This window comes from Plasmodium gonderi (assembly GCF_002157705.1).
Source record: "Plasmodium gonderi DNA, contig: Chr08, whole genome shotgun sequence".
Lineage (NCBI taxonomy): Eukaryota > Apicomplexa > Aconoidasida > Haemosporida > Plasmodiidae > Plasmodium > Plasmodium gonderi.
Genome location: NW_021628933.1, coordinates 1 through 56,498, shown reverse-complemented (window position 1 = coordinate 56,498; position 56,498 = coordinate 1). Strand labels below are relative to the sequence as shown.

The 56,498-nt window shown below is 24.5% G+C and overlaps 9 protein-coding genes across 9 annotated transcripts; 6 read left to right on the top strand and 3 right to left on the bottom strand.

Annotated features, from left to right (window-relative positions):
- Window positions 1-317: 317 nt before the first annotated feature.
- On the top strand, window positions 318-2,324 carry PGO_080080 (Plasmodium exported protein, unknown function; the record flags this gene model as incomplete). The annotated part of the gene is made up of 2 exons (XM_028687232.1): window positions 318-431; window positions 612-2,324. 2 exons carry the CDS (start codon window positions 318-320, stop codon window positions 2,322-2,324), a joined length of 1,827 nt encoding a protein of 608 aa, XP_028543033.1.
- A 3,104-nt stretch (window positions 2,325-5,428) lies between these two features.
- Window positions 5,429-6,545, top strand: PGO_080070 (Plasmodium exported protein, unknown function; the record flags this gene model as incomplete). Its single annotated transcript, XM_028687231.1, has 2 exons — window positions 5,429-5,620; window positions 5,847-6,545. 2 exons carry the CDS (start codon window positions 5,429-5,431, stop codon window positions 6,543-6,545), a joined length of 891 nt encoding a protein of 296 aa, XP_028543032.1.
- A 2,339-nt stretch (window positions 6,546-8,884) lies between these two features.
- Window positions 8,885-9,734, top strand: PGO_080060 (Plasmodium exported protein, unknown function; the record flags this gene model as incomplete). Its single annotated transcript, XM_028687230.1, has 2 exons — window positions 8,885-9,079; window positions 9,225-9,734. The coding sequence occupies 2 exons, from the start codon at window positions 8,885-8,887 to the stop codon at window positions 9,732-9,734; spliced, it is 705 nt and encodes a 234-aa protein (XP_028543031.1).
- A 2,195-nt stretch (window positions 9,735-11,929) lies between these two features.
- On the top strand, window positions 11,930-12,790 carry PGO_080050 (Plasmodium exported protein, unknown function; the record flags this gene model as incomplete). The annotated part of the gene is made up of 2 exons (XM_028687229.1): window positions 11,930-12,127; window positions 12,323-12,790. The coding sequence occupies 2 exons, from the start codon at window positions 11,930-11,932 to the stop codon at window positions 12,788-12,790; spliced, it is 666 nt and encodes a 221-aa protein (XP_028543030.1).
- Window positions 12,791-17,525: 4,735 nt separating this feature from the next.
- On the top strand, window positions 17,526-19,228 carry PGO_080040 (Plasmodium exported protein, unknown function; the record flags this gene model as incomplete). Its single annotated transcript, XM_028687228.1, has 2 exons — window positions 17,526-17,603; window positions 17,804-19,228. The coding sequence occupies 2 exons, from the start codon at window positions 17,526-17,528 to the stop codon at window positions 19,226-19,228; spliced, it is 1,503 nt and encodes a 500-aa protein (XP_028543029.1).
- Window positions 19,229-23,336: 4,108 nt separating this feature from the next.
- PGO_080030 (Plasmodium exported protein, unknown function) lies at window positions 23,337-27,557 on the top strand (the record flags this gene model as incomplete). The annotated part of the gene is made up of 2 exons (XM_028687227.1): window positions 23,337-23,444; window positions 23,580-27,557. 2 exons carry the CDS (start codon window positions 23,337-23,339, stop codon window positions 27,555-27,557), a joined length of 4,086 nt encoding a protein of 1,361 aa, XP_028543028.1.
- A 3,283-nt stretch (window positions 27,558-30,840) lies between these two features.
- On the bottom strand, window positions 30,841-39,369 carry PGO_080020 (reticulocyte binding protein 2b; the record flags this gene model as incomplete). Its single annotated transcript, XM_028687226.1, has 2 exons — window positions 30,841-39,118; window positions 39,254-39,369. 2 exons carry the CDS (start codon window positions 39,367-39,369, stop codon window positions 30,841-30,843), a joined length of 8,394 nt encoding a protein of 2,797 aa, XP_028543027.1.
- Window positions 39,370-45,655: 6,286 nt separating this feature from the next.
- PGO_080010 (PVX_1variable surface protein) lies at window positions 45,656-46,851 on the bottom strand (the record flags this gene model as incomplete). Its single annotated transcript, XM_028687225.1, has 3 exons — window positions 45,656-45,802; window positions 45,967-46,425; window positions 46,741-46,851. 3 exons carry the CDS (start codon window positions 46,849-46,851, stop codon window positions 45,656-45,658), a joined length of 717 nt encoding a protein of 238 aa, XP_028543026.1.
- Window positions 46,852-51,278: 4,427 nt separating this feature from the next.
- On the bottom strand, window positions 51,279-52,875 carry PGO_080000 (hypothetical protein; the record flags this gene model as incomplete). Its single annotated transcript, XM_028687224.1, has 2 exons — window positions 51,279-51,665; window positions 51,847-52,875. The coding sequence occupies 2 exons, from the start codon at window positions 52,873-52,875 to the stop codon at window positions 51,279-51,281; spliced, it is 1,416 nt and encodes a 471-aa protein (XP_028543025.1).
- Window positions 52,876-56,498: the final 3,623 nt, after the last annotated feature.

Sequence of the window (56,498 nt, the reverse complement as noted above, 5' to 3'; positions counted from 1 at the left end):
TTCTACAAATTGATTTTGTATGCCTAACAACTTTTTAGCAATGATTTCATGATTCCATTTTTTTTTTTACAATATAAATTTTATTTTTTCGTTCTTATATTTATATATATCGAATAATAAGTCGCAAAATTATATTATATAAACAAAACGCGAAGGAATTAGAAGAATAGGTTTGATCAAAACAAAGAATAGTGTTGTATATTGTATGTATTTTAACATAGTATAGTTATAATTCTGTTCATCATATTATACCAACCGGTGCTTAGAATATTAGCAGTGATATTTACTTTAAAGCTTTTCATATCAGCTATACAAATATGGAAAAAGGAAAAAAAAAGTATACAAAGGAAAAAAAAAGTAGTGTTTTTAGTCCCATTTTAAGAAGTTCAATATTAATCTTTTTAGTATGGATAAGACAGTGTTCAAACAATGTAAGATCCATGTAGAAACACCTGAGTTATGTGTATATTCGTTATCTTGTGTCTTGTTATATGTTTCTATGTATGTTCGTTCCATATGCATAATATATATGTGCATATTGTCTGCATTAATAATGGATGCAAGAGAAAATACATTTTTATTTATTCAAATTTAACCACATTGTTTTACAGGATGGGTTCTATAAAGGTTCAAATGGTGCACAAAACCAGGGAAGATGGATAATATCAAGAAATGGTAGATTTTTAGCAGAGCAACCCAAAATAGAATTCGACTCGGTGTTTAGTTCATTTAAAGATACTTTTTTAGACAAAATGGGATTACAAGATGAGGAACAAAACCAAATTAAAGATGCCATGCATACATTTTTTAATAATTTAGATATATCTAGTTTAGAAAAGCAGATTAAAGAGAATCCAGCTATGTTTCAACAATTAGCGCAAAACCCTGGTATGCCTGGACAGTTCCAATTGCCACCCAATTTAGTCGAGCAATTTGCACCTCCTCCTGATGTATTAGAAAAACTTAGTCTCCCACCTAGTGTGTTAGAAAAGTTCGCACCACCTCCCCATATGTTTGAAAATTTTCAAAATAATCCAAATATGTTTATGCCATTCCCACCAGTACTTCCCCCAAATTTAACTGGAGAACCTCATCCTGGAACAAGCTCAATGTTTAATGATGGAGAAGCAAAACCTGGAACAAGCTCAATGTTTAATGATGGAGAAACCAAACCTGGAACAAGTTCAATGTTTAATGATGAAGAAGCAAAACCTGGAACAAGCTCAATGTTTAATGATGGAGAAACCAAACCTGGAACAAGTTCAATGTTTAATGATGAAGAAGCAAAACCTGGAACAAGCTCAATGTTTAATGATGGAGAAACCAAACCTGGAACAAGTTCAATGTTTAATGATGGAGAACCTAAACCAGGAACAAGCTCAATGTTTAATGATGGAGTACCTAAACCTGGAACAAGCTCAATGTTTAATGATGGAGAAACCAAACCTGGAACAAGCTCAATGTTTAATGATGGAGAAACCAAACCTGGAACAAGCTCAATGTTTAATGATGGAGTACCTAAACCTGGAACAAGTTCAATGTTAGATGCAGGAGCTGTACCAGGTCCAAGTTTTGGAATGCCTGGACCATTTCCTCCTCTGCCACCATTCCTTGACCTATTTGGACCACCTGGAGCAGGTCCATGCCCAAACCCTGTTGGGCCTCCACCATTTGTTCCAAATTTAGATTTCTTAGAACAGCTACAAAAAAATGTAAATTTATTTCAGGAAATTCAGAAGAATGCAAGTTGTTTTCAAGGAAATTGTGGTGCACCTAAAGAACAGAAAAATAACAGTGAAAAAGAAAACGAAAAAAAGGATAATGCAATTGAAGGAAATAAGGAAGAAAAGAATGAGTCATTTCAGGATGCATCAGAAAGCATAGAAGAGAAGAAAAAAGAAGCATCTGCTGAGAAAGTAAAGGAAGAGAAAAAGGAGGAAGTAAGTGCTGATGTATCGGAAGATAATGATGAAGTATTTGTAGATGCACTTGAAAGCCTTGATGATGTACAGCAGCCAGCACATCAAGAAAAACCTGAACCTTGTGTAAATATAAGTGATAATGATGCTCCTGTTAAGGATTTCATATTTCATCCACCAGTGATAAAATATGAAAAAACTAGTGCACTTGCAAATTACATGAATGTATTAAATTTTTTTGGTATTAATACAAGATTTGCAGTAAATACAGCATTTTTAATTGGACTTGCTTATTATGAGATTAAATATTTTGTATATGCTATGGTATTTATTATAGGGCTAAATTTATTTAGGGAAATGAAAAGCATCTTTAACAATTTACGTAAAAAAGGAACCCTTTTTTAAGAACATAATTTTATTTATGTTATCAATTAAAAGAATCAAAAAAAATATTTATATTTATAAAAATATATTAATTAGTGGAAATACAGATTAGCAGATGCAGAGACAGAAAATAAGTAAAATCTTATGGAATAATAACATGATTATATTTTCGTGTTAAAAGTTGGAACACGAAGATATACTTTTTTCAATCATAAGGATATTCTTAGATATTCAACTTTTTTGAGAATTTGAAGTCAAATTCCTACTTTTATATTATGAATGATGTATTTTTCTGAACAGAATTTTATAAAAAATATAACATGTTTCGTTAAACTATTATTTAATATGTATGCATGCACACATCTATATGTGGTATGTTTTTCCTCATTTGTGTTGTGTAACAATTTGAAGAAATAAATGTTTTTTTTTTTTTTTTTTTTAACTGTTTTTTGTTTAATATAAATACATGTTTTATCACTTAAAAATTATGAAGCTTTCAAATGATAATAAAATACCTGTTTTACAAATAGTCTTTATATATTAATTTTTTAAACAATTTACCTTGTAATATATGTATATATCACAAAAAATTATATATATTATATATACTATGTTATATTATGTCACATTATATTTTTTTTTTTTTTTTTTTTTAAACTTTTTAGAGTAAATATAAAAACGTATGTTTTCAGTTTTTATGTAGCCAAAATAAACTGATTTTTATTGCACACGTACAATGTTTTAAAAACTCTGACATATTATTAAACTTTTTTTGAACAAAACATTTGTTATATTCTACTATATTGTACGTATTTATGTATATATTTGTGGGTGTTTTTAAATCACTTCTCATTTTGTAAATGATTCTGCATTTACCATTTCTTACCTACTTTCTACAAAGACCAGACAAAGAAGACGGATTAAAATTTTTATTAATTAGAATAATTTTTTCCTCACAATAATAAAACAATGAATGAACCTCTTTTTTTTTTTTTTTTTTTTTATCTATTATATCACTAAATATTAATAAACTTCTTAACTTTTATATTATGGGCAAGACAAATGGAGAACTTAAATTAAAAGGTAATTTGTTCTAGGAATTTTATAAACCAACATTTTTACACAAGCTGAAAATTGCAACCCATAGGGGGAGGTGGGAAAAAAAAAAAAAAAAAGTGCACTTAATTGAATATCTCTATACACTATAAAACAAGGAAACATTATATAAACTGAATTAACTTTTTAAATGGATTACACTACTTAAAATTTAAAGAGTACTAAATTTTAAAAACGTAATAACTTTAAAATGTGAATTCCGCATTTTACATCAAAAAGGGGAAATTCAACTGCACTAAAACAGGATCAATTGTACGTATTATAATACAACAATATATACATAATATTTTTAGAATGCCGGAAAAAAAAAAAAAAATATCCTTAATTTTGGGATTTATCACATTTAGCTTATGTAACTAAACCTAATATGTAATAGGGAGGATAATGAAAATTATGGTGATATGCATAAAATTTAAAATAAATATGTTAAGGGATTTATGTTAACCTAGTACAGTTTTAGATTTCGATTCATTAACAACAAAATATGAAGTAGTGATATTTTCTATGATATATATTTAATGATATTTTATGCCATTTTGTCTAATATTATTACTCATAATTTATAGTTATAAAATATTATTGCAACAATAAAATAGGGTTTGTTTTTGTGCATTTGCTTTTTATAGTACGACGTTTATTTTTATATTGATGCAGTTTAAACCTGACTGCTGTAAAAATATATGAATATATATTATATTGTGTCATTGTTATGTTTCAATTCTATAATATATATTTCGTAATGCATAATTTAAATAAAACCTCTATGTACTATTTATTATAGGGGAAGGAATTTATATTCTTACAAATGAAAAGGATTTATAAGATAAAATGCATGTATTTATTTGTTATTGCGTACTTGTTGTTTAACGATGTCGGATTCACATTTGTAATAATAAAACGGTTATTTTTTCACTTTTCATACAATTTTTTTTTAATTAATCTTAATGCAATAAAATATTTAAGTACTAAAAAAAAAAAAATATGTAATTCACGTATCCCTTTTATTTTAAACTTTTATATATATTAACATATGTTATTATATATAGTGTTGAAAAATAAAATGCATTATTACCTCATTCCTTTATGACATATAAAATTGCGTTCTTTACGGCATAAATAATTTTATTTAGAATACTTTTTAGCAATAAATAAATGAAAAAAATATATATGAACAAAAATTATAACTATACCTAATTCAAGATTAATGATTTTTCTCCGATAATAACAAGTACATGACTTTTATTGATAATGTTAGATTTATCGTTTTAAAATAACAATTAAGGTTGTTTTATAATATAAATTGTGATAAAAAAACTTTTTCATCTAATGTATGTTCATACTTTATATATTTAAACCCTAGTTTTTTTATTTTATTAATTTTTATTCGTAGTATTGTATCTGTTATATATAGAATTGCAAAATAAATTGCCGCCTCATTTTTTTTTTTTAATAAGTGACATTTTTTTGAATTTTAAATAAAAAATTATTTTTATTTTTATAGAATTTTTCTGTTTGCAAGACATTGATTTTTCTGTTAAAATACTCCTCTTTTTTTTTTTTTTTTTTTTGTCGTTGTTTTTGATTTAGATTGACATATTACATTTAAATGTTATTATTTTGCTTAGAAGGCTAGTTATATATATATATATATATATATATATATATATATATATATATGAACTATTGATAAATCCATTTCAAATTAACAGACTTTTATAATTCCCAAAACATTTGTTTTAACAAATTCTATTTGTGTTTTTACGTATTTATACTACCAAAATATAAATGCAATATTATCTTTATGAGTATGTATATATGTACGTACATGTTTACTTTTGTATATGTAAATACAATAAAACAAAGTAAGAAGTATAGTTGACTATAACCTTCTTGTTACATATCTAGTACTTGTAATTATATTTTCAAACGCATTTATACATAATTAAAGGTATAAGTATACTTGTATTACATTTACCCATAAAATTAACAAAAAAAAAAAAACGAAGAAAATGTTTTTAAATAAATCAAAAAAGGGTGATTCCATATGTGCGAATCGAGCAAAATATGTAGCGAGCCCTTTTAATAATAATGATGCAAAAACAAAGAATGATAATTGCACAAGTAAAATAATGAGTACCATTGGTGTTTGTAAAATTGTGGGCTTTTCTCTTTTATTATGGATAATAGAATGTTCGAACGTGGTAAGTCACACACACAAATTAAATGTTTCAAAAAGCAGATTGATAACAAACTTATTGCATATTAAGACAATAATTATGTCTGTGTGCGACAATGTTTTCTGCATGAATAATTGCATGTCTTAGTGTATATAAGTGACAGACATAACTATAAATAGAATATGTAAAAATCTCCCTTTTTTTTTTTTTTTTTTATATCTTTTTTGAATTCTTTTAACAATTTTTACAGCATTCTAGTGGAGAAACAAAGAGATACTACAGCAATGAAAAAGCTAGTGGTTTGATACACAATAGATTATTAGGACAACCAATTGTTGAATTTGATGAAGTATTCGATATGTATCAAAGTAGTTTTTTGGATAAAATGGGATGTGATGACGCACAGAAGGGGCAAATTAAAACCATGATGAAATCATATTTCGATAAAATAGATTTGTCTGCCTTAGCTCAACAATTTCAACAAAGCCCATGTGGTATATCTCAATGTCCACCTATAAGACCTGGTGCATTCCCACCAATGAATCCCGGAATGTTTCCTCTTCCAAATGCATGTATGATTAAACCACCATGCCCAAATTTTAATCAAGGAATAGAATCACATGTGAATAAAGAAGGAAAAAAGGAGGGTTCTACGAATTCTGCTCATGATGGTCAAGTAACGGAAGAGGAACAAAATGGAAAGAAAGAACATAAAACAAATATAATATCACCATGTACTAATTCTATGAGTGGTCCCGTTTTTCAATACCTTAACTTCTTCAATTTCTTGTGGTCTTTCTCGTTCATTATAGCGAGTTCACTTATATCAGCAGTTTTCGGGCAGTATAAAATTTCTTTTTCCTTATTTTCAATATTATTTTTGAAAGTATTTAATTTTATTTGGGGTCTCAAAAATATGCATGATATGTTTTTTCCTTCAAAAAAATAAATATATATATTAGAACAAAATTATTATTTCTTTTACGTATGAACAGATTAGAAATGTGAATCTTTAAGTGAATGCATGAGAAGGGAGTTATGTAATATTAGTTGACATCTATAATGATGATGAAGTTATAACGTAGCCCCCACAATGATAAAAAAAAAAAAAAAAATTTTAATATTATAATGCTTTTAATTTTATATAAAATAATATTTTTTTTTTTTTTTTTTGGTATGTGTAAATTTGAACATATAAAAATTGTAGAATAAGAAAACATTTTTAATTAGCCTTTTTAAAAAGTTTTTATATCAGATTTATTTTATTTTATTTTTTTTTTTTTTTGTATCACATAGAAATTTTAATGCATATGTCGGATAACAATCCTTCAATGAATCCTTATTTTTTAACATTTATGAGTAACCCAAGTGTGTTGCAATTAAACTATGAAAACGTGTATAAAACAAGTATTACTTAATATTTATATATCCCTTATTTAAAATCTTATAAAATATAAACTTTGAACATATAGAATTGTGTAAATACAAATCGCGTATGTATTACACATATACACTTTTGTAATTTATAAAAAAGTGCTTGTTAAATGTTTCCATTTCTATATTTATTTTGAACTAAATATCAGAATGAAACTTTTGTGTTAACATAAAAAATGAATAAAATAATTTTTCTTGTATTACTGAATAAATATAATGATTTTGATAACAAAAACATACCCATTAAATCTGTCTAAAATCCATTGTGAAAACACTTTTAAGGAATCTTAGCATGCTGAAAGTGTCATTTTCATAACCACTTATATATTTTGCCTTATATAAATGGCCTTTTTTTATAACGGGAGATGAAAAAGTTTGTGCATTAATAAATTAATTTTATGTTTAACATAAAATTAGTGTATTTTTAAGCATGCTCCTATTTAAATCATTAAACATTTTTTTTAATTATTATGAAGAAATGAAATGGTCTAATTTGAAATTGTTCTGCGCTGAGAAAACTGCAAAATCATCTTCCACCGGGGTTGCGTAACCAAAGCGGTGGGGAAGAAATAAAGGAAAAAATAATTTTTACATCAGTTAGTTTTTGTATTTCCATTCTTTACTTATGAAATGGTAAGGAGACCTTACATATACAGCTAAATACTCATGTATTAAATAATATTCATTTTAATAAAGCGGTCCTCTTTTTGTCAATATGTATATATATAATATATACATGATCATTTTTGCTATACGTGCTATTCTACCGTACCGTGAATTTGATTTTCCCTTTTTTGTAATAATTAAAAATAATTTTGCATTCAAAAATACTCATTACATAGCACTTTTTTTTTTTTTTTCCTCACGAATTTTTTCGGCTGTCATTTTTAAGGCGTGCATATGAATATAGGATCGAATACCTTTTACACATCATTGCAATATACAAGGGTTAGAACAGGATCCATGTTTCACGCAGTTGACTACCATCACATAGAAAATATCATAAAATATATAACATTAGTTTTTGGAAACACTTATAAATAATGAGAACATACATAAATTCTATTTATAATGACGTGTGGGCGAGGGGGCGGGGGTAAAAAAAAAAAGTTGAAGATATATCTACATATTGTGATAATGTTATCTACATTTAGATGATTAAAAAAAAAATATATATAGATAGTATAATATTCTTAATTGGAAACAAAAATATTTTATGTGGATAAACACTTAGTTATGTTCTGTTTTTATGGTTCAGTTATCATCTTTTATTTTTTCATTTATTATGCAATTACAAAAATGAAATAACAGGAATGTCCTTTTTATTTGATTATTCTGAAAATCTGTTAAGAAAACTGTATATTTATGTATCTATTATACAAGTCTAGTATACATAATGGTTGAAGTATTTCTCACTTTATATTTTTCTTTTTTATTTAAAAAAGTTTGATTAATTTTGTGGATGGACTTTGTAATTTTATATTTCTATTTAATATAAAAAGAAATTTATAATTCTTTCTAATATTATTTAATATAATAATTAAATATAGTGAGAAGCTAAAATGGGTTAATGATATTTTTATTTTATGATTGTAATTTTAATATTTTTTTATTCTTAAAAATACACCTATTTTATTCATATAAATATATATATTATTATTTTTTTATTTTTTTTCATTTCTTTTTTTTTTTTTTTTCTGAAAGAAAAAGAAGCCTAAAATATAATGAAAGAATAGGAATGACCATGGATAAATTACATAAGTAAATATATATGTATTTTTTTTTTTTATTATTATACTATTTATTGAATTTTTTTTGTTATTTCGTGATACTTAGAAAAAAAAAAAGTACATAATGAATTCAAGTTATATGACACCAAATTTGATAACTACCTATGAGAAAAACATGCAAAATATAGTTAAAAGAAACGAAAATGACAATGTTGAAAGGTTGAAAGAAAAACATTCTAGAAAAAGAATAAGTTCTCTTATTATTTTAAAATTTTTCATATTTGCCCTATTCAAATGGATTATAGAACGCTCAAATGAGGTAAAAGCTAATAGCACAGTTTTAAATTTTTTGCTTTTATTTTATTATATACATATGTCTATATGCAACTCTTAAGCATGTTCACGTGAACATAAAAGTATCATATATATATTTTTTCTTTCTGAATAACTATAATAATATTTAGAGTAACCTCAACGGCGCCATAAAGGACAGTTCAATGCAAGGAGTAACAACAATATGTGCAAGGACAAATAGAAGATTAGCAGAGCCCAAAATGGATTTCGATGAAGTGTATGAGACATTTAAAAAAAATGTTTTAGAAAAATTGGGATGTAATGAAGAAGAATGCAAAACAATTAGATCTTCTGTGAAATCTTATTTCGATGAAATAAAATGGAAAAGCACAAATCAACAAGATTCAAATCTATGTGCAGGGGAAAATGGAGAATTAAATAACCTTTCAGAAGAAAAATGTGAAGAAACAAGTAAAGAAAAAAACAATTTAAAATCTGAAGGAATTTTAAATTCGTTTATAAATTTCGTTATAAACTATAAGCTTACGTGTGTGACATTTCTTATATTTACTCTTATGTATTTTAAGTCTAAATATTTATTTTTCGTTATGGGAATAATTATAATGCTAAATTTATTTTGGGAATTAGAAAGCTTAAATAAAAAATTAAAATTCGCGTAATTTTAAAAAAAAAAATTATTTTCACTTAATTCATGTGAAAATTAAAAATAAATCCATTTACAATATTGGATCATTTGAAGTTTAGCATGCAATGCTATATTAACGAAGAAAAAAAAAATATATATATATATCTTTAAATTGTAAGTCATGTTATACATACAAAGCATTACATGTATTTAATTATTGTAACATTATTGTATATTCTAATGCTTATACTAATAACAATAAAACTTTATAGTTTTGAATAGTACATAGTGTGTGGAGCATTATGATAAAAGTAGTAATATTTTAGATGCCATAGTATTTGTAACTTGAATATATGTATATTTATATGTATACATGATTTATATATGAAATTCCACCGTACGTAAGCTCACTCTGGCCTTTTTTGGGAGAGATATTCTATACATGAATTGATTTTTTAATGTGTATGGAGACTTACTACCAAATTTTTGAAGTTGTGCATTTCATGTCTCTGTATTATGTTTTATGCTTTCTTTTATATTTTAAAAAATGCTTTAGTTCATAGCTTTAGGATAAAACATATTCTCTAATTAAATCTTTTAATATATATGTATGCTTACGTGCGTTAGTGCATACATTTTTTTTTTTTTTTTTCTTGTGTTTTTTTGGTTTTTCGATTAAACGTAGAGAAAATGCATACTTTTTTGAATTATCAAAAATGATCATTATATAAAAATTTTTTCTTTTTTTTTTTTTTTTTTGAGAATTTTTTGCTTAATAATATTTAGCCTAAATTGATTCCGTGAATTAGATTTTTGAAAAGTATAGTAAGGATACAATTTTTTTTGAAAAAGTAGTTTTTATCACTAACTTCTTCCACATTGACCAACGCAGGGATGCAGAATATTTCAAAAAAATAATTTTCCACAGTATGTGCAGCAAAAAATAATTTATTATATTTTATGAAATTATTTAATATAAACTTTGATTAGGAAATGAAAATAGTTATATTCCTTATAGCGACTCATGAGACGGATAAAGGATAATATGTGTGTCATATATAGCTTGTAAGAAAAAAAATAAAAAAATACTATACATTTTGTACACATGTATGTCTATATTTTTTCCAAAATTGAACTGGATAATTACAGAATTAGAGTAAATAATATTTAAATATCAAAACATCATAGACACATTTATATATACGCATATGTGTTGTATTTCTCTAAATATTTGCTAAAAAGATTTTATGAATCATAGACGGAAATAGAGAAAAGGTCACACTTTCATAAATTCTGAACATCGAAATTTATTTGTCTCTATAGATGTTATGTATGAATTTGCACTATATTCTTAAATACTCGTAGAAAATCCTTTGTCATTACAACTGTTAAAATGTTATAAAATGAGGAACGAGAAAATTTTAACAAACTTTTTTCCTTTTATGAACTTTATTTAATTTTACAAAGTTAAAATATAAAATAGATCATAATTTATTTTAAAAGTAAATATCCTTAAATCTCAAATTTTACACATTTTACATGATGTTATATTTCGTTTTTTGGAATGAAAAAAAATAAAACATTTTCACCATATCATAATAAAAATATTCTTAAGGTATGTTTGTTTGTACCAAATATTTTATTTCTTAAATTGTATTATATAACATCTAAGTTATAGAATAAAGCTAGTTTATTTTTATTTTGTTCTTCTGAATATTTTTACCTTATGTATAACATAATTTATTGAGAATTTTATAAAATATGTTATTAAGCACAGAAATATAATTATGCGACATTTGTGGGATCCCTTTTGTGCTTAAATAAAAATATCTTAATATATTACTGGACGAAAAAAAATTCTTTTTTTTTTTTTTTTTTTTTGCCTACATTTAAAAATTTTAAATAAAATTTTTAAATATTTTAATTTTTGTAAAAAATAAATAAATAAAAACATAAAAATATATACATTATTACCATTATGTATGATTAAATAATGAATAAATTTAATTAAGCAATTATTTGTTAGCCACTTTAATTTTTATTACATTATCGTTAGAACTTAAGCATGTTGCCTAAGCATAAATAGAAACATTTTCTTGCAAACAGATGTAAGCAAAAGTAGTTTACATTATTATTTTTTTTATTAATAGATGTAAGTAATTGTAATTCCTTTTACATCTATTTTTAATATTTTAGAATTTTAACCATTAAAATTGTAAAAGATGCAAAATGGTATTAACAACTTTTAAAACGTGGAATATTAGTACATATGTAAAATCTACAAAAAATAAAGTTCTAAGTTGCAGGGGCAAAAATGAGAATATAATAAAAAAAGAGGATATTATCCAAGCTAAAATAAATGACTTTTCCTTTTTTAAAGCTCTGATGTTATTTCTTTTAATATGTATAATACAGCTTTGTAGAAATGTAAGCTTATAGAAAAATTTAGTAGCTTTGGACGGAGCTTAATTTATGGGAGGAGTACACATATATATGCATAAACATTTACAGAATTTCTTACATACACAAGTATATTATACAGTGATATTTTTTTTATAATGTGAAAGCAAAATATAATTTTTTTTTTTTTTTTTCATCTTTAACGATCATAATAATTCATAGAATACGTGCAATGAAGTCAAGAATAATGAAGGATGTGCGAAACCTTTAGAAGTCTATAGATCATTAGCAGAGTCAGAAACTGGATTGGATGCCATATTTGATTTATATAAAGAAAACTTTTTAAGGAAAATGGGGTGTAGTGATGAGGATTCTGAAAAAATAAAAACCACTTTGAAATCACATTTACGTAAAACAGCAGATTTAGACAAAGATGAAGAAGAACATAGGAAAAAAATGGAAGAATGTGAAGATATTATAAAACTAGGTAGTAATAACAGTATTTCAAAATTTTTAAATAGATTCAGAGAATTATCTTCTCCTTATTTTCTTACAGTGAGTTCCTTTATATTGCTAGCTAATGGATATCATAAAATTTTTTTAACATTAGTGGGAATTTTGATTTTTAAAATGGTAAACTTTTTTTGGGATTTAAAATATGTGATTTCAAAAATGACGAAAAGTATGTAATTATGGTTTTTTACGAGAATTTTTTTCATATATTTTATAATTGCACTAGTGAGTTCATTGTTATCTGAGTTGAAAAGCATAATATAAAATAAAATATGAGAGAAAAAAATAATAATTAAATATTAAAAAAAAAATAAAAATAGGAAAATAATAATAAAAGAATAATAAATAAATAAAATTATGTTGTTCGTTTAAGGAGTCCAGCTGAATATAAAAATATTTCACTTTAGAAATTACAGTGTGGATTTTGTGAGCTCATATATTTTATTAATTTTTTTGTGAGTTTCAAAATTATTATATTTTGTTACTATACATTTTAAATCGAAAATTCTGGTTTAGCAAATTTATATATTGCAGAGTTTTCATAATTTTTTTTTAATATTTTTTCTGCCATTATATTATTATATTGCATGCTTTAGTTTGCATTTGCATTTAATACACATCAAGGGTTTGTGTTTCATGCACTTGGCTTTAATTAATAAGTGTATATAAGTGTGAATGAACATATGCCATTTATTACAGTTAAATTATTGATAATTACATATTAAAATAGACATTATGTTTTAATTTATATTTTAATAGGTGTAATAACAATACATTCATCTAATTCCTTGGATGAAAAATTATTTTTATAAATCTTTGGTGTATCCTCTCACATTTTTACATATAGTATTTTTATTCTATATTGAACATAACGGGGATTCACATGTTTTAGATTTTTTTTTTTTTTTTGTTAGAACTATTATATTAGAAAGATCATATAAAAATTATATAAAAGTTTTTTTGACAGTAAAATCCTTTTTTTTTTTTTTTTAAACGAATAATAGATTATTTCATAATTTATCTGTTCCTATGCATCAGGTCGAAAGCAATGTATTAGTTTCACACTAAAGTATTTTTAAATTATGAATAAGTAAATTATGTGTATTATTTTATATTTTTATTCTTGTATTTCCTGCATCTTTCTGGAAGGAAGAAGGAAAAGAAGACAAGTTCTTTTTAAATGTAATTTGTTTTGACGTTTATAGACTGCTGTTTTGGGAAAACGCTTACTAAAAAAAGAAAAAAAAAAAAAAAAAGTTAAAAAGAAAAACGAATTAAAACAACTCTTAGTTTTAAATGTTTAATATTTTTCATTCTTCATATATATACGAGAAAGCAAATGTTTAAATTTTAATATTAATTAGTTAAATATAATACACACATTAAGCTTAATTGGGGGGATACATTAAAAAAAAATACATGATTTAATAAAAAAAGATTTATTTATCATGTATACATTATTTATAATATATGCCAACATAAATTGAAATGCATGTGGATGAAATATAAATAATCTATATATATACTTAGAAAGAGGGTGATTTTTTATACCTAAAAAGAAATAATTCCAAGAGGAACGACATACCTCTACCCATAAGGATCAAGGATTTTTGCTAGTCTCAGTATTAATGCTATGAGAACAACATATCTTTATTTGTTTTATACGTTAATATAATTGTGCTGCTCGTTCAAATGTTGCAAATATGTCTTATATTTATTTGTGAAAATTTCATTTTTTTTGTTGGAATAAATTTAAGTTGTTTATAGACACAATGAACGGCTATTTTATATTAATTATATTTCGATATTTAATTAATGCTATAATGTACGCATGCATATACTATGTTTTGCAAGACATATAATTTTATTAGTTCTTTGAGATATTAAAGTGTACTTTAGATATTTAAGACAGGCATCAAAAGAAATGCATACTTTTTTTTAAAAGGTACACAAATTTATACAAAAATATTTCTTTTACAGTGGTTGCCATTATTATAAATTATATACATACATATAGGAAAACATTTTTTTTCTCCCTAAATATATTGTTTATATGCAACAAAAAATATATATGCATCATAATATAAATGTAATGGGCCCCAATGCTCATCCGTAAAATCATATGTATTGTATATGCTTTTGTTAATTTTATATGATTCTAATGTGTGCAGGAAATGTGTGTAGAACAATAATTTAGGGAAACCTTGATATGCATTTAAATTTGTGTCGTTCGTGCAATTCATTTAAGTTACCTCGTCGTAGGTACAGAGTTTTTTTTTTTTTTTTTTATTGTTCTTATATTATTTTTGCTCATAATTTTAAGATAAATATTGTGGACGCGATAATTTTATGTTCAGAATGATGAAAAAACGTGAAAATTAAAAAAGAGAATTAAAGCTTTTCTCATTAACATAATAACTTATAGACAAGAGAAAACAAATTTTTTAAAGAATTTTCAGGATAAACTTTTAAAAATGTATTTTAAATGGCTAAATGTTTTGAAAAATAAAAGAGTTCGTTACAAACGCATGAATTATAACTTCAAATTGGTGAAACATGTTCGTGCCATTATAACTACAATCTTACCTTTATATATACTATGTGCTTAGAAAAATATGAAAATTCTTAGTGGTGATTAATATGGGTGCAAAAAATTATCTATTCTTATGATTAAACACAAGGACTTTTGTTATATTAAAATATATATAATTGAACACCTGAGCATGAGAATTAAGTAGTTAGTGGTTATGACATCCATAACAAAAATTTGAAAATAAAATATTATACTTTTTCTCAAAATTATGTATTTGCAGAGACGATGTATTAATAAGAAATGCTAGAAAAGATATAAACACATACTAGGTAAATTAATTTAGTTTCGACAAAATAAATAGTGTATATATACAAGTTTCTGCATACTGCTTAATGGGGAGAATAAAATATTTTTAATTTACATCTATTGATATGCTTTCATTTCAGATAATATTGTGGCACAAATATATATACATATGTACATGAAATATCCGAAACTAATATAAAAACACAAGAAGACTATTGATTCACGAATGACGTTTTGAGAAATGATTATTGTACCACTTTCAATACAATGGCTTAATAATAACAGGTATGGGTTAAGAGTACAAAACAGGTCTTCGCTTGAAATAAGAATAGCGGTAAAATATGTCTTTCGTTATAGTAAAAATAAAACCAGAAATAAATTACCATCTATCATTTACGTAAAAGGTGATATATATTTTTTTTTCATCATATAATAAATAGATATATAATTATGCTACTCCTGTCTATAAATGATGCATTTTATAAATAGCATTTATAAAGGGAGAAGCAATTCGTTTTTTTTGTTAACAAAAATTACTGACAAAATGGATGAATTTATTTCGCAAAAATCCTTTTTTTATTTTTTTTATTTCAGTTTTTATTTAAATATTATGTAAAAAATGAATATATTTAATATTACATATTGTAATATTATGCTATTTTTAGTTTATAGAATTACATTCTACATTTTTCGTACATTGAAATTTAGTACTATCTAAAAATCTAAAGATTGAAGATTACTTTTGTACATTATATATATAATTATACATTTGTATGAATTTTTGTGTTGTAAGAATTGGAATTATTTTTTAAAAGTACAAGAATATATAAAAACATTAGTGCGTGAAAAAAAAAAAAAAAATATATATATATATGATTACGAGTATGTATAAGTGGGTAAAGTGCATATAAAAAGTTTATTATGTAAACACTTTTTTTTTTTTTTTTTTTTTTTTTTTTTTTTTTTTTTTTTTAATTAAAAAAGAAAACCATAAATTAATATAATGGTTGAAGCAAAAAATATGCATTTTTTTTCTATTTATTGTTGTTAAATGATATATAATTTTATTATTCATAATAAAATTATTTCAGTATAGTACTATGTATTTATAAATACAATAAAACAAACTATGTAATTTGCATTTATATATATTTTCGAAAATGTTTATATAATAATCATTTCTTAACAAAAAAAAAAAAATAAAATAAAATAAAATAATTTAAATACATATAAAATAAAATACTTATGTGTCCTTGATTTTTTTATGTTTGAAATATTATGTATTCGCACAGTACAAAGTATTTGTTTTCTATTATTATAACAGTTTTATATATCTAAGCTTTCTTTCCTATGTTTATGTTTTTTCATCATTTATAAAAATGTTACAGCATTTGATAATAACACAAATATAATAGTATTAGATTTATTACTGTTAGTAGAATTTGTAAATAATACTGCATGCTACCATTATATAGACATTTGAACATTTAAATATTTGGTTGTAACGATAAAATTCTGCTTAAGTGTTGTCCATTTTTACTATTTTTTTTTATTTTTTTTGAAATGTTGAAGAGTTTGCATGAGACGTAACACTTATGCTATTTGTGCTAAAAAAAAAATTATTAAAAAGAAAGAAAATAAAATTGCAATTTTAACTGCTCTTTCTAATAAAAGCTAACAAATTACATATACGTGCACATACATATATATACATGTGTGATATATAAAATGTTTAGTACTTAGCTATATTTGACCTATGGTTAATTATACAAATTTGTAATTACTACAATTTTTTTTAATTTCAGTGTTTATATTTTCTGTTTTGTATGCCTATATTTAACGCAGTTATGTTTTAACCTTTTAGAACCAAATACTATTCATACCACCTTTTATCCATCATATTAAAATTTGAGAAAAATATTAATAAAATGTTATATGATTTATGAAAGATCATATAACATTCTTGAATAATTATTTTATGTTTTATTAAAAAGTTTTAATTTTCATTTTTTTTAACTTTTTTGTGTGTCCACATGTTTACATTGAAAAATAAAGTGATGCTTCTGATAAAACATGTTAAACATTTTTATTAAAACTTGTTTGTTACTTATTATTTCAATATGGATACTGGTTATTTTTAACGTTTTGAACGTAAGGGACTTTTCTATATAGTCAAATGCATTTTTATGATGTTTTTTTTTTTTTTTTTTTTTCATTTCCTCCCACCCCTTTGTGTAGCATTTCATAATATTCATAATGAAATTTAAAGAATTAAATGAATAACAATGAGAACAAAATATATTTTTGATTTTTGTTATACTTTTTTACGTGTTGTCTTTTTTAATTTTTAGTGTACTTATGGTGCCGTGTGGGAAAAGAATTTTAAAGCACAAGCTAAATATAATGAAAAAACTAGTAGAACATTAACAGAACATGCAAGATGCAGGAAAGAAAATAATAGGTTATATACAAATTTTTCTTATAGACCCCAAAGGAGCAATAACTATGAAAATAGAAGAAATGCAAAAGATTTCTCGTATTCACGCTCATATGATAGAGATTATGAATCTATCTATGATGACAACTATGTACTTTTTCAACGCAATAAGGATCCGTATTATCAGAGTACGAGGTATTCACATTATGATGATACAGATGTTTCATCCGCTGATGATGATGATGAGATTCCCCAAATTAAGCATACTTATAGGAGAAAACATGAGGATTATAATGATCTAAAATATGGGCATAGGAATAGGCAAAATTTTGAGGATGATATTAGAAAAAGATATGAAGATAATAATAGGCGAAAACATGAGAATAATTATAGGCAAAAATTTAAGGATAGTTTTAGACAAAAATATGAGGATAGTAATAAGAGACGAAGATTTGGGAATAATATTAGACATAAATTTGAGGATAATTTTAGACAACAATATGAGGATAGTAACAGGCGAAACTTTGAGTTCAGGAGTATGGAAAATTTTGAATATAGTAATAGGGGAAACTTTGCAAGTGATGATAGACCAAAATTTGAAAGAACAAATATGCGAAGCTTTGATTACCATGAGATTCCATCTTTTGACAGTGATGACAGAAAATTTGATGATATTCAGTATGCACCTCTTGACGACGACGATGATGACGATGATAGTTCATCATCTGAAGATATGTATTATTCAAATTTTTCATTAAATAATAATCTACCAGGCCGTGGACGTAGTAGGTACTCAAATAAAGGAACTTTTGCGTATTCACAACATGAACGCAACGATTTTCCAACATATGAAGATACATATGATGATTCATCTATGAAGAACATCAATTATGTAGTTTCTGAGAATAATAATTGTAATATATTTGAAGGTGATTACGATGACGAGGACGATTTATCGTTCTTAGAGAACAACTATAAACTACCTTTGAATAATAGACACAATTGTTATAATGATAGTTATCGTGTTTCTCATAGAGCTGATAAAGATTATGAAACTTATGACTTAAGAGTAATGTCTCATCCCAGTCGAGGTTACATTAGTGATAAGCGTTTGGAAAAATACATGGGAAGGGGTAACCCTACTTTTGTAAAAAAGTTACCTTTTCTTTCTACCGTATTTTTTGTTGGAGGTATAATATTTTCTGCTTTTCATTATGTAGTAATCCCCATTATATGCAGTACTTTATCATTTGTACTAACGTCATATTATATTAAAAGGCTGAAAAAAAGTAAGAAGCGACAAAAACTATTTAAACGTCGGTACCATTATATTCGTTAATGTATCATTACTTTTTCCATTTAGTTATTATTCACCATATTTTAATTTTTTCTTTCCTTTTTATTTGTTTCCAAGATGTAAAAATAATAAGTAATTATATGCTTATTTTTTATAGTGTTTGAATATATTATTTTTTGTAAAATATATTATTTACCCACTTCATTAATTGGTTTGAAAATGAATATTTTAAACGTGAATACAATACATTAAAATGTTTGCTACATAAAATATTACAATAATAAAACAAATGTATGATTAATATTATTTGTGTTTAAAAAAGATATTATTGTTGTATATTCTTTTTAAGAATTGTTATATGTTTAAAAAAAAAAAAAAAAAAAAAAAAAACAATAATGTTTTTGTCAAGAAACATATATAATTATAATATTTTATGTACATTTTTTTTTTTTTTTTTTTTATAATTAATTTTTTATAATTATTCTAAAATATGTAATATATTTGTTGTACAATCTGCACATATTTAATTTAACCGTTAAAGCAAATACATACATATTAATTAATTTTAATTCATACCAAGTCATAATTTAACTACTTCTATCGAATTTTTGAGTTCATGTAATTAAAGCATGACTTAAAAGCATTATTGCTTATTGTAATATCATATTTGTGTAAACATTGCATTAATCAAAAAGGCAGTGTAATCATTTACATTGTACATGTATATGGAGTATATAATTATTATATATTATAGATATATATGTTATTAACTGCAAAATTCAATCATTTTTTTAAAAAAACTTAATATAAATACATATATATTTGAAGAAAAAATCTTATTATTACAAGTACCAAGATACCTTTTAAGGAATAAAAAAAAAAAAAGTCTGTGCTTGTTTCCTCCTTTTGTGGAATCAACTATTCCTAACTTTTTTTATAGAAAAAGAAAAGTTATATCCAAAAAAAAGACTACTTGTTTTAATAAAGCCTGTTTCATGGTTTGTCTACAATATAGTTTAATTACAATAACAATTAATTTGAAAGAGACGATATACATACAAAATTTAAAATTGAAGGGGGAGCACATGTTAATAATAACTTATGTAAAGAGACCATATAATTTTACATAAGACAAATGTCACACTAACTGAAGGCTTGTAAAACTTCACATTACAACGAATTGAAAAAGAAAGGTGTTTCTAAGACTAAACAGATTGTTCTAGATTGAATATAATTCCTAAGAACTACAAAACATATATTTCAGTTGGGTATTTCAAGAATTCCAACTTTTCCTTTTAGGATGATCCCCCCATGAGAATAATGAGCATTTTATTACGCAAAGCCTCTTAATGGACGAAAAAACAAAAAAAAATTGTTATAAATAAATCATTACATTTTTATAAATATATGAGTACTTATTTAGAATTTTTACTTAGTAGATAATTATTTTACATAAAGTGTGATATATTTTAGAACATAAAAGGTTCATTTTTTTTATCAACTAGTGTGATTGCAATGAGTGAGAAATGAAGCAATGATCTTAGCATATTCCATTTTAACGAAAACCAATTATATTTTATTCATTCAGAGAATGAAGCGTGGGCAGAAATATTTGAAAGGTGGAAGAAAAGCGTGAAAAAATATTGGATGGATTTTAGTGTCACCTATTATCTGAAAAAAGGCGTAAATTACGGAATGTGACAAAGCAGAAAAATATTAATAAAAATTATTGAATATAAGTTATGCTGGTGAAGACTAGAACTCCCGTGTGAAGTTGCATCTCCATGAAGAAAAACAAAAAATAAAATAGTGTAAAATAGTTATGTAATTATTATCATCTAGTTTACATATGTGTGAAAAGCTCCTGAAATATTAATATATACAAAGGTGAAAATGGTTTTTATGAAATAAATATTTTCTAATGGCATAAAGCACGAATTTACCTGAAATATATATCATTATGAAAATATTTCTGTATATTATCATGTGTACAAATAATTGAATTTGCATATTGGTATATTTATCTCACATGAAAAAAAAAAAAAAAAGAAAAAGAAATTAAAAAATGTGTCTACAGAAATATAGAGGTGTAAAAATAAACACGTGCATTAGAAGGAAAAAAATTATCATGTAAAAACATAGTATATTTGGTTTTTCATTTAGCTATTTCCTTTTCTTTCATAGAAATACTTTCACTTATTTGTTAAATAAGTTTATTACAATTTTTCCATATGAACGTGCTTAATATACCATGAGGTAAAATTGCATCTATACATGTACTAGAAAAATGCGTGTTTCAAAATATAAATAGGAATTATATTTGAAGCGTAGTTCTAAACATGTTTGCTTTGGTAAAGAAAGCATAAAAATAGCACAATTCCATGTTGTGAAGGAATCATTTTATCAACTGAATATACGTATACATAAAAATATATATATATATATATATACATATGTACATAATCCTTCATTTATCCATTTCTGTTTGCTTGTGTTATAAAATAACGTTTAAATATGGACAATTCTGAACTTTTGACCTAAATTATCTTATTACATGATAATTTAAGACATCGTAAAAATGTATGTTTTATATTATTATAGCAAAATTTGAATTTACTTCTAAAAATACATTTTCTCATTTATTTATTGTATACATTTCCCCCACTCACATAAAAATCATGAACTGAATAAAGCGCTTAAAAATTGATGAAAAAAAATTTCAAAATTTAATATTTTTATCAGATGGAATTTTAAAATCGGCGCAATTTTTATCGTCCCTGCATAAAAAATTTTGTAACAAAAAACAACATTTAATATTTTTTCTTTAAAGCTGGATAACTTTCACAATATTTAAAAGTAAAAAATATAAATTACGAATTTTTTTCATTAGGAAAATATACAAATATGAAAAAAAAAAGAAAAAAAGCAAACTAAAATGGGGAAATTCAATGATTTGACCTACTTTTATTATTATTTAATTCCAACTTTATGTTTTAAACTATTCAAGATTTAATTTTTTTTTTTTTATTTTAATTATCTTATGGACTTTATTAACATTAGATTATAGCAGCATCATTTTCAGAGAAATTAAATTACTCTTTTTAATAGGATTTTTATTTTATTTTAATTTTGTATATATTACTTTTTTTTATTCGAAGACTAACGACAGCATAATTTTATTTATCTATTCGGAAAAAAAAAAATAAATAAATAAATACCCCAATTTCATTTATTATGTATTTTTATTAAAAACACTCTTTAGAAACATGTGAGAACTTTTTAAAATTTGCATATATTTATAATAAATATTATTTTACATGGTACAATCTTATATATATATAAAACAGGCAGAGTTTTGTAAAATTTCATTACGGTTTAATTAAAAATAATGAAGGAAAAATTTTTCGAATACGTCAATTTGTTTACATCTTTACTAAAATAAAAAAATTCTTAGTTTACAATTCATTATTTATTCTGTTAATTTTTTCCGTTTCAAAGTATTTTTATAGCTAAAATAAATATAATATATGCTATATTATTATATATTTTACATTTTCATTATTCACGCGATAGAGAGTGTAGGAGTCTGAAGGAACTAATATATTATTTCTTTCATTTCTACTGTTTATAGTATTATATGATTAAATATTTTCACATTATAATTTACATGAAGTATTATTTACGAGTACTCTTTACATTTAGAATTATATATGTGATTTACATATTCCATACAGTATATATTGGACGCAGCGCTAACCCTTTTTATACGCAAAGTAATTATGCCACTTTTTAATAACCTTTAAACGAAGTTTATTTTGATTTGTAAAACAAATTATTTTTAAACGAATTAAGAGCTCTATATAGTTACTTTAAACATGTATTAATTTTATTTTTAAGTTATACATGTTAATACTGCTATAATCTCTGTAGGATCAAAAACTTTTAGAAAAATATATTTAATAAGTAATTTTTGTTAATCATTACATTAATATTTTTAGACGTTTATTAAATTTACAAGAAATTTAGTAAATTTGTAACATGTTTTTATTTTTAAACAAATAAAAAATGATTAAAATAATAATGACTACAACACAGTACTACACGCTATGAGCAGAATAATAATGTAATTAATAGTATTACGACTACAAACATGAATGTTTCAAAGAAGCATAACATAAAAGAAAAAATTATTTTACCTCTTTTCCAAAAAATTCTTATAGTTGCAGTTTTCATTGGGGCATGCCAATTTTACAGGAATGTAATTTTTATAATAAATGTCTTTTTTTATTATCGCTGTTCCCAGAACATGCCGCGATAAATATATATATATGTATATATTAATGTAGAAAAACGCAATTTAACAAAACAATAAAATTTATTTCATTTTTTTTAGACCATTTCTAACAAATCCTTGAACCAAAAAAAATGTGTAGATAGCATTTCAGATTCAGAAAATGGTAGAATACTAGAAGCATTTAACAATAATCATGGCCCCCTTATTGCAGAATCAAAAGAGTCTACTGAAAATAATAGTGAAATTTACAGATTAGAGACTAAATTAACGATTGGTGAATTTTCTAAAATAGATGTTAGGGCAGAAAGTTATGAAAAATCTAAATTCAAGTATCACCCTGTGAATAGTAGTAGTATTAACCCAATTTTTTCAGGAAAAAGGAGAATTTTAGCTGAAACAATTGCTAATTATGAATCATACGTTGCAAGAAGTAATAATAATAAAAATACTCCGCATAATATTAATAATCAAGTAGCACCACACATTAGAGGAAGTAAAAATAGAGAACCCTATCAAGATAATTATATGTCAGTTTTTATGAGAGAGAGAAATTCTCCCAGTGATGGAGGGATTTATGAAAATCATATAAATGGAGTGATAAAAATTTTATCAGATTGCAAAGATACATGTGAATCTCAATTCGAAGGTGTAATGAACTTTTTTTTGGGAAATAAGGATTTACGAGAATTACCATTAGCAGGAGTTAAAAAAATTATATCAGATTATAAAGATTTTAGTGAGTCACCCATAGCTGGAGTTAAGAAAATTATATCAGATTGTAAAGACTTGGGTGATTTGCCCATAGCTGGAGTTAAGAAAATTATATCAGATTGTAAAGACTTGGGTGATTTACCCATAGCAGGAGTTAAGAAAATAATATCAGATTGTAAAGATTTGGGTGATTTGCCCATAGCTGGAGTTAAGAAAATTATATCAGATTGTAAAGATGTAGGTGATTTACCATTAGCTGGAGTAAAAATGATTTTATCAGGTTGTAAGGAAGTTTATGAATCGCAGCTTGTAGGCATGAAACAGTTTTTATCGGGTTCCAAAGACAGTTACGGACCACAATTTGTTCGAGGCAAGAGAAAACATCCTCATTATAATGACTATTACCAGAGTCAGTATAGAGGAGGAGTGAGCAATCATCCACAATATAATAATAATTATGAATCTTATTATAATGAGGAAAATTTAAACTATCCTCATTACAATGGTTATTACAATGCACAAAATGTAGACGATAAGGATAACACTTTGCTTTATAATGAGAATTATGCATCACAGAATTTAGAAGGTTACACAAATCATCCGAATAATAGTGGTTACTATGAATCACAATTTGTTGACCAAAGGGTAAATTCACAAGATCATCACAATGATATGGATGGGTCCCAATTTGTAGATTCACAAAATAGTTCGAGCAGTATGCAGAATTACAATACTCAATACGTAGATTCACAACCTGGTCCATCATACAATGTGCAGAATTACGATACTCATCATGTAGATTCATCATATGATTCAGCATACAACATGCAGAATTACGATACTCATCACGTAGATTCACCATATGATTCAGCATATTATATGCAGGATTATAATTCTGAATACGTAAATCCATATCATATTTTTGGCAGTAGTCAATATTATGATTATCAATATGTAGATCCACAATATGATACATCATACTATATTCAGGATGGCGATCCTCAATATACTGATTCTCAACATAGTCCACCAGGAAGTATGCAGAATTATAATACTCAAGTTATGGATTCTCAACATAAGTCAACGCATAATATGGAGAATTACAATTCTGAACAGGTAGATTCGCAGGATGGTTCTTCTGGTTTTATTCAGAATTATGACCCGCAATATTCAAATTCGCAGAATAATAATTTTCATAACAATACGCAAAGTTATAATCCTGAATATATAGAACCACAAAGCACAGTTGCAAAAAATGCTCAGAATTTGGAGAACCCAACAGAAGAGACATCGAAAAAAGAATTATTGAATAATGAAGATTCCATTAAAAACGAATCAGAAGATTTAAGTGAGTGTAAAAAATCACTGGAAAAGAAAAAGAGTTCTGAATTAGAAAATTTAGGGAAAACTAATAAATCAAGTGACAAAATAGATAACAGTTCACCTGTAGTAAAATCTAATGATGTGGCGCCTCATAATGATGCTGATTTGAAATCTGAGTTTATTGGAGAAAATGTAAATATACCAAAATCTGAAACAAATTTAGAATGTGAGAAGAGTGAAGTAAAGATAGAGTTTCCATGGAATAAAGGGACCTCTGAAATAGAAAATGCAAAATTAGAAAAAAAAGTGAAGTATGAATTTTCAAGTTCAGGCTTAAAAAAAAATACTTCCAGCAGTAAAATTAATTTCATGTTAAAAAGTGACAATCCAGAAAACACGAAAATTGGAAGTAAAGAGGAGTTATATTTACAAAATGTGGAAAGGAAAAAAAATTCATTAGACGAAAAATTAGATACTGGAACAAAATTTTATAAACCTGATAAAACCAAAGAGGAAAGTAAAGAAAAGCTAGATTCAGGAAATATAAAAGTAAGTAAAAATTCATTAGACGAAAAATTAGATACTGGAACAAAATTTTATAAACCTGATAAAACCAAGGAGGAAAGTAAAGAGAAGCTATATTCAGGAAATACACAAATAAGTAAAAATTCATTAGACAAAAAATTAGATACTGGAACAAAATTTTATAAACCTGATAAAACCAAGGAGGAAAGTAAAGAGAAGCTATATTCAGGAAATACACAAATAAGTAAAAATTCATTAGACGAAAAATTAGATACTGAAACAAAATTTTATAAACTTGATAAAACCAAAGAGGAAAGTAAAGAAAAGCTCAACTCAGGAAATACAAAAATAAGTAAAAATTCATTAGACGAAAAATTAGATACTGGAACAAAATTTTATAAACCTGATAAAACCAAAGAGGGTAGTAAAGAGAAGCTAGATTCAGGAAATACAGTAATAAGTAAAAATTCATTATATAGTAAATCCTATTTTGACAAAAAAAATGACAAAGATAGCATCATGAGTGGAGGAAGCAAAGAAGTGTTAGATTTAGGAAATAAGGATATAAATAAAAATATATTAGAAGGTAAACAATGCAAATATGATATAAAAACTTATGAATCAGAAAAAAAAAAAAAAAAATTTCCGAAAAATCCCCATGTGAAATGGGGAGTATTAAAAAAAAGTACATCCCTTTTTAAAAAGCATTCTTTATCAAAAACATCAGAATCAAAAAAAAGAAATAAGAAATCTGATATGGAGAAACTACAAATCTCACAACCAGAAACTACAGAAAAAAAAAGCCTAAACGACGAAACTCTAAATCAAATAAGCTCAGAAGAAGATATTTCAAAATCGTCAATAATAAAAAAGAAAATTACAAAAATACCATCATTAAAAAGAAAAGCCCCTAAACCGCCAAGTCTGACAGATGACACTCCAAAATTGAAAACCCCCAAAACAGATATACAAAAATTACAGAACAGCAATCCGGAAATTTCAAAAATATTAAATCCCAAACCGGAAATTCCCAAAATACAAAACCCCAAAGCGGAAATTCCCAAAATACTAACCCCCAAACCAGAGATTTCAAAATTCCAACCCCCCATACCAGAGATTTCAAAATTCCAGAACCCCAAACCGGAGATTTCAAAATTCCAGAACCCCAAACCGGAGATTTCAAAATTCCAAAACCCCAAACCGGAGATTCCAGAATTCCAAAACCCAAAGAAAGAACCCCTAAAACTGCAGAGCGTAAAACAGGAACCCCCCCAAATGAATAACCTAAAGCAAGAAACATCAAAACTGCAGAGCTTAAAACAAGAAACTCCAAAACTGCAGAGCTTAAAACAAGAAACTCCAAAACTGCAGAGCTTAAAACAAGAAACTCCAAAACTGCAAAGCCTCAAACAGGATATCCCAAAACAGGAAACTCCAAAGGAGCAAACCCTAAAACAAGAAACTTCCAAAGAGGAAGCCCTAAAAAAGCAAAATCAAAAAAATTCCCAAAAAACCTAAATTATAAACAAAACGATGCGTCAAGACTAAAGAATTGGGAAATAATATATAAACTAGTAACATTTTACTTATATGTTCCTGCGATAATGTGAAGAATTCCAATGCAAGCAGGACCAATAAAAAATCCCTTCCCCACCCACCAAAAAAAAAAAAAAAAATATTTTTCACGAATTGAAATTCCAATTAAAAAAAAAAGAAGTATTTATTAAAATTGCATTATAACATTATAAAATTACATAAGGAACATGCGGAATATTTACCATTACTTTTAATTGAATTATCAGGGTATATATTATAGTTATTATACATAGGAACTATTTTTTATGTTTTAACGATACAGAAGTTTGTATATATTATCTCAGAAATTAAAAAACTTAAAAATCTGATTAAAATTGCCATGAAAAGAGGGGATACTAAAAGCTTGCTTTAAATAAAATAAATGTAAGAGGAACATAATATGTAGTATTACCAAATTAAAATATATACATGTGATTTCCTAGGTTTCATAGTACCCTGTGCGTGAGTATATAAGCATGGGTACTAAACTTACAAATACATATATGCCTAATATGTGTACATTCATTGTATATATTTTATTTTTTTTTTTGTTAGTCCATAAAACGCGTTTTCAACATATTATACTATATCATTATGTATTTGCTTTTGTTATTTTATTTTTCACACAGCTGTTTTTGTCAAAATTGTGTAATTATCGCCCATGTTTTTAAAGGAATTATACATGTTTAATTATATAGATGTCTTTAGCCAATAATTATGTGTTCTTTTTCATCAATTATTAATAGCATGATTTAAGTAATTGTGCTTAATTCATAAGATATATTTCATATTCTTAACCTTCACAAGACATATATGTTCATATTGCTTTTATGCTATATTATTTTAACCTTTTGCGCTGAACTAAGCAGATTCCGTATTTATTATTATATGTATATTTTATTTTGATTTAATAGAATTTAAGTATATTCATTTTTTTATATTTTTTTATTTGATTTTTAACAATTCTTGAATATTAAATATAATGATTTTTTGTGTTAGATTAAGACAGTTTTACCCTATTCATAAACTGATTAATTTGCATCAATGAATTATTAATTTATGTATGTATAACACTGACACTTTTTATTTTTTTTTTTTTTTCTCTTAATAACCCCTTCAATTCTATAATTAAAAGCCCAAACCATAAATGCTATATTGTTACTGTATTATTTAAATGGAATAATTACAGAAGGCGGCGCTTTTGCCATTTTCATTCTCTGATATTAATTTCTTGAAAATGTGAGTTATTAAATTTATAAATGTGATATACATACATATATTTCTGAAATAACAATAATCACAAGAAAAGAAAAAGGATGGGAAAGGGAATAACCAAGTTATGCAAATAAAATGATTCCTTTTTTATTTAATTATTCTTATTATTATAAATGTGTTTTAAATATTACAAAAGTAAAAGTAAAATAATACAAACAAATTAGGCTAAATTATTTGTAAATATATTAACAAAAGAGGGCTAAGTTAAGTTGTAAAAATCCAAGGCAAAAAATGCTACAACTATATGATTAAAACATCATATGAATGATCAATTAAATATTTCTTTTAGTACTCTTAAATTTTCCATACTTTTCCTAAAAATTTGAATATGTTTATGTTGCAATAAAGGTGTAAGCAAATAAATAAAGAAATATAATATTTTTGTACATTTTTGTTATTTTCTTATCCTTTAAGAAAATGTATTTTATTAGAATGAAAATATATATCTTTTAAATCATGAATTTTTATCTACATTTTATTTTTTCTTTAAAAATTTCTCCTATAAGTATACACTGACAATCGCAGAGATTTTTTCTACGTATATAACAGGAATTTAGAACAAGTGTTGAATCACGCAGATTTAACTTATAGTCCTAATAAAAATTTATTAAATGAAAAAAAGCACAAAAATAATGAGACGATTAAACTGTAAAAAGCAACAAATTCATTTGTGCAAAGAGCATATTTAGAAAATTATTCCCAACATCATGATGGATTTAAGAATATCACTAAAATGACCTTTTTTATCATTTTGTCATGATAAATTATTTATGAAGCGTAATGATAAACATATAGTAAAAATGTTAAGAGATATTTTAGTATTCGTATCTTTTGCTATGTTATGGTACCTTTTTTTTGAGTTTTCTCTTCGATAAACACTTTTACTCCTAGAAAACGTTTTAATAGTTTTTTGAATGTGATTTACCTGTTATGAATACTTTACGTAAAATTATATCAAATGTTATAATTTAAAGTTAAATAATGAGCTATGAAAAATATTTTCGTTATAAAGAACAAAAATATTTAGACAAAAAAAAAAAAAAAAAAAAAATTTAGTCAAATGGAATGTTAACAATTTTTCGATGATGATGTTAATACGTAAAAAATTAACAAGATTTTAAAAAAATGTTTTAATGTAACATCACATTTAAGTATAAGTTGCATATTCATTTGCATTAATCTTTAAATATAGATTTAGTTTAATGTGAGGAATGATTACAGCACGAACTAAAATATTAGAAAAACAAATAATGAAAAAAGTGTGGCAAATATAAAGCAACACATTTTGAGAGAAACAGGAATTATATAAAACAAAGTAATGTAAGTGTAACATACTTTCGTACATTTACTTTTATAATGTTAAAGAAATGTATATTCAAACTATAAGTTCTTATTCCTATATCAATTCGTTAAATAAAACAGTACATAGTTATATATTGGTTCAACATATATATGAATTTTTTTTTCTATAGTGGAACATTTCTTCCAGCAAATAATATTTTTTGCAAAAAAAAAAAAATCTTATATTATTACAAAGAAAACGAAAAAGCACAATAATAACTTTTCGTTGTTGTTAAGAGGAATTTTCCTATAACAACAATTTTACCATGTATGTGAACTGTTTGTGTAATCTTTAACGAATGTGTATATAATAAGCAAGTAAAAGGATACAATAGAGCAAATAGGTGTTTCTGTTTTAAAAAATTTACTAAAGAAGCTTATAAGTCAGAATATATTATTGTAATTTATTGTTCCTATTTTGTATTTTTGAAGTGTGTATTTTGTTTGCGCTCTTTTTCTCTGTGAACTTGATTCATTGTAAACAAATTTTAATCTATTAAGCTATACGTGGTATAGTTCTTAATCAAATTCATAGTTTATATATATTTTTTAAATTATATTTATGTTTATACTTAGATATATATATATATATTTGTTTTTCTTTCTTTTTTCAATCACTATAATAAGCATCATTAAAACAAACATCGATGACTTCCTCCTTATCATCCAAATTAAAAGCGTCACACCCCTCAAATTGATCATCGAACACATCGGTGTCATTTTTATCCTTCTCATCACGATTATTTAAAATGTAAAATACACCATAACAAATAGATAAAGCCAAAATAGCTCCTGCATAGCGAATATTTTGGTTATCCCCTCCTATTTTGTAATGATATTTATTTTGGGTTTTTTCCTGTCCATCTTGACTCATAATATTTGCACTAAACAAAGTATTACCACCATTATTTGAATGTCCTTGTTCTTGTGTTAAATTCTGTTCTTTTGTATTAATTTTATCACTTCCTTGTTGTTGGGCATCACTTAACAATTTATTTTGACCACCAACTAGTTTGTTAATAACACGTGGATTTAATATATTATCTTGTTTTTCTTCTAATTCTTTAATTATATTTTCAGTATCTTTTATTATTTTTGACATTTCACTAATGTGCTCCTCTAATTGATTGGTCATTCTATCTGAATCATTTATAAATGACTGCAAAGTGTTATAGTTATTTACACGCTCTTTAGATAATGAACCAAATAATGCATTCATATCATTTTTCTTTATTTTAATTTTATCTAAAGCATTAATAAATGAAGATAATTTACTTTTTATTTGTGTATAATTATTTGTAATATCATCTATTGCTTCTTTTATTTTTTGGGCTTCTTTGGAATCTCGGACACTCGTAAATTTATTTTGAACATTCTTAGTTATATTTTCAGTAAATTCTTTTACATTAGCATCTGCATAAATCTCATTATAAATAGATTTAATTTCGTTGTATTTGCTTTCTATTTGAAAAACTTTTTCTTTTTCTGGAAGATTTTTTGTGAAATTTTCTCTTATAATATCTATTTTTTTCAAAATGTGAGAAACAAAATCCTTTGTGTTATTAGTAGTACATAAATTTTCATTTTCCTTAATACTCTTTAATAATTTTTTCAACTCTTCCTCTAAATTTTTTAGGATTTCATCATTTTGTCTCATTTCGTTATCTACCGCACTTTTGATTTCGTTATTTTCATCTTTCAATTTGTCTTTTGTTTCATATTTATGGGCATATTCTTTCAAGTTACTCATTCTAGTTAATAAGTATAAAATATTTTCCTCATAACTTTTAGATTTTTTAAGTTCATTAACATTATTTTGTTCTAGTATATTCAATTCATCAATATTAGACTTAATTTTGTCATATAATTCATCAAATGATTTAATAGATTCAAGGGTAAATGTGTTATCGACCTGAATTAAATTTTCTTCTTTATCTTTTAAGTTATTTTTTAGAGTAATTTGTTTATTGTGAATCTCTGATAATCTTTTTTTTTGATCATCTACTACATATGTAAATCGTTTGGCAATATCTAGGTATTTGTCAGAAGTTGTTCTCATTTCTTGGAATTTAATTAATTTAATTTTATTATGAAGCTCATTTATGGCATTTTTTTTGTTGTTTATATTCACAAAATAATCTTTTAATTTTTTTGCACTATTTTCTAAATCAACAATTTCAGTTTTTTCGTTTGCGTCTATATATTCTTTTTTGATAGTATTAACGATTGCATCATATTCATTGGATGTATTCGTTAACTGTGCGGAAAGTGCATTTGCCTCTTTCATCTTCGTTATTGCATATGTAGTAGTTGACTTTTCAACAAGATTTTGATTTAATACATCAATATCTTGAAAAATGGAGTTATAATTACTTTGAATGTATGCCAGATATTCTGCAACTTTACCTTTTTTGTTGTTAATAAATGTAGAATAAGCATTTATTTTTGCGTTAAGGCTATCTTTTATTGATGTATATTTAAATGTTTCACATATTTTTCCTTTAAGTAACAATTCATAAAAGGAATTATTAATGCCGGTAACTTTCTTTTCTATATCTTCAAAAATGGTTGAAATTTGGAAAATAGATGAGTTTCTGTCTCCTATACTTTCTTGAAGTGTTTCATCTGCTTTCATTGTGTTTGTCGTTATTTTTAAATCATTTAACAACTCTAGTTGGGATGCCAAAAGACCCTTACATTCATTCAGTTTCGATTCACCTGCATAGGCAACTTTTTCTTGATTAAATGCATCCCTTTTTTTCTTCAATTCTTCAGCATGAGATTTTTCTAAAATGTTAACAGAATTTTCATCACTGCACGAAATTTTGTTTAATTGATCCAGTTTAGCAAATGCATCGTTAATTTGGGATGTAATTGTGCTTTCTTTACTCTTAATATTTTCTATCGTAGATTTTAAATCATTTATTGATTTAATATTAAAATTAATTTTTTTTCCTTCTTTCATTAATTTTTCACATTCCTCTTGTTTTTTGATTATATCATCTGAGTATTTATATATCTGAAGGACACTTTTATAAGCGTCTTGTATATTTTTATGAAAGTCTAATTTGTTTTCATTTCCTAAAAATTCTTCACTTTCTAATTTTATTTCATCTTTTGATTGAAACTGCAATTCTGATGTGCTTTGTAAATGAGCTTTTGCAGCTAATTTTGATGATTGTAATTCTGTTGTAATTGATATGCCTATAAATTTGGCTGATTTAGCAATTTGTTCTAATATATTATGTGCTTCTATCTTATATGAATAATGACTTGTTTTCGTTTTTATTTCATTGTTTTTATGTTCTGCTTGTTGTAATTTAATTGATGAATCACTACCATCATTTAAATTTTTAATATCTTTAATAATCTTTTCAAGGTTACCATGGCCTTCATTTACTTCTGTATATTCATCTTTACACATTTTGTTAATATGATTTATATTTTCCTTCATATCATGTATTAATTTAAAGGACTCCATTTTATCAATATCATTCAAATACATTTTTGTTCTTTTTTCTATATTTTCAAGTTTTTTTTCTTCATTTTGAGCTTCTACTCTTAGTTCTTTTGCTTTACCAGAGTCTACTGAATCTTCCAAAGCATTTTTTTCTTTGTCTTGAATTAGTTCGTATGATTTCTGAAACTCATTAAGGAGTTCTTTTATATTTCTTTTATAATTGTCTATGTTTGTTCCAATATTATATCTTTTTAAATCGAATCCGATAAAAAGAGAAACAAAGTTGCTCATGGATGTGGCTAATAATTGTTCTGCTGAATCCACATACGACTTTCTAATTTTAGCTATTTCATTTATCTTGTTCAGAAGTCCAATTTCAAAATTTTTACTATTTTTTTTCAAATTGGTTTCAATATTTATAATATCAGATTTAATTTCATCGACAGTTTTTCGTTTTTCCATCACTAGTCGCTTTTGTTCATTCAGTTTTTCGAGATGAGTTACATATTCAGCAGATTCCTTTTCCAGAGTTTCTAGTTCAGTTTTTTCCTTTGAATCCGGAACCTTTGACATTAAGTCGAATGAATTATTAGCCGTAGTTAAAATGGCTTCCACTTCTTTTGATACATTATTTACCTGTAATAAATTTTGTTTTACGTTTTCTAAGCTTTGCTGAATAGATACATTCGCGTCTGCAGATTTCTTATTGTCAAGGGTATCTTCTATTACGCTAATAGTGTGCTTTTTATTCATTTCGTTTAATTTGTTTAGTGATTCTTGAAGTTCTATTTTAATACTAGAACATTCCTTTTTAATTTCATCCATTATTTTTGCAGCATCATTTTTTCTTTTTTTTGATTTTGTTTCTACTCCTAAAATTAGGGACTTCTTTAAAACATCGGAAATTTCATCCAGATAGTTTGAGAATATTTTATACATTTGTTCAGCATCTGTTTCAGCTTTTTGAACTTGTTCTTTGTATATTTTACAATTAGCAATATCGTTCTCTACATTTTTTACATCGAAATCTTTTAAGCCAGTATTTCCATCTTTTTTTTGCAAAGAATCGATTTTAATTTTTGCCCTTTCCGCATTATGAACTTCGGACAAACAATTTTCCTTATATTCTTTGATCTTTCTTAAATGTTCGCTAATTTTATTTTCCATGTTTATAACTTCTTTATTAATTTTTTCAATTTGATTTACCTTTTCATCTATTTCTTTATCATCTAAACTTATTTGAACTTTGCTCTGATGTTCTCTTGCTTGATCTATTTTTTTTTTTATCCCTTCATTTATAGTACTCATTTTTTCTAATTCGCTTTGTGCTTGTTTTTTAAAAGTATCAGCTTCCTTAGTTTTCTTTGATATGCCTTCAGCAATTACATTACTATTAGTCGATCTTAATAAATCTTGCATATGTTCAATATCTTTTAACGCATTTTGCATAGAGTTATATTCATCTAATACTTGTTCTATATGCTTGTTAACTTCATCTTTGAATGTTTTTACTTCATTTAGGTTAGTGCTTGTACTTGCTTTTTGCTTAATCTCTTTTGCTTTTTGGATAATTTCGTTTATTTTTTTATTATTAATTATATTTTCCGTCTCATGTTTACTATATTTTAAATGGGCTATGTCATTCCCGGTTTCTTCGGGTAATTCACTCCTTAAAGTTTCAATACTTTTCATAAATGTTTTAATTTTTTCAATAGTCTCTTTTGTCTTCGCATGTTCATCGTCCAGTTTTTGAACCCCAGTGGTAATTAAAAGTCTATTCTGTTGTATTTCGAGATTGTCTATGTCGAGAGAAGTAGTTTCCAATTTTTCAATCGAATCCAATTCATTATATGTGTTATTCATGTTTGTATAAATGTCTTTAATTTCGTTCCTATTTTGATTGAATATTATTTCATTGTCTTTCATTTCATTCATCTGGGATTGTTTATTTTTCACCTTATTCGACTGTGCCATGTATTCAGTTGTTTTTTGCTTTATATTAATTAATTTAGTATTACTTTCATTAATTTTGTTCATTTTCTGTTGTATTGAATCCATTAATTTACTAAGTTCTTGTTTATTTATTCTATTGTCGTATTTTGTAACATCTTCGTTAGTTTCAAATGAAGATAGCCTCTCTTTTGCTTTTTCTAGAGCATGTATATGTTCTTCTGCCTTATTTTCGATATTTTTTCCCTTCTCTGTTATATGTCTATCAATGAGTTTTATTATTTCATTATGATGTTTATTAATTACATTATCAATTTTTTTATTTAATTCTTGAAAATTACTATTTAACGTTTCTATTTTTCCTTTCATATTTCCACATTGAATTTCGTTTATGTTTAATTCTTCTAGATTAATTTCATTATTATTCTTAATGCTTTTCCTTGAATCTTCACAATATCTTAAGGTTTTTTCTATTTGTGTTTTTATTTCATTCAAATGAATATCATTTAACTGTTCGTTTATAAATTTTTTTTCATTATCTATATTGCTTAACAAATTTGACTTTGCGCTTTGTTCTATTAATTCTTCTTCCTTCATTTTTTGAATGTGTTTTTCAATTTTTTCTTTTAGAAGATGACCCTTATTTTTTATTACCTCTTCAATTGACTTTTTGTTAACAGTAGAGAGTTCTGTAATAGTTTTTAGCCTTTTAAGAGTTTCTATATTAATATTTGCATTTTCAATTTCTTTGATAGTATTATTAACGTTTCCCTTCGTCGTGTCAAATTTAGATTCATCTTCATTTAATTTTAGTTCATTAATTTCAGTTTTAATTTTTTCTAACAGTTCTTCAGTATGTGAATCAGTTTTTTTAGCATTTGTTTCCAAGTTTTGTATTGCATTATCATATTTCTCTAATGTGGTTTTAGCAATTCTTATTTTTTCATTTAATGTACTAATTTCATTACTGATTTCCGTTTCTTTTTCTAAAATATTTTTCTTATTTTGTATAAAGTCATTGTATATACTTATTCCTTCTGAAACTGCTTTATCATATTCATGTTCATTATCGGCAATTTTATTCTTTATTATAATTATATTTTCCTTATTGTTGTCTAATTTGTTTTTCTCTCCTTCATAATTTGATAATTTTGTTTTTAAATATTCATATTCTTTTTTTAATTGATCCAACATGATTGACATTTCTGAACGCATATTTTCTAATTTTTTGTTTGCAATTTCATTTTTGAGTTCCATAAATTTTTCTACTTCGACCTTCAAATTTTCTATTACTTTGGAAATATCATCACAATTCATCTCTTTAAGTTTGTTGTGATTTTCATTTGTTTTTCTTAGGAGTTCTTCAATTTCCCTTTTATTGTTTGTGTTCTTAAGGAGGTTTTCTTTACTCTCTAAAAAGTTTGTCATATCTTCTACAATTTTTTGTAAATCACTTGTGTGAAATTTATTAATAATATCTTTTATTTTGTTGTATAGTCCTGTTTTTTTATTTTTAAATTCATCTCCTTTGAATTCTGCATCACTAATTAATTTATCAATTAATTGGGATTCTGTCTCTACACTTTTTTCTATATGTATTATTTCTTTTATTTTTTCTATTTTTTCTTTGATATAATTCATTTTGGGGCTTATTTCTTCTTTGAGAAGTTTATTTTCTTTTTCTTTTTCCACCAAATCTTCTAGTTCTTTCACATCATCATTAATACTCAACGCAAACTCTTCTATTTTGTCTTTTAATTTTTGGATTTCTTCAAAGTTTTTCTTCATTTGGTCAAAATTTTTATCTACGGAAACTTTACTATATTCTATGTTATCTAATAAATTGAGAAAACTAACAGTTTTCTCATAGGGATCAGTGTCATAAGGAATGGAATATTTTTTTCTTTTTAAGGAGGATTCTTCTAGCAAATTTTTATTATATGCATTTTTTATAAATATGTTGTATGTTCCTATAGAATTTATACAATCTTTTAAACTATTCATTTTAATGTCACATTCCTTTTTAAGTTTATTAACTTCTACACTATTATATAATGCAAATGTTTCTAGTATTTTTTCATTTTTATTATATACTTCTTCTCCACGTTTTAGTATTTGTACAGATTGGGCCAAAATCTTATTACTTTCTGAGAAAAAACCTATCGATGACATAAGTTTATTTATTTTTTTTTCTAAATCCCCAATTAATGTACTAAACAGTACATACATTTTATATCGTTTATCTATTAATGCCGACCTCAGACTTTGGAGATGTTCTGAGCTAAGCCTAAATATTGAGTAGTTACAAGCTGCGTTATAGTAATATTCTTCAAGAAAACGCTGAGAATCTATTTTTAATGAACCCACAGTAGAAAATTCTTTAATATAATTCATTGAATAATTTACTTTTTCCATGTGATAAGTAAATCTATCTATAATGTATTCCATTTCTTTTCGAATGAATTTTATTGAATATATAGTATCTTTATTGTTAACCTCTTTTTCTAATCTCTGTACCACATTAGAGCTAGAGTTGTAAAAATCTTTAAATTCATTTATATAATTCCTAATAGCGTCATAAGGCATGTTTTTAAGTCCCACTAAATATACTGCAATCATGTCTGTGTACACTTTATATTTATAAACTTGATGATGTATTGCTTCTTTTAACATTTTATAAACTGTTAATTTCATAACTGATATTTTCATTTCATTGTATTTATTTTCACCTACTATGCAGTCTAGATACTTTTTCTTAGCATCTATGTATTCTGTAAATTTTTCATCATGTTTTTTATTTCTTTCTTTTATCAAATTTGGACTTTCGAATATGTGTACTATAACTTTCAATTGATATTTATGTTTTTCACAAAAATTGAATTTTTGGTCTATTTCTCTTAAAAGGGGAAGAACTTGTTCTGCATACATTTTATTATATTTATTTCTAATACTACCGTGTTCAACTGAAATACGTCTAAATTCATCAAAAAAATTCATATAAGCGTAATGTGGACTTATCTGAGAAATTAAATAATATCCAGAAAAATCTGGTGCATCAACATAATCTAAATTATCTGTCATAACATATACTTCCTTATTAGGGGTAGTATTCTGTGTAACTTTCCCTGGCTTCACAGTACGTTTATTATTTTGAATAAATGAGCTTTTAATAGTATTCAATGTTTTATTTATATTTAACTTTTTATTTGTGCCTGTGTCTTCACTATTTATGTAAGAAAAATGTAATGGTTTTGTACTATCACTCGTATAATTTTCTGGTGCCACCAAAGAAGAACTACTAGACGAATATTCATTTTTATCATGTTCAACATTAAATTTATTATCATCCTTGTTTTTATTATATTCTTGTTCCTCACTACCATATTGGGATTCATTGCTTTGAATTGATTTTTCATATAGCGGTGTTAAGTTTAATTTTTTTTTAGATCTATTGAATTTTCTTCCATTACTATCTATACTTGACACTATATTAAAAATATATATGTGTGTAAGTAGAATTATTATGTGCTACAATGAGCAACTGTTCAAAATTTTTATTTTAATAAATGAAATAGCACATGTATGCATGTGTGAACGTTCAAAGAATTATTACATGTACCCATGTAAGTATCTATTTGTACACATTTTTATATATGTTTTTTCTTTAATATTACCTAATAGGGCAAATAGAAGATTAAATAAAATTTTATATAGGATTCTTACTTGCATTTATGTAATAGGGGAGGTGTGATGTTTTTTTTTTTAATTAATCAGAAATGGTGAATCTTAATTTTTTTCACATGAACACAACTTAATTATATATATAATTAGGAGGTTCTAGTATAAATTCGTATTCACTGTTAGATATTTCAACATATATCTAACCAATACAAATAATTTTATTTATAAGTGTAACTTTAATATTTTCATTATCTTAATGTAATGGAAAAAATAAGCGGTCGCTCTAAATTTGGTTAAAATAAGAAAAAACAAATAACACATCAAAAAATAATATTATATAATGTTATTATAATTTCTAATATGAAACCAAATGATCCATATATAGTTATCATAGGATAAAAAAGTGAAGGAAAATTTTTTTTTTTTTTTTTTTTTTTTTGTACAACAGAATTAAGCTGAAGAATTGTTAGAAAAGTAAAATAAACATTTGTAACGGAAGAGTAAAAATATAAAAAAAAAAATAAAATAAAATTCACTTTAAGTAGAAATTAGATTCATAGAAAATCAATTAATTTTAGATTTCCATTTTAATTAATTAGAAAAAAAAACTGCCTGCATGTAAAAATAAGAAACACAAGAGCATATTATTTCTCTAGAACCGTTTTTAATAAATTACACCTCAAAAAAAAAAAAATAAAATAAAATTCACTTTAAGTAGAAATTAGATTCATAGAAAATCAATTAATTTTAGATTTCCATTTTAATTAATTAGAAAAAAAAACTGCCTGCATGTAAAAATAAGAAACACAAGAGCATATTATTTCTCTAGAACCGTTTTTAATAAATTACACCTCAAAAAAAAAAAAATAAAATAAAATAATTTTGTTACATGTGCAACATTCGAAATTCTGTAGAATGAGCATTTTGAAATAGAAAAATTTTATGCAAAGAAAAAAGTTACGGTGCGTTAAAAAAGCCCTATAAAACTAGAAATAATTTAAAAAAAATGTTTTAAAAAGCTCGAGCGTTATTAGAATTGTTTTTTAACTTTTCATATTGAGCTATCGTAATTAGCTTTAAAAAAAAATTTTTTTCATAAAAAAAATATTAATCATTATTTAATAAAACATATGCTTCTTAAATAAATTATATCTTACTGAATGGTCATTTTATAATTAAAACACATTCTTAATTGGGGGCTTTTATTTTGATTGAAACCGGGATCTTACACCTATGTTATTAGTGAAATAATTTTTGAGTCACTAATTTTACACCAAAAATTTTTTTTAAATGATTCCACTTTAATACTGTATATAAAAATTAAAAGGTAAGATCCTAGTAATCTAACGTATTTACAATTTAATTATATTTACACCATGTAATGTTCTAGATTAGATGAAACTTTTTTTTTTTTTTTTATTATTGCAACACAATTTATTTAGATTATCTTGTAACTCTTGAACATTTATAATTAACAGGTTTAATTATTGAAAATGGATCTTTGCTAATACGTAAATAATAAAAATTAATGTAAAAATTGTGATTAAAGAATTTTAATATATATTTGAAGATTTACTTTTGAATGTGCAGTGTGCATAAATTAATTATGCAACTTATTTGTTCTAAAGTTTTATAAAGGCCTTATTATATACAAACAATTATTTAGCAATATCGTCACAAACTTTTTAAAAATGGGAAATTTTCTATCTATGACTTTCTTTTAAATGAGGATTTTTTTTTTTGTCATCTACAAATGGAAAATTATTATACACATGTGGATTTATTTATTTAATTTAAGATTTTTAGATTTCTATTTAACTCATTTTCCCTTTCATTTTTTGTACATGTATTTAACAATTTTTACGCTTTTATACTATATATATTTAATATGTTATTTTTATTATTTTTACAAAATTTTTTTTTTTTTTCTCTTTTGGAAGCGCATTTTTCACATAAACTTAATAATTATATATTTCCAAATAGAGAGACTCTAAACTCATGTTCAGATTTTTGCTCCTTTTAACATGATTATTAAAACAAAATTAACATTGTCGACAATGTATATTACGAATTCTGGTAAATGAATATGGTTAATAAGGATTAAAAGTTATTGATATCATTTTAAAAAATAATTAACTTATGAAATTAATATATTATTGTGTTTATTAAGAAAACACATAACAAACACACAAATTCTGTACTTTTTGTTAAATTTCTTGTTCAAAACTAGCAGAACATATTAAAGTTCACCTATTATTAATATATATGTAAATGCGTCTTTCAAATGTTTTAACATTGAATTTCATTATAAAATATAAATACTTTTTAACTGAATAAATGTATAGTTTTATGGGAACATTGCTATCAAATATAACTAAGTAAATTAAAAAAGTGTATGAAATTTTATAATTGTAAAAATAGGTACTTTTAATCGTTCTTCATTTTTAAATAATGTAACATTACCGTTTTATTTTCATTTATATGAGTGTTATTCTAAAACATTGCATATATACCATTTATATTTCTAATATTTATGTAAGATTAAATGTATAAGAAATGTCGAAATTCAATGTGCTATAAATATGAAAAAGAGGAAAAAATGTAATTAAATTAATTTTGCTGTATATAAAAATAAAAATATAGTTACAAAGTGGCTCCCAACTTAATTAGCATAATTTATAAGTTTTCTTTTAAATATATTTTTGACCTATTTTTTTTTTTTTTGTTATACCCAGATAATGCAAACTACCAAATTGTTATTCATTATTTACTCTTGTTAAAAAGTTTATTTTACACTATACTATTTATTAGTAATTTCACAAAATAGGAAGAAATAAAAATGAGGGGAAAAAATCATAAAAGTTTGCTAAACGCTATCTCTGAATTTTTTTTCATTTTATTCTTTTCAATAAAAATGTCATATTTTTTTATCATGTGGAATGCTACAAACAAATACATAAAAAGAAGGATGTCATATTTAATTCGTTTAAGAAAATTTGAATTACTAATTAAGAAAGATTCATGAAACATATTAGAATAAAATAAATATCTATTTTTACAACAAAGTAGAGTTAAAATATATTATACATATGTAAGGAAAGACACCAAATATTTTTGGAACACTTGAAAGAACAAGTTTAATAACTATTTCAAAATTATACCTTGATATATAATACTAGAATGTGTTATTTTATTATTAATACCATCATGGATTTACTCCATTTCATGTTCATTTCAGTATGATAAAAAACAACATTATTGTAAAATTTGAATGTATTCATCAATGTTAACAATAAATTCTCAATCTATACCTGTGATAACGAATCCCTAATTTTATATGTATACATATATATATTTTTTTAAATTTACATCACGTTTCCATTTATCTTGTCTATTTTTGAGTTTTTCTAAAATTTTCATCTCTATAATCGATTTTGGATAAACATTTGTTGTACAATAATATAAATGAAATATAAAAAATATATTTGTTGTGTTTTGATATACTATTCATATCAGCATTTGTATGTTTCAGTGCATTAATTATATTATTTGTGTAACAAGTACATGGTTTAAATTTTTGGAATACAAGATATAAGCAAATGTAAACAAGAATTTGCCATATTTTTTGAAAGCATGCGTAGAAAAGAATCATCGGAGGTATAATTCATTAAATTTTGAAATTTTATAACTTTTTTTTTCTTTTAAAATGTACAAAATTGAATCTTCTGTAATTTACTTATTTTTCAAAACTACATTAATAAAATGATCAAATAAAGAAAAGTGGATATTCTTTTAACATTTTTGTAATTATTCAAGAAAATTAAAATGATTTTTTTTAAGGAATAGTACAAAAAAACGGTTTGCATGCTTATGAAATTTATTTTACTACTTGATTACATTAAAAATAAGTGTTATTGTTAGAATAATGATGATTCTATTGGTGATAAGTCTTATTGTAGTTATATTACTAACAATACTCACATTTTAAGGGATATTAATACATTAAACGAAAGTAACAACATAAACACCAGTTCATCTAAGAACGTATGTAACAAATTAATTGGTAATGCATTACCTAATTCATTAATTGATAAACAAGATAAAACATTATCTAGGAAATTGACAGGTGTATTACTAATTTTACGAGATTGTTTTTACACAAATGGTGTAAGAGTTATATTAAGTTTAGAAAATTTTACTTTAGTACGTGGAAAAAATATTTCACATTATATAAGTAATAAGGTTAACAATAATTGACATGTTTAGAATATATATAAAACTCTACGCAATTTGTATTCATCTCTGTATGCATGATTTATAGAATAATTGTTATTCTATATAAATTGATCTCAAGAACGGTGAACAATATTTCTATCATCGGAATGGTTATGACAACGTGTATGTTTCCATTTGTGTTATTTACCTTTACACTTATATTCTATAAGGCATATATATGCTTTGATGAGGAATATTAGTATAATGCATTAATAATAGATATTATATAACAAATTTCAAAATTATATAATGTATAGAAACATATATGGATTATATCTGTATTATATTCATTAGATTTCTATGTTATTACCGTTTTCATACAAGTGGGCTAAAAAGTAGAAAAGCACATAAAGTTACAATGATAAAAGAATATCATATGTGCCTTTTTGATATATTGTGTCGTTACACCGAAGGGATCTGCATAATAATTACGTTTTAAATTACAAAAAATGTAACAAATAATGCTATAGAATAATGTGCAACAACTGTTATATTATTTATAATCAGGTTTAATTTGATGAATAAATGAATTTAAAGTGTTGCTAATTTTAGAAATGATGGGGAAATAAAAAAATTCACTAAATTAATTTTTTACATTATGAATTAAAGATATTTTACATGAACGTGTAAAAGACTAAATGGAAATAAAAATGAACGATTGAAAATGCAAAGATTATTAATTTAATTCCTGCATTAAGAATCATTTTTTTTCTTAGAACAAGTTATATAAGTAGGTGACAACAAAAACAGTCATAAGTAAAATTCGAAGGAACATGCTTGTTATTTTATTTTTTTTTTTTGAATTATTTTGGAGCATAAATATGCGTTAAAAACAGAGCACATCGAATATAATTATATTTATAAAATTTTTACAGTTAACGCAAAATTGCGAAATATTTAAAAGAAAAAAAAATTATGTTTCCTTTAAGTTAAAGCAAAATATACAAATTCACTTATTTTGAAACATTCAAGATAATTCACTTGTATTAACCATGCAACAATATCAAAATACTTGCGCCAAAGTGAAAAATTGCTACATTATATTACACACACACATATGTATATTTATATAAATATATTTATTTCCGTTAATTTTTTTTTTTTTTTTTGTACTTTTCTTACGCATCAAAGAGAAAATAGATCTAAAATAATAATGTGAAAAAATAATATTAAAATTTTTAAGTTGCAAGAATTTCGGGAAAAAATATTAATAAAAGGGACATCATAATTGATATAGAGTCTTGAACGCATCATTAAAAAGGTAAATTTATAAACCTTTCACAAAAAGGATAAAATGCCAAATAAACACAAATATTATGTTGTGCCCGTCAATATCCGTTTATTTTAGGATATATATAGGTACAGTTTTTAATATGGTGTGCAAATATATACATAGGAATTGAATGGTGTGCAGTTTTTAATTAATTTTCGTTTTATATTAACATATATGTATAAATTATTTATTTCATTTTTTAATTATAGATTTATTTTATATTTACATTGATTGTCACATGCACAAAATTTACGCCAATTTTTACTATATTTAGTATATTTTGAATAAATGTTTTTATTTTTACCCCCATCAACATTATAGTAATTCCAAACAGAACTTTCTACACAAATATGTCTCTTCAATCTTTATCCTTAATAGAATATTTTAAAGCATGCTAATACACATAATACGTGCTAAAATTAGTGTTAATAAAATTAATAAATATATGTTTATTTTTATTTATTCACAAAGTTGAGCGAAAAATTTAAATGAAAGAATTGTACTAATTATTTTTTTTATAATGTATCAAATTAGACATCCTTATGTTTAAATTAAAACAAAATAAAATAAAATTTTTGTTTTCTGTTTTATTTTTGTGTAATTAAGGAAAGATCAAATTAAACCATTGAAATTGATCATTATACGTTAACATGATTTTAAACTCGAAAAAAAGGTTTAAACAAATATACATTAGTTTTGAATCACATTATATTATACAGATAGAATTACAAATAAGTAGCAAACATATTTAAATAATCAAATATATACATTTGAAGCTTATATGCTTCAAAAGTATTTGCACATATGTATATATAGAATAGTAATAATTTCTATAAAACACAAAGGGTTAATGGAAATATATTTAATGAACTGTATTGCAAGAACATTATGGCACAAAAAATAAAAAAAATAAAATAATAGTAAGATGCAGTTCTTTTTTCATTTATATGTAGATATATATTTATTAAAGTTGTTTATGTAAATATGAATTATTAGGTATATTTTTCTTTGAAGAAATTACATATGCATACAAATATTATTGCATATATGACATCATATAAATAACTATAGCAGGTTACAGATTATTATTATATGACTTTATAAAAATAAATGTAATCATAAAAAGTAGGCTTATATCCTTTTTCTAGAATAATGTGGAACTTTAAAATTTTGATATAAAAATATACAATATATAATATAGATAATAATGAAAAGAATGAAGTACCATGATACAAAGATGTTGGCAGCGAAGAGTTACCTGTACAAAATAAAGCTCCTATGAAACATATAAAAAGAGGTATGGTCAATACAATAAAGATATTTTTTAATACTGAAATTATAAACGTTTTCTGATCAGTATTCTTATCTCTTGTCATTTTATGTAATTCACAAAGTCTAGTGAATATTTTTTTTTCGCAGTAGCAATCTGTACTTTTCAAAATGTTTTTTATTTTTTCATACATGTAATTCATTAGTTCCTTTGTTGTCATATCCTTCAATTTACTTAATTTTAAGATGTTTTTCTCTCTTTTCGTTTTAATCATTTTTAAGTAATTCTCTTTTAATGGAATTTTTATATTAGTTTTTTTTTATTTCACCTATTATATAGTCTTCTATGTTAGCACATTTCGACATATATTCTGTATCATACCATAATAATAATCGACTTCTTATCGAATTTAATGAGTTGTCTAGTATTTGAACACAGTCAACCGATTTATGAGGAGACCTCTAAAAGGGTGAAAATAAAAATAATATATTTTAATAATAGAAATTTATATTTCAAGTATTATGAAATTATCCTTTAAAAAAAAAAAAAAAAAAAAAAAAGACATAAACAAGAGAACACAATTGAAATATTATAATATTACATCATCGATGTGACAATGGTATATCCAAATAAAAAATAAAATCGTAAGAATTTTTGTGTAAAGGTGAAAAATAAAGCTTTTTGCTTTGGTGTTTCCTTTTAGTTTTATCATGTATTCAGTTAGGCAATGCTTAAGCACGTTTATATATTTATAATGTTAAAATATAACGGTTTAGTTATTTATAATGTCATTATATTAACATTTTATATATTTGATTAACATGTCATTAAAAAAACATATACGTTACAACTATTAATGCGTGGAAATTGAAAGTGGAAATATGAAAACATATTTGTAAATTACTAACACGAAATTATTTATAAATATAAGAGAGTTCCAATCAAATTTATTTTTATTGATGCATAAAAATTGTGAATAAATAAACTCATAATATAAAAAAGCATAAATTAGATAATTGTTATACTAGACATTTATTAAATAATGGAATACGCTAATTAGTGAATAATGAAAATCAGGCTTTATTACACAATAAAAGTTGTATATATAATATATAGTTCAAAAATGTTCCTACATAATATGAAGATAAAAATAACTACAAATTGGTATAAGTTTTCCCTGAAAGCATTTATAATTTCAGAGCCTTAAAAACAAAGATAATGTAAAGTATACATGTTTTTTATTAGTTATTATATCCATAAAGTAAAATTTATATAGGTAGCAAATTAATGCAATCATTTTTTTATAAATTATAAATTGTTTATAACGTAATATTCTTAATTTTCCTTATGTAGGATCATTATTTTAACATTTTAAAAATAATACAATAAAAATTTAGCATTTAACTTAATAAAAAATAACTTTATGACATTAAAAACATTGTACTAAGGAAATTAAATATTTTTCCATTTTTTAGTTATCACAAATTGACATTTTTTATATACGGAAAATAAAAAAATAAAAAAGAACTCAGAATAAAATTGGTAAAAACCCATTACATGTACACTATTGCAATTTGGGAAATATTTTCAATATTTATGATACATCAAATAAAATGTTAATTAGTGTAATATAAAAATAAGAAATTTATGAAAACCCACTTAGTAAATAATTATTTTCTCTATTTCCTAAAAAATATCAAATTTTACTATTCCAAATAGTTTTGGAAAAAAAAAATATTTTTAGGAAAAATAATAAATTAAGAGAAATGAAGTAGATACAATAGAATATTCCTTTTTAATAGAAGACTCGTTCTACGTAGGTTTTAAAACGCATGCATTAAATTAAGGTTTATAGAACAATAGTAGTGTTGGCGAATTAAAATATTTTTCATTAAATTTTAAAATAATTTTATTTTATTTGGATTATAGGCTAAAAATATTATAATGAAAAAATTAACATGAATGTAGAATAAAATATTATCAAGTTCATAATATATTTTAAAATATTTTCAAATCACAGTGCAAAAGTTCACGCAATTACTTTTTGCTGCATTACTTTCATACACACTGTTACGTCTTCATTAAAAAAAAATAATTTTTTTTACATTTTTGGTAGTTTATCACAAAATATTTTTTGTAATACAACTATACATAGATGTTTATTTAATGTTTTTGTAAAATAATTTAAAAGCTATTGTGCATGTTTTATAGCGTAAAATACAAAACTACATAATAAGGGCTAAAAGAAAACGCTTATAACAAGATATGAAAGGATGAAAAAGCATTGAATCTTGTTTCTTTATAGTAAATTTTTAATTTGGCAGTGTGTTTTTTCAATGACACATTTATATTAGCATAATTTGTATATATATTTGTCTTACATTTAACAAATTTTATTATATTAAAATTATTATCTATTTAGTGATTTTCTTAGTTGAATACATTTTTGATGGTTATATTGAGAACTTTATATACTTTTAAATATATGGAAACACAATACGCATGAACAACAGCACTAATACAAATAGTTATACACACAAAAAAGATTAAAACGTTATATCTTTCATAACATAAATGAATAGCATAAGCTTAAAGAAAAGTGATCATTTTAACAATTCACTATGTAAAAGAACAAATAAAAACCTAGGTGTTCAGTAAAATTCTGCAGTATATTTCATTCTAAAAAATATACAGAATATTTTATTTAACATATTTACAGAATAAACCTATTTTAAATAGTTATTTATCTGTAGCTCATCTTGTCCTTATTTTACCTTTTACATAATGTTCATGTCTTGAAAATTTACACATTATTTTTTGCACTATGAAGCCATAGTATTATGATGTTCATACATTTTGAAAAAAATGCGATATTGTATATTATTTATATTTTGAGACTGTTTATCTAAAATCGCAATATGTATATATATATAAATACACATATATAATAACATTTTTGAGAATCTTACACATAAATCAATATTTCAATAGTGCTAAGTATATAATACTTACAATTGTCCGTTCAACAACGTTACAATAATAGGATTTCCTTTCTATAGGGGAAAATAACATTTGGGGGGAATGCATCTGTTGTATTTAACGTTGAAATTTCATTTAATTCATTTTCAATTTGTTCCTACAGATATATATCACTTATAAGTGGTAAGTCATTGCAAAATTTATCATTAGATTAACTATAATATTGGAAATATTATTATTATCTTTCAGAAAAGTAGAAATTTTTGTAAAAATTTGTGTATATACATAATTTATAGTACTATTTTATGAATTCTTACACAAGCAAAAATTATTTTGGAATTCTATTATTTTCCTTATAATTTTGAAAAAATGTATATAATATTGATTGTATAAGGAGTTGTCCTTTTTTTTCTACTATTATTATAAAATAATATCATATATTCATGTACGAAATCATTTAAAAATTTTTATATAGAGTACAAAAATTTGAAAAAATATACATGTGAATTCTTACCTGCACTAACGTAGAACATCCGTTAGCACTATTGTTAAATGTTAAATCATGCATTTGAGTGAAAATATTTAAATAGAGACATGAATAAAAAATTTTGATATACAAAGCTTTTTGTAATTTTAGAAAATTTACTCATATAAGTAGTATTTATATATTGAGGAATTTTATGAGATCTTAAGCCATAGCCATTTCATAAATTAACACCATTTATTTTTTCGAAAAATTTAATGTTGCCTTGAAGAAGACATATTTTTAGACTTGTAACTGAAATTTGTTTGCACATCCATGGAAATTATTCGAATAATGATTCTAACTTTTTCTCAATTAGCAATAATTTTAAATAATTCATATTCTGTACATGCACGTTAGTATCAAATTATGAACATATATATTTTAAGATTTACGCTATGACATGGATAGAACATTTTATAATTATGTTCCAATTTTTACTAAAATATATTTTTAATGTTTTCATTTTTTTATCTTTTCCTAAAAAACGATTTAACCACAAGTTCATATTTTAAGAATATTCTTTTCCAAGAACTTTATTTACGACTTTTTCAAGTTGAGTGGTTAGTAGCCTTAAAAAAATCAAAGGAATTTTTGAATAATTAACTGTGTAAACCCTGAGTTTATGAATATTATTTGTATTATTGTTGCATTTTTCATTAATATTCGTTTAATGTTTAGTTACGATTTGTAGTTCTATTTATCCACACGCCACGAAATTAATGAATATAATTTATTGCTAGAAAAGACGTGGAGTATTTATGGACATTATAACATGTTTTTATTTAGTAATAAATAAAAAAACAAAATAACATTATTCAAACATTCCAAAAAAAAAAAAAGGTTTATTGTGTTTTAGTTTAAGATTAAAAAAAAAAAAAAATATTTTAGTATGTAAAAAGTTCTAAATGAATCGAATAAGACAAACTAAAAAAAAAATGAATACTATGTGTACTAGCACACATTGATGTGCTCTTGTTACAATAGTGTAATACAAATTACGACAAAAATTTTATATAACAATAAATTATTAAAAATATCATGCTAAAAATTTTTACAATAACACAAAAAAAAAAATTAATTATGCGTTAATAAGTTAAAGTTGTTAGTTCATGCTTTATTTATGTTTAACGTAAACGTGCTTTATCATTTATTTTAAACCCCATTTTGATCATTATTTGTAAGTTTCAAAGGAATTATATACCAAATGGATACGTTTTTCTGTTGGAATCGAAGGTTCTAATAGTATTTTCTGTAGTTTTTCGTTCATTTCTTTTCTTTTCTTCCTCTTTTTCTTAGTGAAATGTATCCCCAATGGTGTGAACTGCAATGGACAAATAAAATCATAAAATTATAATATAATTTGTTTATATAATTAAAAATATATATGTTACATTTTCAGCACAGTAAATTTTGGTTTACTTTAATAAGAAGTATCAATAACAGAAGAATAATCAAGGGCACTAAAACAATTATAATATATGTTCTAACTGACATTTCTTGGTCTTCTCTTTTAGGATTGGTTGCAACGATACCAGGAGTAGTATGACCTAATTCATTCGATATCTCTAGTATACCCGAACAAATTACTGTCCCAGATTCATTATTTCCACAAGAATTATCAGTATTATTTTTAGCTATAAATTTATTAAAAGTTTGAACATTTGTAGTATGAGAGATGTAAAGTGCTCATAACTTTGGTTGCTTTTGTGGAGGGGGTTCGAAAGAATATATGTTATGTAAGACATTGTAATTTTTTTATGGATGAAACTGATACAATAAGTAAAATTTATATAGAGTGACCACCCACCTGTTATGGTGTGCGAGTTTGGCATTGGGTCCAATACTGAATTTTCCTCGGAAGGGCTTTTTTGAAGCAAAGATTCTTTTAGATTTTGTTCAGAGGCACCATTTGTTTGAAAGTTTTCTTTTGATATTTTTGTGCTTTGTACTATTCCTTTTTGTTGTTTCTCTTCTTGATTATGTGTTTCTCTCTGAGAATGGCTTCTAGAAATATCATCAACCTCTGAAGAAATATCAGGCAGTCATATATCACATATATATATATTGATGTATATTACTTTGTAACTTTTAGCATACATTGCATTATTATAGGTTGGAGTTTTAGTACTTTCAGATGAAGAATGTTGTGCATTGTCACGGGTAAAATGAATAACTATACAGGTAAATTAATTCATTCTCAACTTTTACACTTCCAAATCTGTCAGTACAAGAAGTTTTAGTACAAGAAATTTCAGAACGAAGTGATTGATCACGATCAGCTTTACCATTAGTATGTACAGAAAGCGCACTAGCTCCACTATGAATAGTAGTACGACTATCATCGTTACTAGCTTGATCTTCACTAACAGTAACTCTGCTAGTAGAAGCAGATTTTCTATCACTTGCTGTAGCAGAATCAGACGCTACATCACGAGGCCTTACAGTAGTATCATCTGAACTGTAAATAACAGGGGTAGAAACAGAATTAGTATTTCTTCCACCTGTGTCATTAAGATGGCCTTTTTCTGTAGAACAGAAACCATCAGAAGTTTCTGCAGTAACAGCTTCATTATCACTATTTTTCCTATGAAGTGTTTTAGGAGGGGTAGTTTCCTCCCCAAGAGGCTTATTACCTAATGTTTTTGCATTATGTGTTTCTGTTTGATTCTGTTGGGTATTTAAAGTTTTGGTTTGAGGATGGCATGATTTATTGGAACCCTCTCCAGGGAGACAACTTTGTATACTATCTATATCATCAGTTTTCAAAGAATCTTGGGGGGAATTTGTTTTCTCCCCTGTTTCTGCCTGATCAGTGGTGCTAGAATGATGGCTATTTGTTGACTGAGAAACCTCATTATGAGATCCATTATTGTTTTCAGAGGGCGTTACATCAGATTGGGAATGCCTGGGTCCATTTTCTAGTTTTGGTTCTTTTTTATAAGCATGGCCTTGGACTTCTTCTGCGGGACCTGTACTTTGCGAGCTTATTGATTCAGGGGGTTCAGGGTTACGTACTGATTGTAAACTATCTTCTTCCTTTTTTTTATTTTCTTTACATTCCTTATTTTGTTCACATGTTTCTTCTGTTTTTGATATTATCTCAACATTTTGTTGTTCGTTTGACACGGTATGGATAAAACAATTGTATTCAGCAGCACAATGTTCATGAAATTTTTTTTTTTTGTTTCTCATATAGGGTAAGTAATACACTTTTGAATTGATTACACTCATTTAAATCATTATTTATTTTATTTATATATTCTTTGATTTCAGCACATTTTTTGCACAAATCTGTATACTTGTTTTCATCAAAATCTAGATATTCTGAAATTTTTTGCTCGCAGTTTTCATATGTTTGGTTGCCCCTTTTATGGGTACTAATAGATACAGAAGCCACTCCTGTACCATTTTCATGTGTACCTAGATCTCCCGCTCTTCCCCATGGATTCATATATTTGGAAAGTACTCTGTGCACATGAGGAGACATATGTGAAAGATGTAATTTAACATTTTAGTATCATGACATTATATTATCACATTTAGATAAGTATAAATAATTATACATAGAACAGTTACAAATTAACGTGTTGTCTCATATCATTAGGGAGATGCGAAAGGGAATATATGTATCATTTGATTTAATAATATTGCCAATTATAATTGTTTATGAGTATATCAACAAAATAATGGAATAAGTAAATACACTTTTAAATTTTTTTTTAACATTCTTAACAATTAAATTAATATGTCATACATATGTTCTTATATATCAGAATGTAAGGGTTAAAAAACAAAGTGTTGTAAAATTTGCATATAAGGCTCATATACAGTACATACACACAAACATAATAATGAATTCCAAAATTTTTGAGCTAGCGACACTAAAAATTGAAATAATATTTTTTTCATACAATTATAGTTATATATATATATGTATGTATATTCTTTTTATTTTAATAACAAAATAACAAATATATATAACTCTATACTTGCATTTTCTCTTACAACGCTTTTATTCTTCTGTCATGGTATTATATATTTATTAAAAACGGTGTTATGAGTAAATAGAAGTTGTATTTTGGTGTTGAATGAGATATCACCAATTTATAGGTCTGTTTCATTAATATTATACTAAGACATTTTGAATATTATAATGTTGCATATAAAGAAAATGAACAAATTGCATATAAATTAAAAGTATATTTGCTTTATTATTGTAAAAACGATTTGTGAATAAAGTAAGCATATAATACGTAAAACAAATTAAACTAGGCATAACTTGAAAGTTAATTATTTATATTTTTCTTAATTACATGAGTTAAAACATTTTTTCTATAAATATCTTTCCCAGTATGTATATAATTGCTTAATACTAGTTGGTATATTTGTTCTGCTCTCAATGATTAGTTTTACTTGTTGTAATCTAAATAAAATCAAACAAATAATTAATACAATTAATAATTGAATGCTTAAATTTATCATTTTTTTTTTAAATTGCTAATAGATATGCGGAATTTTTTTATAATATTAAAACTAAAAAACATAAAATAAATACAACATATTTTTCTCACATCGAATTTTTGCAATAAATATTATATATAAAATAACAATACTCTATATAGCAATTCTTATTACTTTTTGTTAGGTTATTTTAATAATTTGATTAAAACTGTTTAATTAGTACATATAAATGCCTACTAATTTTCATTGCAGTAAGTGTTAACATATTGTTCTTCCGTTATAAACATAATTATTCATTATTTTTTTTTGGAATATATAAATTTATTATATTAACATATGACAAATGTAAAGCATACATAAAATGTATAAAGGCATTATATTTACCAAAAAATTATGTAAACTTAGTTATATCTGTAAATTTGTAATTTATTAAAAGAGAACAGAACAGAATTAATTTTTTATATTCTCAGCTGCATGCTGCTGTATATTACTATTTTAATTTATTATTAATTTCATATTTTTCACACTATTAGGGAATTTATTAATTATAATGCTTAATAAGTATATAATGAGCTTCTTATCGAAAAGAACATATTTTATTGTTTGAAAATAGCATATCTTGTATTATTTTTTATTTGGCATTTAGGTATATTAGTTCTTATTTCAACTTATTAACAGTGTTACTCTTTCCATGGTTGTATTGTTAATAGCATTATTCCTTTTCCTGATGCTTTCTACATGTAGTATTATGGGACCCTTTTATATAACTTTCATTTAAGAAAGTTATTAATTTTAATTTTTAAAAGATTAACTACACTGAAGAAGAATAAAAATTCCTGAAATGGACAGTTCTAATTTTTCTCAAATTGGGTACGTTATGTATAGTTCGTCTTATTTACTTCCATAATATATACTCATTTCGTATTTGTTATTTGTATGAGTTACATTTAGGCAGTTTTGTTTGTTCCCCAACTATAAAAATTAAGTTCTTGGATTTTATAAATATCTATTTTAGAATTTCTACACTATAAGTATTACATAGATGATGTACCTATACATTTTAAGGTGCTACATTCTGTTTAGAGATTAAATGAGTTTTTAATTTTTCCAGATTCTTCCTAATTTATAATGGACAATTGATCGTTTTAAATGCTCTATATATGCATTTTAAATAAAGGATTTTAATAATAAACACATTTATTAATATTTATTAAGGGGAAATTTTTTTTTCTCATATTCTTCCTAATTCAATTAAAGGCTTAAAAGTCAGGTCAAAATGGTTTTTCATGTAACTGAATGCAAAAAAATTATTTTATGTATTTTACTATACTTTTCCAAAAAGAATTAGTTGTTTTAATAAAATTTTCACAAAACGTTTAAAAAAATATTCCTTCTCTCAAAATTTTACAGTGCGAAATCATCATAATGTGTTTTATATGTGAATTTCATGTTGGTAGAATATCGATATTCCGTAAAATTTGGATTAATGTTCTTCGCTATAATTATAATGATTGAACATTTATCATTTCAATGCTATAGGGTTTCCACAACGAGCAAATTAATATAGAATTATTAAAAAGGAATCTAAAAATTGGTGGTATGATTAATATTAATGAATATATAACCACACGTGTACAAATGTTTTAAAAAATTATTTAGATTACACAATGCACTTAAGAAGTGTGAAAGTTTTTTTGTGTTCATAAGCAAAACATAAATTTGCATTATATTTGGAATATAAAGAATACAATTTATATATAGCAACACTTTAATTATTTATTGACGCTTATTTGCAATGAAGAAAATAGCACTCCATTTTCAATATGTATTAATAAAGGTGATAATTTATTTTAAAATGAACAGTCAATTGTGCGCTAATTAATGCATGCAGGACAATGAAAATGTTTAAAATGCTGCATATAACTATGTTGTGTTATTTAATAAACCAAGGAATTTTGCGTAATTCTGGGTATTATATTTATATGACATGTAAATAAAATAAATATAGAAATTTATTTTCATTTTAAGTAAAATATATCCAGCGGTTTAATGATAAAATGAAATATCTGAAAAAAATAGTATTGCAAGGTGTGTTTAAATAAGCACAGCAAATTATGTGCCCATTTTTAGTTGAAATGTGCGTGAGAATTTTTTTATCATTGTTGTTTGCTAATTACATTTTTTTCAAAAATTAAAATTGCACTGCAATCAACTCTTTATATTTGTTAAACAAAGAAAATGTCTTTTATTCTTACCAAATGTATTTTTTTATTTTATATGTTGTAAGTTTGCACGTATTAAAAAATAATATGCTTTAACAGTATATTTATTTCATGTTAATAAATCTATGTTGTAACATAGTATCTTTTTCTGGTATGCCAAGATTTAAGGAG